General features: G+C 39.8%; 1 protein-coding gene across 3 annotated transcripts; it reads right to left on the bottom strand.

Annotated features, from left to right (window-relative positions):
• Positions 1–20,634: 20,634 nt before the first annotated feature.
• LOC135556387 (F-box-like/WD repeat-containing protein TBL1XR1) lies at positions 20,635–69,957 on the bottom strand. 3 transcript variants are annotated; one of them, XM_064989551.1, is made up of 17 exons: positions 69,674–69,956; positions 62,706–62,753; positions 59,667–59,731; positions 31,139–31,241; positions 30,736–30,881; positions 30,122–30,341; positions 29,825–29,999; positions 27,327–27,468; positions 26,980–27,043; positions 26,791–26,888; positions 26,557–26,617; positions 26,228–26,349; positions 26,023–26,097; positions 25,557–25,684; positions 25,103–25,268; positions 24,638–24,739; positions 20,635–24,495 (listed from the first exon to the last, which is right to left on the bottom strand). In XM_064989551.1, the coding sequence occupies exons 4-17, from the start codon at positions 31,194–31,196 to the stop codon at positions 24,469–24,471; spliced, it is 1,584 nt and encodes a 527-aa protein (XP_064845623.1). In that variant the 5' UTR covers positions 31,197–31,241; positions 59,667–59,731; positions 62,706–62,753; positions 69,674–69,956; the 3' UTR covers positions 20,635–24,468. The 3 variants fall into 3 exon arrangements, with proteins under 3 accessions (XP_064845623.1, XP_064845626.1, XP_064845625.1); XM_064989554.1 differs by having other exon boundaries at positions 29,825–29,957; positions 69,674–69,955; XM_064989553.1 differs by lacking the exon at positions 59,667–59,731 and having other exon boundaries at positions 69,674–69,957.
• Between the last annotated feature and the right edge of the window lie 2,132 nt (positions 69,958–72,089).

Raw genomic sequence — 72,089 nt, 5'->3', positions numbered from 1 at the left:
TTTGTATTTTTGCCATGATATGTTAGTTGTTCCCTTCCATTCTGAAATGTTTGATATAATGCATTCTAGGAAATGTATTTTCCCCTAATATTTAATAACATGTAAGTGAATTATGAATGGTTACAAACAATGTACAAAATTATCTTACAGTTTTTCCAGACCACTGTAAATATTTAACACTTTAAAAAAGTGAAATGTTTCAATACCATTTTAAACATAGTATTGGTAAATAAACATGTTCATAATGATTTATGGTAGAAATGATCCATTTGAAATTCATTGATTAAATTATACTTCCTTTAAAACTTCTTATGGCTGCAAGCCCGTTAACAGGATGATATGACAGCAGCCAATGAAAGTGCAGGGCGCCAAATTCAAAACATAAATCTCATAATTAAAAGTCCTTAAACATACATGTATCTTATATCCTTTTAAAGGTAGTCTTGTTGTTAATCCCACCACAGTGTCCGATTTCAAATAGGCTTTACGGCGAAAAGACCACAAACGATTATGTTAGGTGATCACCAAACCACAATAAAAACAGCCATTTTCCCAGCCAAAGAGTAGTCACAAAAAGCACAGAGATCAAATTAATCACTAACCTTTGATGATCTTCATCAGATGACACTCATAGGACTTAATGTTACACAATACATGTATGTTTTGTTTGATAATGTTCATATTTATCAAAATATGAGTTTACATTGGTGCATTACATTCACTAGTTCCAAAAACATCCAGTGATTTTGCATAGCCACATCATTCAACAGAAATACTCATCATAAATGTAGATGATAATACATGTTATACACATGGAATTATAGATATACCTCTCCTTAATGCAACCGCTGTGTCTGATTTCAAAAAAACTTTACGGAATAAGCTAACCATGCAATAATCTGAGACGGCGCTCAGAGGAAATAGTCACAATTTCCGCCATGTTGGCGTCAACATAAACAAGAAATTACATGGTAAATATTCCCTTACCTTTGATGATCGTCATCAGAAAGCACTACAGGAAGCCCAGGTCCACAATAAATGTTTATTTTGTTCGATACTGTCCGTTATTTATGTCCAAAAACCTCAGTTTGTTAGCGCATTTGGTATACATATCCAAACGCTCATTCTGGTCAGCGTTACGTCTGACAAAAACTTTTAAAAGTTATATTACAGGTCGAAGAAACATTTAAAACTAAGTACAGAATCAATCATTAGGATGTTTTTAACATATAGCTTCAATAAAGTTTCAACCGGAGTATTCCTTTGTGTCTTGATGAGCAATGGAATGCAAGTGGATACCATGAGGAATGAGCGTGATCAGAAAATGACAGACTGCCAGTCACCTGATAGATTCTGCTCTCATTCAGTCCCACAACACAGTAGAAGTCTCATTCAAATTTCTATAGATGGTTGACATCTAGTGGAACCCCTAGGAAGTGCAACATCATTAATATCTCAAGGGGATTTCATTGGGAACTGTGGTGAATACATACGAAGCTCAGATTTCTCACTTCCTGTTTTGATTTCTCCTCAGGATTTTGCCTGCCATATGAGTTATGTTATACTCACATACATAATTCAAACAGTTTTAGAAACATTAGAGTGTTTTCTATCCAATACTAATAATAATATGCATATATTACCATCTGGGATAGAGTAGGAGGCAGTTCACTCTGGGTACGCTATTCATCCAAAAGTGAAAATGCTGCCCCCTATCCCAAAAAGGTAAGGAGAAGTGTATCTAAAGTTCCATGTATAACACTTTTATTTTCATCAACATTTATAATGAGTAATTCTGTAAATTGATGTGGCTCTCTGCAAAATCACCGCATGTTTTTGGAACTTCTGAACATAACGCGCCAAAGTATACTGAGATTTTTTTATATAAATATGAACTTTATCGAACAAAACATACATGTATTGTGTAACATGAAGTCCTATGAGTGTCATCTGATGAAGATCACCAATGGTTAGTGATTAATTCTATCTCTATTTCTGATTTTTGTGACTCCTCTCTTTGGCTGGAAAAAATGGCTGTGTTTTTCTGTGACTTGGCTCTGACTTTAACATAATCCTTTGTGCTGTTTTCGCCGTAAAGCCTATTTGAAATCGGACACTGTGGTGGGATTAACAAGAAGTGTATCTTTAAAATGGTGTGACATACTTGTATGTCTGAGGAATTATGAGATTTCTGTTGTTTTGAATTTGGCGCCCTGCACTTTCACTGGCTGTTGTCATATTGATCCCGTTAGCGGGATCTCAGCCATAAGAAGTTTTAATTCCAATTCATTTCAAATTCTGCTTAGTATGGGCTGTGGCCAATTCAAATTCAAGAATTGAGTTGGAATTAAAGACCAACTCGCAACTCAATTCAGAATTGACCCCAACCCTGGTATGAACAGTGTCTGTGTGTGTTTTTTGTGAGTGCATGTGTGGGTTACATTGCCAGCATATTCAACCCACCACTGTACCCATGGGGATTATTAAGTTGCAACTCACAATAGCAGAGAGCTGCATGAGTGACAACTGTATCTCAGCCTCTCTGGAGAGACAGCAATACCGGGATCCAGCTCCTCAGAGCCCTGGTCCTCGCATCACAGTCTCGTTCCCTCGGCAGCACACAGGGCTTAGTGTTGCCTCACATTATTCACTGATACTGTAATCCTCATGCATTCCTCAAGTGGATATCAGGCTTTATTGAAATGATGGATAGTTTGTTTCAAAGTGTTGCCACTGTGCGTATAGCTGTGTAAGTGAGAGTAGATCCACTGTACTGCGTGTTTTCATACAGCCACCTCTTGTTGACCCTGTCATCACAGAGTGGGGTAGGGCACATTTGTACAATATGACATGCTATTATCCACTTTAACAAATAGGCTGGGCTTGCTCCATCTGCAAAACAATTAGGGCAATTTAACTTCAGCAGTGTGTATGAGAATGGGACCTCATTAAGAGATTGTCTCTGGACCAGTGCAGTCCCTGTGCACGTTGTTTCCACTGATTCCCTTTCCTCTCCCCCGTCAATGTCTCTGTAAGTGCAGTGAATCAGAACAGGGTGCGATAATAGCTTATGATGGCGATGTGCTGGTTTGATGTGATCAGGATAAGTTTTGAATCAATTACAGTGGAACTGCTCAGATATCCAGTAATGACTTCCTGGGGCTCTAATGGAAACATGCTGCAATTACTTCACCTAGGGTTTGGCTAATGTGCTAATTGGTACAATTGATGGATACTAAGTGTATAGCACAATTGCACTGACCTGGCTTACATAAACGGAGACAGTTAGCAGTCACTTCCACTGTGACTGTTTTGTAGATGATTTGTCAACAGCTTGTGATTGCTAACCCATATGCACCAGTCACTCTTGTCTAATTATCGAGGATGGGCTTGCTCCATCTCCATGTGATGGATCATGATGAAGCAGGTTCAGTGTTAGTTTGATTCATCTCCGACATGTTATGAATATTGATTGGTGTGAAAAAATGTATATGATGCCTAAGAAAATGTGAAACACCAGCGACTCAAGCAGACAGCTAACCCTATAAGGTCTCTTTAGAGGTTACTTTTAAAAGCTTCCACAGTGGGATTCTGTCAATGAACAAGTGTCTGGCTTCCTGCTTAGATTATACATTTTGTGGAGGATTGTAGCAGACTACCAGAAAGATGTTCTTTCCTCAAAGTTGTCTGTCCACTTCCTTGATCCTTGTAGAGCATGTTCCAGCTTTGTCATAGTAATTTGTTTCATTCTTTGGATTAAAACTGAACCATATTTGTATAAACTTGAGAGTTCCAGCTGTCAGTCAACTGTGCTGTACATAGCTTTTCCTAAGAACGTGAGCAGTTTAGTAGTGGAACTAGGGCCCTGTCTGTCTTCATCAAGGCATTTTCCCCGAGCAGTCTATCAGAAAACATTTCCAATGAAGTCCTCACATTATCGAATCCATGACCGTTTCAGTGTTTTCTATCCCTCATCAGGACTGATTCTAAAGCAGAACATCTGCATTGATAATCAAATCACGTTCTCCTCGCATTCAAACTTGAAAGGGGGTGGGGGAGAACTTTGAAGTGCTCTCATGGGCCTGGATAAGTTGCCTGAACTTTGGTTCTCCCCCACTCACATAGATCAGCCATACATCAACTCCCCACCAGCCCCCCACAGTGCCTCTGCTGTTATCCACTGATCAGGCCAGGGTGACGCCAGCTCAGAGATCATCTGCTCCCAGATCCAGCACCTGGACCTTCTCTGTTTGGGGGACAACACGCCACCCCACCTGCCAAATAAATCAAAGCCTAGTTCAACAAAGCTTATGATTTAGGGGAGAGTGAGGTAAGTTGAACCAAAGGGGTAAGTTGAGCCAACCTTGTTTCTGGGAAACCATAAACAACATTCATCATTTGACCAAATATTTAGGAAGAGGTCATTATTTCATGGAGTCTGTGAAGGAAGAAACAACATGGAAAAAGTGGTAAGCAAAATTAGGTCAAACATTTTTTTTATTGTATTAGATGTTTGAAGATGCTTATATATAAACCAAAGTAGATCCAATTAAGATTGTTCTATGAATCAGTTGGGGTCTCTATAAGCTTCAATATGATGTCCTAAACCTAGCATGAAAGTGCATCTTTGTAGCTGTGTGGGTTAATATAGTCATAATGTTTGCCTTGGGGTAAGTTGAGCCATTGGCCATGGGGTAAGTTCAGCCAATGGCAAGTTGAGCAAATTGAATGCAAGGCATTATCGCTGGGATATGAGGTAACGACAGGGCCTTTCCTTCTGTTTAACCTCTAGTGTCAAGCAATCCCGTATCAGGGAGCGTAATCATAGCCTCAAGCTCATTAGCATAACGCAACGTTAACTATTCATGAAAATCGCAAATGAAATGAAATAAATATATTGGCTCACAAGCTTAGCCTTTTGTTAACAACACTGTCATCTCAGATTTTCAAAATATGCTTTTCAACCATAGCTACATAATCATTTGTGTTAGAGTATTGATAGCTAGCATAGCATTAAGCCTAGCATTCAGCAGGCAACATTTTCACAAAAACAAGAAAAGCATTCAAATAAAATCATTTACCTTTGAAGAACTTCGGATGTTTTCAATGAGGAGACTCTCAGTTAGAAAGCAAATGTTCCGTTTTTCCAAAAATATTATTTGTGTAGGAGAAATCGCTCCCGTTTCTTCATCATGCTTGGCTGAGTCATTCTCGTCCCTATGTCCGTGGAACCAGCTGACATTCACCCACTCACCCATTCACTCTTTCCCTCATCACTCACTCCCTCTTTCCCTCACTCCCTCTTTTCCCTCACTCACAAACTCCCTCTTTTACTCACTCACCAGGGGAGGAAAGAGTACTACTCAAGTGGAAGTACTGTTACTTTAATTACATTTTCCTCAAGTAGAAGTAAAATTACTGACTTTGAAAAATACAAAAAAAGTACTCAGAAAAGCTCCTCAATTTCAGTAACGAGAGAAGTTGTAATTAGTTACTTTAAATCTCTGAAAACAAGCCGTTGATTCAAGTCGCTGTGGTGTCAACCTTGATGTTTATGTAATTACGGATGATTGAGTGTCTGAAGACGCAAAATATGGGAAGGGATTATGCAAATGAGTGCATTGAATGTGTGTAAGAGAAGCCTAGGGAGATTTGCCAAAGTTGAAGGCAACTGCAGGAGGTATGATGGGATGACAGTTTTAGAGCGCTGGGATATCGGAAAGTCTGAGATGCAGATCTGTCAGGTTCAAACAGGATGTTACCACCATCATCTGAGAGTGTTAATCAATAACTCATGAGAATAAAAAGACCATGTTTGGGCTTGAAACACCAGTAACTTATGTGGTTAGGACAGGGGCGCAACTTTTGTTTTAGAGGTTGGGGGGACATATACAGTTGGAGTCGGAAGTTTACATAGACTTAGGTAGGAGTAATTATAACTCGTTTTTCAACCACTCCACACATTTCTTGTTACAAACTTTAGTTTTGGCAAGTCGGTTAGGACATCTACCTTGTGCATGACAAATCATTTTTCCAACAAATGTTTACAGACAGATTATTTCACTTATAATTCACTGTATCATAATTCCAGTGGGTCAGAAGTTTACACACACTAAGTTGACTGTGCCTTTAAACAGCTAGGAAAATTCCTGAAAATTATGTCATGGCTTTAGAAGCTTCTGATAGGCTAATTGCAATAATTAGAGTCAATTGGAGGTGTACCTGTGGATGTATTTCAAGGCCTACCTTCAAACTCAGTGCCTCTTTGCTTGACAACATGGCAAAATCAAAAGAAATCAGCCAAGACCCCAGAAAAGAATTGTAGACCTCCACATGTTTGGTTTATTCTTGTGAGCAATTTCCAAACGCCTGAAGGTACCACGTTCATCTGTACAAACAATAGTATGCAAGTATAAACACCATGGGACCACGCAGCCGTCATACTGCTCAGGAAGGTACCACGCCTGAAGGTACCACGTTCATCTGTACAAAGAATAGTATGCAAGTATAAACACCATGGGACCACGCAGCCGTCATACTGCTCAGGAAGGAGACACATTCTGTCTCCTAGAGATGAACGTACTTTGGTGCGAAAAGTGCAAATCAATCCCAGAACAACAGCAAAGGACCTTGTGAAGATGCTGCAGGAAACAGGTACAAATGTATCTATATCTACAGTAAAACGAGTCCTATATCAACATAACCTGAAAGGCCGCTCAGCAAGGAAGAAGCCACTGCTCCAAAACCGCCATAAAAAAACAGACTACGGTTTGCAACTGCACATGGGGACAAAGATCATAATTTTTGGAGAAATGTCAACTGGTCTGATGGAACAAAAAAATAACTGTTTGGCCATAATGACCATAGATATGTTTGGAGGAAAAAGGGGGAGACTTTGTGATCGAAGAACACCTTCCCAACCGTGAAGCGCGGGAGTGGCAGCATCATGTTGTGGGGTTGCTTTAAGTTAATACTTTGTAGCGCCACCTTTTGCTGCGATTACAGCTGTAAGTCGCTTGGGGTATGTCTCTATCAGTTTTGCACATCGAGAGACTGAAATTTTTTCCCATTCCAACTTGCAAAACAGCTCGAGCTCAGTGAGGTTGGATGGAGAGCATTTGTGAAAAGCAGTTTTCAGTTCTTTCCACAGATTCTCGATTGGATTCAGGTCTGGACTTTGACTTGGCCATTCTAACACCTGGATATGTTTATTTTTGAACCATTCCATTGTAGATTTTGCTTTATGTTTTGGATCATTGTCTTGTTGGAAGACAAATCTCCGTCCCAGTCTCAGATCTTTTGCAGACTCCATCAGGTTTTCTTCCAGAATGGTCCTGTATTTGGCTCCATCCATCTTCCCATCAATTTTAACCGTCTTCCCTGTCCCTGCTGAAGAAAAGCAGGCCCAAACCATGACGCTGCCACCACCATGTTTGACAGTGGGTATGGTGTGTTCAGGGTGATGAGCTGTGTTGCTTTTACGCCAAACATAACGTTTTGCATTGTTGCCAAAAAGTTCAATTTTGGTTTCATCTGACCAGAGCACCTTCTTCCACATGTTTGGTGTGTCTCCCAGGTGGCTTGTGGCAAACTTTAAACAACACTTTTTATGGATATCTTTAAGAAATGGCTTTCTTCTTGCCACTCTTCCATAAAGGCCAGATTTGTGCAATATACGACTGATTGTTGTCCTATGGACAGAGTCTCCCACCTCGGCTGTAGATCTCTGCAGTTCATCCAGAGTGATCATGGGCCTCTTGGCTGCATCTCTGATCAGTCTTCTCCTTGTATGAGCTGAAAGATTAGAGGGACGGCCAGGTCTTGGTAGATTTGCAGTGGTCTGATACTCCTTCCATTTCAATATTATCGCTTGCACAGTGCTCCTTGGGATGTTTAAAGCTTGGGAAATCTGTTTGTATCCAAATCCGGCTTTAAACTTCTTCACAACAGTATCTCGGACCTGCCTGGTGTGTTCCTTGTTCTTCATGATGCTCTCTGCGCTTTTAACGGACCTCTGAGACTATCACAGTGCAGGTGCATTTATACGGAGACTTGATTACACACAGGTGGATTGTATTTATCATCATTAGTCATTTAGGTCAACATTGGATCATTCAGAGATCCTCACTGAACTTCTGGAGAGAGTTTGCTGCACTGAAAGTTAAGGGGCTGAATAATTTTGCACGCCCAATTTTTCAGATTTTGGTTTGTTAAAAAAGTTTGAAATATCCAATAAATGTCGTTCCACTTCATGCTTGTGTCCCACTTGTTGTTGATTCGTCACAAAAAAATACAGTTTTATATCTTTATGTTTGAAGCCTGAACTGTGGCAAAAGGTCGCAAAGTTCAAGGGGGCCGAATACTTTCGCAAGGCACTGTATTTTTAATCCAGTCGAATAAACACTCCAAACATCTTACCCGACTGCTCGGAGGTGTCCGCATGGTCCTAAAGCACACCGATAGCCAGTTTTGGATCACATTCCAATGATAAAACTGGGGAGGACAAAAATGCAATTTCTGAATCTGGGGGGGGACATGTCCCCTCTGTCCCCAGTAAAAGTTGCGCCCCTGGGTTAGGATATGATATACAACTGTAGGATTTTAGCTATTCAACTGCAATATTGTAGATATACAAATTGACAGCTGTCGCTAGCCCCTTTCCCCGAAATGTTTCCCTTCATTATATATTTAAGCCCTAAACTGTAGCTTATTCATCAATACAGTATGCAAAAGAATGAGAAAAAAAACATATTTGACAGCTAGGAAAGTAATTTGTCAATTGACAAGACAACAAAAGTAAATCCCTATGAATGTTCACTGTGTATAAAGATTTTTTGTGGTTTTGACATTCCCTGAGCATCTATTATTTACAGCACCATGGTCCCTGGCTCTCGTCTATCTATGTGTTGATGCATCATAGTTTCCCCATAGCTTTTACCTTTCTTATTTATCTCACCTTAAAAGTGATCCGGTGTGCTGCTGATTGAAAACAGCCAGAGAGCCCAGCAAGTTGGTCCTTTGAGGCCTTTTTTCTATCTCATGCTGATCTTTTTTCGGTTCCCATGGAAACTATGCCATATTAAATACCGTAGCACAATGTGCTTGATTTCTTGAAGCCCTGAGTCAGAAAATGTAAATGATTTTGATTGATGTCTTTATGAAATTACTTGTCATGAGTGTATATTGTGTATTTGGATTTAGGTTAGAACTGTTCAGCCCTTATTTGAAATATACAGGAAACTGACAAAATAAAGGTAACACCAACGTAAAGTGTTTTAATAGGGTGTTGAGCCACCATGAACAGCTTCAATGCACCTTGGCATAGACTCTATAAGTGTCTGGAACTCTTTTGGAGGGATGCGACACCATTCTTCCATGAGAAATTCCATAATTTGGTGTTTTGTTGATGGTGGTGGAAAACACTGTTTCAGGAGCTGCTCCAGAATCTCCTACAAGTGTTCAATTGGATTGACATCTGGTGACTGAAACGGCCATGGCATATGGTTTACATCATTTCATGCTCATCAAATCCTTCAGTGACCACTTATGCCCTGGGGCATTGTCATCCTGGAAGAGACCACTCCCATTGCTATAGAAATGATGATCACTTGGCTGTGTATTTATTGATGTTTGCCCTGCCCTCTAAGGGGTTGAGTGGACCTAAACCATGCCAGAAAAATGCACCCCACACCATAACAGAGCAGCAAAAACACTAATTTACTCAAGTGTTTTCTTTATTTTGGCTGTTACTTGTAAATTACCTCAGTAATGGAGCAAAGTCCTCACAAAGTATTGCAGACAGAATTGAGCTCTTGACAAATTCTGGTACAACACATATTTTCTGAAGTGTACTGAGACTTATGTTTTGTTTTACGTTTCCCTGTTCAAAGTAGGTGATATATGAAAGTAGCTTTTGATGTCGACAGCTAAATTGAAAGAAGATTCTCATCTGCAAGGCACCCAGTGTGCTATTTCTCATAAGGTCATTTAGTCTTGGTTTGGGAAATGTATCTGATCTACACAGTCTTCAGGGCTTGTCTGAGGCAGAGAGAAGCAGACCCACTGTCTTTCCAAGCCAACTGGCTGGCATTTACACAGAGTTATGAAGAGGCCTGAGTGGAGGTACAACTTTGTCTTTATCGCTGACACTGGAGGCACTGCAGAAGTGGGTTATGTGGTATTTATGGTTTCAAGACCCTGAATTTCTTCTACATTGTCACCTCTGCCATATTCTGGCAACACCTCATGGGCTTTCAATCTTCAGAATTTGTCCTCAAGCAAATATCCCACTGATTAATCCTTGGGGGGACCATTCAACTTTTCGCCTCCCCGAGATCTATGTTATTTCGGGCCATTTTACTCTAGAACTATAGCCTACACATAGCAGAGCTATTCCTTATCTCCCTCTGAGCCGGGGTGCTCAACACTTTGACTTATATCACAGAGGAGTTATAGTAATGTAGGCCACAAAGGCTGTCTGAGGCGTTTAGATGTTTAGTCCATGAACAAATTTATGATTTGAGCTGGAACCCATCCAGACACTGAGACACAGAGTCACCGGGAGAAATGGAAAAGTCCTTGCCCAGAGTAGCCTACCCCAAATTCATGGTCACGCGAAGAACTAAAGGGCATGGTTTACTCACTTCTAATCAAGTGAAGACATCATTTTATGTTCAGTCTTTGGCTACAGTCACATTTTGTAAATGTCACTTTATCACAAATAATCTTTAGAAAAGAAAATTCAAGTGTTCTATTTTCACACTCATTAAAGTTTTTTTTAATGCTCTGGTGCCTATGTACAGTATACTATGTATACTTTAGTGGACGCTTTACACGCTTAGTCTGAGACAATGCAAGTTAAAATGACATTTCCAAATGTGATGCTTCTCAGATATAAATATAATTTACTCCTCTCGAGAGATCAGCAGTTATAAAGTGCCTGCGTAAATCATTTTTGGAAACATCCCAAGTACTCACTTTTATAAAGTTATAAAGTCATTTTTTGTAGTTCAGAACTCTCAGTAAGTTGACATAAATGATACATCCACAGTACATCTGGTGTAATGGGCGATCCTGTTGGTATTTTCATTGCCAGTGTGGCCTCTACACTAAAAGTTAAAAGTCACACTTCCCAGTTTAAAGTCGCCACCCCGACATTTACAGTCCTTGGTTGTCCTCAAACTTCTGGAAAGTCTGCTTATGCCCTTATTTTAACAATACCCTACATCATTGTGATTTATTTGACCATGTGAATGCTACTGCAATGCATGCTCAATTAAATTGAGCACTAAAATGATCTTACATACCAGGTTAGGGTTCGTTTTTGACGTAAAGTGTTTCTCCCTGATTATTTAGCTTCTTTGCTTATTTTAGAATTCGTGGGTGTAAGGAAGGGTTTGCGGTCTGGGCAAAAGAAAGCCTGGCCATTGAACAATAATCTGGCCAGCAATGTACCTCGGGGCCATGCAGTGAGACACTGCCATGAGCAAGAAAATGTGTGTTCTAATTTAGGCCCAGCGAGGCGTTCAGTCTTCTCTCTGTGGACTGTTGGCACTCCACTCCATTCAGTTCACCTTTGTTTTGGAGAAAGCTGCTTTCACTGCTGTTCAAAATGCATTCTGTCCATGCCACCAGGGTCAAACCCAGCAGGAGATGCCATGCAACAGTTTATTCTACTTCTCTCAGAGTCCCTGTCCCTGATGGTTTTAATCCATGTTTGTAAGGCTGAGATTTTGTGAACTCATGCATCACTACATCGAAGAAAAGGCTAAGAGCAGGCCATGTTGTTCATGGTCATCTTTGAACTTCTTGAGATGATGCGGTGTACTTTATTGTTCAGATGTCCTTGTATGGTTTTATGATGGGACATAAACCTACTACCTTGAGACATTTTGTATTCAACCCTCCGCAATGTCAGGAAATTACCTCAAATATGGACAAGGCTTTATACCATGTCTTTATCACTCTTTCTGGGAGGATACTTTTTGATTGAATGGCAGGAATAAGTAGTGAATGTATGGGCACTGATGCTCTAAACGATTGAGGCCATATTGCCTTGCAGATCAACTAATCAAACATACTGACACTTTTACTGTACGCCTCAAAGCATACATCCTGTATACAAATGTACAGTGTGCACCATGGTGGGAGAGAGGAAGGAAGAAAACCTGCAGTATTATTAGTGGTTTAGATTTTTTTTGAAAGACCCAGAACCCTCCCACTGGGCACAAACTGGTTGAATTTGTTTCAACATAAAGTACTGTGACGTGGTATGTATGTGGAAAATACATTGGATTTGCAAAAAAGTAATCAACGTAAACTTTTGTTTTGAAGGTGAAATTTCAACCACAGAATTATGTCATCATAGTTACCAATTTTCAACATAGATAAATCTTGTATAAAATATGTTGAATTTGTACCTTTGAAACAACGTCAGATCGTCAACGTTATTTCCACTATCAGAAAAAAAAACAATAGGCTGGGCAGCACCTCCTATTGGAGAGTTGATCTATCTACAACTATCTATTTGGTCTCTCATCCAGGGTTTTAACCAAGTCCAGCTTTGATATTTCTCACTGACTACTACCAATGTGCTATTGTGAGAATGATTATTAAGAGATCTCTAAATAACTAAATAGATTCACTGTTGCTACCAAAGTCATTCCAACGGGTAGGCTTAACAGAGCAAATGTAAGTGTAAAAAATGTAAGTCATATATCATCATTGATACTATTTCGACCTATTTAGAATTTGTGAAGTCATCAACAGCTATTGTTTCAATTCAACCCAGGGCTCAAATAAAATTACACAGTACATATACAGTAGGCCTAGAGTTTAAAGCTTTGGTTGATGTCAAATTGAATCTTCAAGTTAATAATTAATATGTTGGATTCACCTCTCCATTTCAACCAAAAATCTAAGTTAAAGAATAGGACTAAATCAAATCCAGCTTTATTTAAAGTGCATTTGAATGGAGAGGTGAATCCAACATATTAATTATACATTTGTAGACAAACTGGAATTAACGTCCGACTAAGGTGTTAACCAGTGATAGCAGACACCCTCATAGCGCATGTTTTGGCGGTGTCTGAGGTGGAACTGTGTTGGAGGCCTCAAATCGGGGAGCAGCTGCTCTTGCAATCATTGTCACAAAGCCACATCCATCCCACTCACCTTAGCATTTCAAAGTGAAATAATTACGCTCAAATTAAATTAAATAATGACGATTTCTATCAGCCTAATCGAGGTGTAGATGACACATCACCTTCCAGTGTTCCAACTTGTAAACAAGGCTGCATGGGATTTCTGTTAACATGACTCCTTGCAGTCAACGGCAATGTCCCCTTTAGGTATAATGCCAGGAGCCTCTTGTAGTTTTGATAGCTCTAATGCAGTTCCACCTCTGACACTGTCAAAACAACCGCTATGCGGATTTTGGCTAAAGCGGATCTGATTGAATAGAGCCTGAAGTCAGTGGCATTTCAAATGTTCTCCTTCAAATGTTGATATTTGGTTGCGTTGATAGCCAAACACAATTCTATATAGCGTTTGTTAAACAGTAAATAGCCTATTAACCTGTTAACAAATCATAAACCAAAATAAAAGTTAAAGAGTAGGATTAAGCCAGAGGCTCAGATGAAACTAGGGGTGGCAGGTAGCCTAGTGTTTAGAGCGTTGGACTAGTAAACTAAAGGTTGTAAGATCAAATCCCCAAGCTGAATAAAACACAGAAATTAGTTATAAGAAAAGCACAAACATTCAAATTCCCATTACACTAATGTAACAGTTTTTATTCAACCTTAAAACTCATCCATAGCCACATTTTGAGGATACTGTAACTATACAAGTCGTATTACGTAATCATAAAAAGAGTGCATGTGCAAGACAGCTTGCAAAGGTTGCAGGTCTGTGGATATCTTCACAATACAAATATCTGTGCAGAATCTCAAATAGCACTGTTCACCTGCACCGTGTACTTTTAATGTAATCTCAACTGTGATCAAGGTAATTTGGTTGTGCTATTAGATGAAGCATAGTGATAACACATTAAATACAAAATATCTGACATTGTATTCCCATTTGAACTTTGTTGTGCTTTTAACTGTGCGTTTAAATGGTTAAAAGTGCAGTGATAACTAAACCAAAAATCAGACATTGTTTTTCTATTGGAATTTGGTTGTTCTTTTAAAGATGGTTGAAAGCATAGTGATAACACTTTGGGAATTCAACAAACTTCTGGCTGTCTTTTTGAGTGAGTGAATAAATGTTGAAATCTCATTGATCAACGTCTCAACCAAAAATTACCCACATTTCCACATTGAAATGACGTGGTATGCCCAGTGGGCTGTCTTTGAACTCAGTCTGCTCAGTGTCTGGAGGGCTGCTTCTAAAGATCAGTGCTGTTCCTCATTGCCCAAATACGCTTTGTGTTTAAGCATGTAATGGCATAACACAGTGTATCCCTGGAGCGAAGAGTGGCCTTTCAAATGCCACCTTCAAGTAGATATGACCCATGAGGAAGAGTAGCTCACCGTGGCCTGCAGCACCCTCTGCTCTGGCCAGGAAGCATACTACCCTGCATCCCACTGCTGGCTTGCCTCTGAAGCTATGCAGGGTCAGTCCCTAGGAGACCAGATGCTGCTGGAAGTGGTGTTGGAGGGCCAGTAGGGGGAACACTTCCTTCTGGTCTTAAGGTTGAATCCCAGTGCCCCAGGGCAGTGAAGGGGACATTTCCCTCCGTATGGTGCCATCTTTTCAATGGGACGTTAAATGGGTGTCCTGACTCTCTGTGGTCAATAAAGATCCCATGGCACTTGTCGCAAGATTCCCAACCTGGCCCCTATTCCATCGTGGCCACCTAATCACCCCCCTCATTGCTAATTGGCTTATATCTCTCCACCCTGATCGCTGATGATGTAAAGCTGTGATGTGATGTAAAGCGGGGGTTTTACATTACAGGACTAGTGTGTCGCCAGTGATTATGTTCATGTGAGCTCTTGTGTTATTTTAGAGAACTGTGTTTCCATAATAGCTAGACCTGACACTGTGAAGAGCACAATCAACAACCTCTGCATCATCAAGACAGGTTTTTGTGAGGTGTTAACCGTGGAAGGTGTTAACTCATGTTCACAGTTAGTTCACAGTTAGTCATCTAATTTCCAGCTGAAAAGTACAAGTGGCCAGGGCCTTGGCTCCAAGTCAGAGCAGTTCAATTGAGGCCATGGCCCAAAAAGACACTGGGGCCCGACCGTGGAGGTGAAAACACAAAAGTCTGACGCTTTTGAGTAAGAAACTGGGGTAAGTCCTTAGTGGAAAGGCACTATATAAATCCAATTAATTATTTGTATTATTGGCTCTGCATTACCCAGGGCAGGGTGAAGGAAGAGCAGACTGGCTTCAAATATTAACCTGATTCTTACTCCAGTCCATGTACCTATTGCCATGTTAAAGATAGCAGTAAGAGCTGGGAGATGTGGAGACCATCAAGTCAGATCAGAGTATAGGACAGGTAGAGGTTGAGGCCTGCACTGTCAGGTTCTTATCATAGCTCCACTTTTCAGGGTTTTGGATTAGGGGAGTATTGTCTGTGGAATCAACCTGTGAATTTGGCAATAGTGAACTTACAATTTATTATTTTCAGATGTCATTTACATATCTACTCATACAGTGTGTACAGTATAACAGATTTCTTCATGAAGATCTTTAGTGTCATCTAGTGGCATTTGATTCAAATTGCATGTTGTGTCTTTCAAGTATCTTCCACGTCACAAGACTATATGCATGAGAACAAATTATACGGGTAATATATAAAGTTTAATAAACAAGGTTGAGTAAACTGAATCCTTGCCTCATCCATCTCCCCCTATTAACTGTGCATAATGTATAGCTTGACTTATGCAATATGGAAATCAAATGGATTTGCAAGGGTTGGATTTCAGGAAGTAGAATTATACTCCAGAACCCTCTTGGTGTTAACAACATTTTGTGGATCATTGATCAACAAATCATTGAACAACAAATGTGTTCATCACCTGTCAGGTCTAAAAATTGACATTTATTATGCATTATTATTTATTTCTAATCTTCCAAGTACATAATTCAAAGTGTGAACTAGACTCCATTCCAGACGACAAACTCCTATGATGTTGATACATTGTGTAATAATGATGCATCCAGTGAATCTGTCTTTTAGAATGGGTGATTTACTGTAGATAGATGCCTATAGGTAACAGAACACTAACCACATGTCATGTTACCACGCTACAGACAATTGTAAGTCGCTCTGGATAAGAGCGTCTGCTAAATGACTTAAATGTAAATGTTAAATGTAATTCGTTTGAAGCACCATACCTTCTTGTGGGTTGCAAAGCTGATCCAAATGATTGCTGCCAGTATAACAGTGTCCTTTCTGGTGATGGGAATTGCTATGAAGCACACAAGTACAGTATGTTCCCTCTCAATAACTCCTGTTCTCTATGCATGGCAACATTCTCGGAAGAGGGGGGAATGTATTTTTGAAAGTATGGGTTAGAGACGTTGATAATCTACATGCAAACCTCTGGCCTAAGTCAATGGCTAACCTCACAAGATGTACAAACTCTGTTAGTCGGTTATATTTGTTTAAAGAGGGTCATGCGTGCTGGTTATAAAACTATATTTATGCATATTCATGTTAATATATATGTATTTGTTTAGATGTTTGGAGGCCTGAAAATAAGCTGACAATTTCATCTTCAGAGAGGGGGGAGTAGATAGAAGAGATAAAAATATAATTTTCCTAAATGTTAAGTTGCCTCAGGCTGAGAAACTCATTGAAATGCTTCAGCTTAACATTTATATATTTATATATATATATATATATATATATATATATATATATATGCAATAAATCATGTTTCACAGTAGCACGATTTTGCCTTTCATTGAAGTGGCATCATTATCTCTCCTTTCTACAGTTAAGAGTTATCAAAATAACAGAATGATATGAATCAGGAAAAATACCAATGGCGTGTATTTACATTTACAAAAAACCCAGGGCTTTCCAAAACTGTAGATTTGGTGCATTGTAGATACTATATATTGACTGTGTTTGTTGTTTTGTTTCAGTTGATAGCCTTGTGAACTCACACTGGAACACCAAGTTGGAATGGATGTCTAAGGTCTGGGAGAGGACATTGCCACAGAGCTTCCACAGATGCAATTCAAGAAGGGTATAAAGGCCTACTTGTCCATCTGGTTTTGAATTCCTCCCATCACAAGATGATTTCACAGGCCATTTGCTTTCTCACTCTCTGACCATTACCACAACCATAAAAATATAATTTTTCTCTGCCCCTGTAATAGAAAAGGTTCTGATGCGTTCAGGATGCTTACATTGACTAATTAAGTTGATTTCATGGTATTAACCAAACAATCCATTTTGTCTTTCCTCTTTGACAGCTTTGCCAATGGGCTCATGTCTCTGCTTGCATTTGGAATCATTTGTATTGTCTCGTCCTGTGATCCAAGGGTAAGTGCCTCATTATTCATCCCGCTACAGCAAAAATAAAATGAGTCACCCGGTCCTATCACTTCATTTCTAACTGTATATTGGCTATGAATTTGAGCTTGATTGCAGTTTCAAACTATTCACATGAGCTATGTTAATCAAGGGCTCTATTCAATCCGTATCGCGGACGTTCAGCGTTACAGTGGGATTGAAATTTAAAGGCAATGTTCTCGCATTAAAGGAGACTGCTTTCAGGATAAACACTGCAAATCCCTTTACCTAGAGATTTGTGGTGATGTTGGACAAAGTGGTGTCTTTCTCCTTGAACACTGAAGTTGGGTTGTTGTTCATCTTTGTGATGCTGCGAGCCTCCGGATCAGAGGGATTTCAGTAGCCTAATGTTTTATCAGTGATACAGATAACTAGTTCCTACAGGTTCTCATCTCTTCCTCTCCTCCCAGATACCTCACTGTGCCTCTGCCCGTGTGCCAGCGGGTCTTCCAACTCCACTGGATCCTGCCTATTTACTTCCTGTTTGCTGTGGCCTACGATGTCATCCAGAGCATCGTGGAGATAGCTGAGAACAATTTACAACACTCCTCCCAACCTCATGATAATACCTCATGATAAGCTGTAGACCATACTATTTACCAAGAGTTTACATCTATATTTTGCTGGCATTAAGAGCGCCCTCAACAAGCAGTATAGGGCCATAACAAACAAGAAAATGCTTATCCAGAGGCAGCGCTCCTAGTGACCAGTGATTTTAATGCAGGGAAACTGAAATCGTTCTTACCTAATTTATACCTGCATGTCACCAGTGCAACTAATGTATTTTTACCTTTATTTAACTAGGCAAGTCAGTTACGAACAAATTCTTATTTTCAATGACAGCCTAGGAACAGTTAACTGCCTTATTCAGGAGCAGAATGAGAGATTTCACAATCTTTCGGTTACAAGTCCAATACTAACCACTAGGCCACCTGCCGCCCGTAACTACTAAAGGCGAAAGAACTCTAGTTCACCTTTACTCCACACACAGAAACACATACAAAACTCTCCCTCACCCTCCATTTGGCAAATCTGACCATAACACTCTCTATCCTCCTGATTCCTGCTTACAAGCAAAAACTCAAACAGGAAGTACCAGTGATGCGCCCAATACGGAAGTGGTCCGATGAAGCAGATACTAACCTACAGCACAGAATGGAATATGTTCTGGGATTCATCCACAGTGTGGTGCCAAGACAACCTATCCCTAAATGTCAACAAGACAAAGGAGCTGATTGTGGATTATAGGAAACGGAGGAACGAGTGGGGGAACAATGATTCACATTGACGGGGCTATAGTGGAGCGGGTGGAGAGCTTCAAGTTCCTCAGTGTCCATATCACTAAGGATCTATCATTGTTCACGCACACCAATACAGTCGTAAAGAGGGCACGGCAACACCTCATCCCGCCCAGGGGGCAAAAACAATATTTGAGCGGGCGGCAGGTATCTTAGTGCTTAAGAGCGTTAGGCCAGAAACTGAAAGGTTGCTGGTTTGAATCCCCGAGCAGACTAGGTGAAAAATCTGTCAATGTGGCCTTGAGCAAGACACTTAACCCTAATTGCTCCATTGAGAACACCTTGACTGGTTGCACCACTGCTTGGTATGGTATCTGACTACAAGGCGCTACAGAGGTTAGTGCGTACAACCCAGTACATCACTGTGGCCAAGCTCCCTGCCATCCAGGACCTCTATACCAGGCGGTGTCAAAGGAAGGTCTTACAAATTGTCAAAGACTCCATCCACCCAAGTCATAGACTGTTCTCTCTGCTATTGCACGGCAATTGGCACCGATGCAAGTCTGGAACCAACAGGAACTTGAACAGCTTCTACCCCCAAGCCATAAGACTGCTAAATAGTTAGTTAAAGATTTAACCAAACAGCTAGACAGTCTTTATGCATTGATTAACTTTTTTGGGACTCATCACATACTCACATACATACTGCTGCTACTGTTAATCTATTCTTTTGCCTAGTCACTTTAATCCTAGTTATATGTACACATCTACCTCAATTACCCCCTTACCCTACACATTACCTCTGTACTGGTACCCTGTGTATACTGAACAAAAATATAAATGCAAGATTTTACTGAGTTACAGTTCACACAAGGAAATCAGTCAATTGATATAAATTCATTAGTCCCTAATCTATGGATTTCACATGACTGGGCAGCGGCGCCCCTCAAAACTTGAAACAACTGTGGCATTGTGTTGTGTGATAAAACTGCACATTTTAATGGCCTTTCATTGTCCCCAGCACAAGGTTCACCAGTGTAATGATCATGCTGTTTAATCAACTTCTGAATATGCCACATCTGTCAGGTGGATGGATTATCGTGTCAAAGGAGAAATGCTCACTGACAGGGATGTAACCAAATATGTGCACAAAATTGGAAAAATAAGCATATATATATCTTATTTTTGGTTGGTCTTTTATTTCAGCTCATGAAACATGGGACCAACCCTTTACATGTTGCATTTTTATTTTTGTTCAGTATATATAGCAAAGTTACCATGAGTCATTTTGCATTTATTACTACTTTGATTATAGAGTGTTATTACTTTTCCATTATTTCTCTAGTTCCTTTCTCTCTGCATTGTTGGGAAGGACCCGTAAGTAATAATTTCACTGTTAGTCTACACCTGTCATTTACAAAGCATGTGACAAATAAAATTGGCATCAGGGTTATTTCCTACAGTCAACCATTTCATGTACTGTTTGGTTTTCATTTAATTGTTTTCCAATAGCTTTATTGAATTAACAGTAGTCCTGCTGTTAGGGAGTCTTCATAACTATATATTTACAGCTCAATATATGCATTGTTTAACAGCATAACCAGAGCATACAATTATTTTAGTCTATACATCAAATGTACAGACTGGTGCATCACCAAAATTGAAAATAACTGGTATGATGCCACAGCATGTCTGGGATCTCACTATGGAAAAGTTGCCTACGCCTTCTTTCCCTACTAAGAATGATTTCATATTTATGCATCTCACTAGCTTACACATTTGACTTTGGGTTTATATAGAACTTTTAGAATAAACAGATAAACAACCACGGGAAAATGCAATAAAAAATAATATATATTAATATCAAAATATATTTTATTCTGGACTTTTTTCAGATCTGGTTAAAATTACAACAGATCAATGCAATGTAAGGAGAATCTGCAAAAACAAAACTTGAGAAACCAAGGGTGGGGTGTGGGCACTCATGATGCAATGTGGAACCCAAAAAAATATTAAACTGGAACACACAGTACTTGAGTATCCCCAATAATCATACATTTTACTCCTTTAGGCTACAAAGAAATATGAATTACAAAAGTTTTAAAAGAGTACAAAATGTCCAGAGGACATACACATCATAAAAATATGATTAGAATTCAGGTCATGAAAATGAAGGGCAAAGCAGACACGAAGACAGCAGATTTATCATAAAATAAAACCTCAAATACCTTTCCACTGTCATGGACTGTATAATAAATAGTGTCCAGATGGTGCAATCTACTTAGAGTAGACGGTTTATACAGATTTAAAAGGTCTACACTTTGTATAAAATGCAACTTTATGGGACAATTGCAGACCCTGATTAAACCTACTCAAAGACTAAAACATCCTCAATGTTTCCATTGAAAGTGCTTTATAAGACCAGGAGTAGGCTTCATATGGGCCCATGCATCCGGCCCTATGTCTAGCGATATCCTTAAAAAATTAACTGATAAGATATAAGGCTTAAACAAGGGGGACAAGGAATTCTGGCCATCGCAGTTGCTTCTGGATCCTCACAGTTCCATCAAGGCAAAACCTCAATCTGCAATCGTTAAAATTAGAATGGCTTGCTTTGTTTTAAAAACACTACATTTAACTGGATATCTAGAAAGTAATTGGTGAATATTCATATTTGTCCCATTTCAAATGAAATTGTTAAAAAGTCAATCCAAAATGACTTACAGTGCCTTGCAAAAGTATTCATTCCCCTTGGCATTTTTCTTATTTGTTGCATTACAACCTGTAATTTAAATATATATTTATTTGGATTTCATGTAATGGACATACACAAATAGTCCACATTGGTGAAGTGAAATGGAAAAAAAATATATACAAAAAACGTAAAAGTGGTGCGTGCATATGCATTCCCCCCCTTTGCTATGAAGCCTATAAATAAGATCTGGTGCAACCAATTACCTTCAGAATTCGTTAAAGTCCACCTGTGTGCAATCTAAGTGTCACATGATCTGTCACATCATCTCAGTATATATACACCTGTTCTGAAAGGCCAACGAGTCTGCAACACCACTAAGCAAGCGGCACTGTGAAGACCAAGGAGCTCTCCAAACAGGTCAGAGACAATGTTGTGGCGAAGTACAGATCAGGGTTGGGTTATAAAAACATATCAGAAATTTTGAACATCGCACAGAGCACCATTAAATCCAATACTAAAAACTAGAAAGAATATGGCACCACAACAAACCTGCCAAGAGAGGGCCACCCACTAAAACTCAAAGACCAGGCAAGGAGGGCATTAATCAGAGGCAACAAAGAGACCAAAGGAAACCCTGAAGGAGCTGCAAAGCTCCACAACGGCGATTGAAGTGTCTGTCCATAGGACCACTTTAAGCCGTACACTCCACAGCTAGGCTTTACAGAAGGTTGGCCAGAAAAAGAAGAGTGGCCATTGCTTAAAGAAAAAAAATAAGTGTTCGCCAAAAGGCGAGAATCCCCAAACATTTGGAAGAAGGTACTCTAGTCAGATGAGACAAAAATTTATATTTTTGGCCAAACCCAACACCTCATCACCCCAAGAACAATATCCCCACAGTGAAGCATGAGATCATGCTGTGTTTTTCCATCGGCAGAGACTGGGAAACTGGTCAGAATTGAAGGAATGATGGTGGTTGCCAAATACAGGGAAATTCTTGAGGGAAACCCGTTTCAGTCTTCAAAAGATTTGAGACTGGGACAGAGGTTCCCCTTCCAGCAGGACAATGACCCCTAAGCATACTGCTAAAGCAACACTCGAGTGGTTTAAGGGGAAACATTTAAATGTCTTGGAATGGCCTAGTCAAAGCCCAGACCTCAATCCAATTGAGAATCTGTGGTATGACTTAAAGATTGCTGTACACCAGCGGAACCCATCCAACTTGAAGGAGCTGGAGCAGTTTTGCCTTGAAGAATAGGCAAAAATCCCCATGGCTAGATGTGCCAAGCTTATAGAGACATACCCCAAAGTACTTGCAGCTGTAATTGCTGGTTAATAGGTATGAACGCTCAAGTTTAGTTTTTTTGTCTTCTTGTTTGTTTCACAATAAAAAATATTTTGCATCTTCAAAGTGGTAGGCATGTTGTGTAAATCAAATGATAGAAACCCCCCCCAAAAAATATTTTAATTCCAGGTTGTAAGGTAACAAAATAGGAAAAATGCTAAGGGGGGTGAATACTTTCACAAGCCACTGTAACTGTTGATTGCTTACTGACCAGTAGGGGACTTCTCTGCTCACAATGATTTGAAAAGATACATTTACATGAATGTACAATTATACCACACAGTGTTGCATGACTGCTTCAAATTCAGTTAACTTTTAACTACTTAATGTAGTAATGTATATGGTGTATGTTACTCCATGTGATTTCTGATTCCTAGCCCAACACCCAGACTTGCTTTAAGATTCAATTTTTCTACTGAAAACAGCATTGCTTGTTTGTGATCTAAATAACCACTGTCAGTAACTATTGTGGGAAATAATCTACAGGAATAAAAAAAACTTTTCCTTATAAAAATGTAAACCATTTTGAGTAAAACCCTAATGGACGTTTTGTTGTGACAAAAATTATGATAAATCAGCAATATGAAATGTACTTGAAAATAATCAGTAAGAGAAACACATTATCAGCTAAGTAGTCATTAGAAGAATACAAAACTTAAAGCAAGTCTTTCTTTTTGCTATATGTTGTAAAGGGGGCCTCAGTTTCCCCAGTGGTAACACTGTTGTGAAAGGTCCAGTGGACATCAAAGTTCCAATCCTTCACACTAGAGGGGGAGGGGGTCATTAGGTACTGATTTGTCTGCTTCTCTTCCTTAACCGATCCAATACCTGATGTTTCCACATGATAGCTACAGCAGTACAGCTTTGTCCAGGAGGGAATCATGGAATGTTTCTCTAGCGCCATCGATTGTGCACAAACCAACCATAAACATGGCTTTAAAGCATCTAGATGTATAATGCCTCTTCTTTCATGTGCGCCCATGTTCATTTGTACTCATATTATGGTCAGGAGAAACAATGTATTCTTTAGAAAAAATAAATAAAAAAACTACTGCATTTAGATGTCAACAGTAAAAACTACAATTGAAAAAATGACATTTCTTCAAGTCCCGATATTGTTTTGAACCACAAAGCGTACACTACCAAATATGATTTTCTTCAAAGAACAGTTTTGTGAGTGTGTATAAAAAGATGACTCCCCCACTTGTGACCCCAAAAAATATAAACTTAAATATTGAAATAATATAAATGATTTTGTTAAAAACCTAACTGCCGGCCGCTGGATTGGAAAGCCGATATATGTCAGCACACAGAGACTGAACTACCAATAAAGTTAAAACATATTTTTTTTTGTCTTGATGAGCATGGTTTAAAGATCAAAAAGCAAAATAGCTTCCAAATGTTGGTACATATACAGATCTGCTTTTTTTTTCTTCATTTACATTTTTTTGTCTGTGTCCCTTTAATGTCTCTGGTCCTAACGACTTGCTGCACTGAGCGTGTCCTTGCTCCTGAATCTGCTGTGTCGGGGTGCTTGTTTCTGGTCTGTAGTGGCCAGCCATGGTTTAAGCGGGACTAGCAGTACATGAAGCAGGGACAGTCATTTTGGCTATGTACACATTCATTGTCGGTCCATGGCTTCCAACAAGCAGTGTTATTTCCGCAGATCTAATACACAAACCTGAAAAACAAGAAATTGTAGTTTAAGTATATTATTTTGAGATATATATCTCAGAGTGCTAAACTTTTATTTTGGCGATAACACAATAGAAAACATTTAAAAAAACAAAGTATATGAAAATGTTCAAAACATTAGTACGCACAGATCCATCTGATGCACTTGCTCCCACTTTGTCACCTGCTGCATTCCAGCAAACTTCAAAGATCCCCCCTGTCCCCCTGTAACTATGGACTAAAGCGCCAGTCTGTGGAAAGGGAAAAGAAGACATTAGCTCAACAACAACAACGACAGGCACAAGCCAAAGGTTAAACCAGCACTACAGTTTTACGCTGTGCTAACATAATTGCAAAAGTGTTTTCTAATGATCAATTAGCCTTTTAAATGATAAACTTCGATTAGCTAACACAACGTGCCATTGGAACACAGGAATGATGGTTGCTGATAATGGGTCTCTGTACGCCTATGTAGATATTCCATTAAAAATCAGCCATAGCTTGCTTAGTTTAAAACCCATTACCACCGACCTAAGTAACAAAATAGCTAAATAGGTAATATCAGTTCCCTGCAGGGGACGGATAGCCAGGGGATTGATGGTGTCAGACTGTACCTGCGTGTTCCAGATGTGAACACACTTGTCGAAGGAGCCGCTGGCCAGATGCCTGCCGTCTGGGCTGAAGGCCACACTGTAGACAGGCTCCTGGTGTTTGGTTAACGTGTGGATGCAGATGCCTCGGTCCACATCCCACAGCCGCACCGTCGAATCAAAGGACGCGCTGCAAGGAACACAGGAAAAACGGTCATCTATCTGCCTCCCCAGAAGCAAGTACTTGGCTCATAGTCATAGCTCACTTCAAACAAAGCCCCAATACAGCAAGACACAAACTCTTGCAATTCAGAGTTTCAGTTCAGGGCACAAAGACTGTGGCTGGCCCAAAAATAGTGTGGTGATCAGTCCATTTCCCTCGAACAGGGTCACACCGCTGTTATGTCAGTAATGCTGCTCGCAAATCAAAATAATGAATGCCGACACAGAGGGCGCAGCAGTGCTTCTGTTTCAGTACCTGGCAAGCATCAGATTGGCATTGGGGTTGTTGGTTCCAGGACCGGTGGGGCTCCATTTGATAGTGTAGATCTCTTTGCTGTGAGCTTGCAGATCATGAACGCATGTGTCCTGTTTCATACTCCAGATCTAGCATGGTTAAATGACAAAATAATGTTTTACTTGTGATGATCATGCAAAAAAGCTGAATGTTCAGAAAGATAAGAATGTTTGGTTGGTTTTATACTTGGTTTATTTTTCAGGTCGACAATTTGTCGAGTGGTATTCATCACAATTGAAACTAAGAAAAATGATAGAGTGATATAAACAACACATAAATTATTTGAATTTCTGGTACATAATCCAGAGCACAACATTACAAAGTGCACGTGTATTTAATTATATAATTTATTTAACAGGGACAGTAATCAAAAACTCTGACAATACTGGATGTAGCTATAGACAGCTGGTTTTCATTCCTATCTTACCTTCAGCGTCATGTCATCTGAGCAAGAGGCTAGCAGGTTACCGGTTGGATCCCATTTGATTGCATTCACTTCATTCTGGAACGGAGGGGAACAGAGTTATCAGCGCAGACATAGAAAGGGCAAAGTCTCTGACACATAGAAAATGGTGCTTCTATAATGTCTGCAGGAGCAGTGCTACACTGTGGGGTGATGGGGGCGGACTCACTGTGTGTCCTTGGAATGTCTTGATAGGCCTGTCTTGGCCAAGCTTACACACGTGGATGCACATGTCTGTACTGCAGGAGGCAAACGTGTTGTTGCTCTGCCAGTCCACATCCAGAGCAGGTGCTGTTAAGTCACAACAAGAGGAAGAGCGGAAGAAAACGCAATGAATCAACAACATAGAACTCTATGTCTTTTGTCTGTGCTTGACGGAAACTAGGAATGATTCGGCACAAAAATACCCTTGCTGTTTATAGTCACGTAAGTATGTACGGATACATGTCTAATAAGGGTTCATTAAGAGGAAAGAAGCCAATGGATAATTCAACGCACCTGAATGGAACGGGAACTGCTGCTTTGCTTCTCCTGTGTGAGCATCCCATATGATTGTAGTCTGCAGGGAGAAACACACACACATACACACACACAAAGAAAAACATTAAATTAGAACACGCCTAAGAATAACAAGGTTATTTTAGTCCTGACTACCAGAAGAGGTTAATGAGTCATGAAAGCATTTCAAGTCTTGAACTCATAACAAAAATAAAAGCCTGTTTGGGTTCTTACCTTATCTACTCCGGCACTAAGAATAAAGTTTCCTTTTTTGTTCCATTTTAATGCAAAAATGGGACCTTTGTGTTGACCCAGGGTACTTGCAAGATTACCTAGGATTCGAATCATTTATATTAGAGAGGCGAGTGTTTCGGAAACTGACAATATGGCGAGTTGAAAAAGCAGTAAAAAGTGTCACCTCACCATCCTTTGTCCATATCCTGGCAAATCCATCATATGAGCCGGTTGCTAGTAACGTACCCTCACTCTGTCAGGTGGAAAGAGATAAATTGTGTGTAAATAAAATAAAAAGGTTTTAAAGCAAATACATATTGTTAAGCACATCAGCATAGGAACATAATTCTGCTCATTGAAACTTTCCCTTGCAGGGATAAATAATATACAGAGCAAAACAGTAGCAAAGTCAAAGCTCTGAAACATTAAAGCAGTTTCAAGTGACTCCTAACATTCAGAAAAGGAGAAGTGGAAATAAAGTTATGGAATTTGAGGGGTTGTGTTAAGTTATGAGTGAGTGTGGATCCTTGACTCACGTTCCAGTCTAATGATGTGACGTCTTTGTTGCTGGGGACGTCCTGACCTCCCTCCCGTATGCAGTGCCTCAGTACAAGCTGTGTGGAGCTGCTGGTGCTGTTCTCACTCAGGTTCCAGATCCGTGCCGTCGAGTCCCCAGACCTGCAGCGTGGAGGGACAGTCAGCACAGTACAATGAAACACAGCAACACAGAAAGCCCTAGGTCCTCGGTAAATCAGTCTATCAATCAATATATTGACGTAGGATTGCGAAATTCTGTTAACTTTCCCAAAATGCCCTGTTTTTTCCCCCCCAAATCCAGTTTGGAAGATTCTTGGAATAAGAAAGGAATACGCCAGAAATCCAGAATCCTACTGGGACGTTTTCAAGAAAGAAAGAAAGAGAGAGAGAGAGAGAACCTATTGCTCTTTATGGTCATGAGGTCTGGGGTCAGAGACTGCATGCGGAATTCTGCAAAAATATCCTCTGTGTACAACGTAATACACCAAATAATGCATGCAGAGGAGAATTAGGCCGATACCCGCTAATTATCCAAATCCAGAAAAGAGGCATTAAATTCTACAACCACCTAAAAGGAAGCGATTCCCAAACCTTCCATAACAAAGCCATCACCTACAGAGAGATGAACCTGGAGATTAACCTAAACAAGCTGGTCCTGGGGCTCTGTTAACAAACACAAACAGACCCCTAGGACAGCAACACAATTAGACCAAACTAAATAATGAGAAAACAAAATGACAATTACTTGACACATTGGGGAAAAAAAATGTTTGTTTTTTTAAACAGAGCAAACTAGAATGCTATTTGGCCCTAAACAGAGAGTACACAGTGGCAGAATACCTGACCAATGTGACTGACCCAAAATTAAGGAAATATTTGACTATGTACAGACTCAGTGAGCATAGCCGTGCTATTGAGAAAGGCCACCAAAAGCAGACCTGGCTTTCAAGAAAGACAGGCTAATGTGCGCACTAACCACAAAATGAGGTGGAAACTGAGCTGCACTTCCTAACCTCCTGCCAAATGTATGACCATAGAGACTCATATTTCCCTCAGCATACACAGACCCACAAAGAGTTCTAAAACAAATCCAGTTTTGATAAACTCCCATATCTATATTGGGTGAAATACCAGTGTGCAATCACAGCAGCAATATTTGTGCCACATTGCCACAAGAAAAGGGCGACCAGTGAATAACAAACACCATTGTAAATACAACCTATATTTATGTTGATTTATTTTTAACTATTTGGAAATCATTACAAGAATATATATTTAACATATATACAGTGGGGCAAAAAAGTATTTAGACAGCCACCAATTGTGCAAGTTCTCCCACTTAAAAATATGAGAGAGGCCTGTAATTTTCGTCATAGGTACACTTCAAAATTCCAGAAAATCACATTGTAGGATTTTTAATGAATTTATTTGCAAATTATGGTGGAAAATAAGTCTTTGGTCACCTACAAACAAGCAAGATTACTGGCTCTCACAGACCTGTAACTTCTTCTTTAAGAGGCTCCTCTGTCCTCCACTCGTTACCTGTATTAATGGCACCTGTTTGAACTTGTTATTAGTATAAAAGACACCTGTTCACAACCTCAAACAGTCACACTCCAAACTCCACTATGGCCAAGACCAAAGAGCTGTCAAAGGACACCAGAAACTCGTCGTGTTTGGAGGACAAAGAATGCTGAGTTGCATCCAAAGAACACCATACCTACTGTGAAGCATGGGGGTGGAAACATCATGCTTTGGGGCTGTTTTTCTGCAAAGGGACCAGGACGACTGATCCGTGTAAAGGAAAGAATGAATGGGGCCATGTATCGTGAGTTTTTGAGTGAAAACCGCCTTCCATCAGCAAGGGCATTGAAGATGAAACGTGGCTGGGTCTTTCAGCATGACAATGATCCCAAACACACCGCCCGGGCAACGAAGGAGTGGCTTCGTAAGAAGCATTTCAAGGTCCTGGAGTGGCCTAGCCGGTCTCCAGATCTCAACCCCATAGAAAATCTTTGCAGGGAGTTGAAAGTCTGTGTTGCCCAGCAACAGCCCCAAAACATCACTGTTCTAGAGGAGGTCTGCATGGAGGAATGGGCCAAAATACCAGCAACAGTGTGTGAAAACCTTGTGAAGACTTACAGAAAACATTTGACCTCTGTCATTGCCAACAAAGGGTATATAACAAAGTATTGAGATAAAGTTTTGTTATTGACCAAATACTTATTTTCCACCATAATTTGCAAATAAATTCATTAAAAATCCTACAATGTGATTTTCTGGATTTTTTTTCTCATTTTGTCTGTCATAGTTGAAGTGTACCTATGATGAAAATTACAGGCCTCTCTCATCTTTTTAAGTGGGAGAACTTGCACAATTGGTGGCTGACTAAATACTTGTTTGCCCCACTGTATATGCTTTGGCAATGTAACATCTGTTTCCCATGCCAATAAAGCCCCTTAAATTGAAATGGAGAGAGTGAGAGAGAGACACTGACCCGGAGGCAAGCAGGTCGGAGACAGGGTTCCAGGCGCAGATGAACACCTCTGACTCGTGACCTCGGAGCACCAAGGCTTTGTTCTGGGGAATCTCCACATCCCCATCCACCTCCATCATGTCGACGTGGTTGTCTGTATGGCACACAGAGAGCACCTCATCAGCATGTGCAAGATCTGAATAACAAAACATCCAGCATTGGCATTGGCTCAACAATGTTACAAATATTTGTATCCCTCCTTTCTCTTTGTGTTATAGGTAATAAACGCTAAAGCCAGGGCCGAGGACTCAGACTCACTAGCTAAGGTGTGAGCTCCGTTCTCCTCGCCGTTGGCCGTGTTCTCTCCGTTCTTGGCATTGGCCGACAAGTTGGTGGTGGTGGCCGGGGGAGCCTGGGCTGCCTGCTGCTGGGCCAGCTTGTCTCGATAGGCCTGCTGCCGTGTCTGCACCACATCCGGCATTACCGCGTCGATGAGCGACAGGGACTCGATCGGCCGTCCGTCGAACAGCGTGCCGTCCTGGGGACACCAGACAAGCTGGTTATACTCAAATGCAAACAGCTAAATAACTACTGTAGCTATAAGCAATGGTAGGCTAAAATCATCAGTTATAACTCAAATTAAAGAATAATAAATACATTCTCAAAAATAATCACTAGAGAACCATCTATTAAAAAATAATAATGCAATGCATTATAAAGCTACATTGGTTAATAACTGCATAATAACTGAAGAGCAGAAACCTAGCACCGCATACATATTCTTTCTGATTTGTGATCAAACCATTGCCAATTTCTGCATTTGATCACACTATACCAGGCTTGCGGTAATAAAGTCCACAGATTCCCTGATAGTCGGCTGAGATGAGATGCTGTGATAATGGGTTGTGTGAATGAGGAGGAGATGAGATCACCTCATTAATGCTGACTTCGGCCTCCACGTACTGCAGGCCCTTCTGTATGATGGAGATGAGGGCAGCAGGGGGCACCAGGGCTCCATTGATGTTGGACTGGCTGATGTGGCTCTCTATGCCAAACGTGAAGGCTGAGTGGGAAAATCCTGTCGGGGGCAAGCATGAGCAGCATGTCAGTAGGCAGCACATTATACTGAGCAGATCCTTCCCTTTGGTGACTCTGGAAATAGCACATTTCAAATTGCTCTGTGGTTGTTATCGTAGTGCACATTTTCTAGGCACCCTTTAATAGCACTAGAACATTACATGAGTAGGAGAATATACAGAACATTGTTTCAACAGCTGTCTGTTACCAGTGTTTACAGAATGTGAATGGACATGTGGTTTGAGCGTTGGAGCCTACCTGACTCCTGTAGGTATCTGTACACAAGAAAGTTGACCTCATCACTGCTTATGCTCATCTTTACACCTGGTTACACCATGAGGTCAGCAAACAGGACATAGGCCTGCAAGGAAAGGGAGGAGGTGCGACAGTTGTTTTTATCAGAACCCAACGCAGAACATTTTCACATTAGACAAATCACACAACAATGTGCTGCTAAGTAAAAACTGAAGCCATGGCTAGAGTGGAGACTTCCCAGGAGATGCACTAACACATTTTGTCTGTGTGCAAAAACCACTCCACCCTGCTGCACACACACGTTCGCACCAGGGCAGGGCAGCAGGCAGGGTTCTCAGTCAGGGGTCAGGGTGTGCACAGAAACCTGCTGCTGGGGGCTAACTGTGGACAGGAGCAGCAGCACTGCTTGTGTGTCTCTCCAGTATGGCTAATAACAAGGTGCAATACCCATTCTCACCATCCTACTGCAGTGGTGCTGTTGCGTTAAACAGAATCTCAGCCGTTCTACTACTGACTGAATGTGTGTAATTGGGGATGGGAAGGGGATTCTCTTTCCAGCGCGGAGCTGAGCTGTTGCTCAGGGCTGTGCTGTGCTCCATCAATTACAGCAGCAGTGTTTTCCATAAGTACATGGAGTAGCCAGCCAGATAGAAATAATTGCCAGCCAGGGAGTTCTGGGCTGGGGGGCACCGGGGTGGCATGCCCCCGAGAAAATAAATTGCAGAACGAGCTCTATTCTGGTGGCTACTGGTACATTCTAACGCCCCTAGAAATCAGCCAAATCGCCCTCTATTGGCAAAAGTGCACAGTCAAAGAGGAGAATAATTATACCGTCAAGGAAAATTATTATAATAATTTTTGTTTTAGGCATACAAAGACAAAAGAAATGTGACAGTGTTTAAAGGATAACACAGTGTAGGAAATTAAGAAAATTACTAAAATGCTACAAGTGAATGTGCTGGAATTAAACAATTAACTATGAAAATGAGCAAAAGCTATGTACATTAAGGAAAGACACACCTGGCTCAAATATAGGCCCGTCTGTAATACATGCCTGTTGTGTTCAGTGATTTAAGCAAATAAACACCCAGGCTATTAATTGAAGTTTTACGGTAGTAACCTAGTCAAGAGAACTAGTCTAGTTTTCTTAAACTAGTCTTTCAATTTAGTTTGTGACAAAAACCTTAGAAAAAAGGTTGTGTTCTGTCAATTAAACATGGATTCCCTGCTGAGAAACAATATAGAACTGCAGGAAAGTGGGTTTAAAAATGCAAAATGTTCAGGAGGTGAACCCTCAGACCCCCGCCAGATTGTATAAAAGTGGGGGTGCACAAAGACTGACGCTCATGGATAGACCTACAGGTAGAGCTGGGCGATATGGCCAAAATATCACAATGGTATTTTTCAAATTCTTGACGGTATTTTATGTTGTTTTATTAATTAAGAAAAGTTCTACATTTGCTTTATGAGTAGTGCGTGACCCTAGGGTGGCAACACATATTCTAAATTATTTCAATGGGTCTTTGCCATTCGGATTGTTTTATACTGTTCAATTCAACTTCAACCTAAAATAATTTCCTGCATTTCCATCAATTTCTGCTTTTCCTCCATTCACTTGAGATCATTTCCACACTGCCATGATATGGGCACAAATACTAGGCCTTTTTTTAACCAAATGTTGCAATTGCGATTTAGATCAAAACACTTGGGTGTACTTGTGGAATCATGGAAATAGAATGTTTATAATAATTCTATAGTTAGAATATAAATAATAGTGGGCACTTTGAATACAGTGTTTGACATCACAACGAATGAAAATGCCATGAACAAGTTATTGTGACAGGGTAGGAACCAAAGTGATGTTCAGTGTTTCCTCGGGGACCCTATAATCTTTGACTACATTAAATCTTTATTCATATAGTGGATTTAAACGCATCGTTACCACTTACATTACATGGGACGTGTAAATTAACTCACAGGAAACGATGACGCATCATGCTCTCCCTCCTCCGTGAAAATACATTTTATTGCAGCCAACCAGAGAGCACAAAAATAAACAGACAGCAGACTGACAAACTAGCAGTGTGTCCCCGTCATCACTCGCTTTGTGACTGACAGGCACCTGTCCTATCAATAGAAGATTCATGTAGTTCATTCTAGCAGGAGAAGGCTGTATTGAAAAGAAGCCTAGGTTGAATTCATGAAGTGGAAAAAGTAGCCGGCTGACAATGAGTCCTATTTAGCCGACGACACTGCAGCAGTGGTGTTTATCTCAGCCAGGTCTGAATCGGAGCAGAAGAGGGCTAGTCAGGGACCTTGTAGAATCAAGGAAGTGACAACCAAGCAAGCATGACCACAGCATGGACAGTCTGTCTGCTACTCTCAACTGGGTTCATTCATTCAACAGAAAGATATAGAATAGGAGCACAAACATCCCTCTCTCTGGAAAAACTACTGCAGGACCGGTGCTACTGGTGTTTCACCGAAGTATTTTATATACACACCTGAAATAACGAATCAATGCATAGCCAAAATGCATTTCTAGATCGAGCACAAAACACAAACCTTAAGGTTCCATGTGATTAAAATATGGGCCCCTTTCTGTAACTAGGCTATGTTATGTGCTGAGCAATCCCAATTAAGGAGCCATCTCTGCCAGCCAGACATGAAGAACTGTACATTCACCCAAAGATACATCAGATCTGAAGAGGCATATTGCCGTTAGATTACTGGAGCACATTCTCATTTCCATGTCAAAACATTGCATAACCATAACAGAGCTCTACAGGGGAGGTGCAATCTTAGTAGTCCCAGCAACTGAAGATAGTATTATTGAAGTTTTACTGCCTTGTCGACCATCATTAATTATCTTCAGAGAAATGTAGGCCTATTGGATAGATGCACATAATAATTGACAAAACTGTCATAGGGTGTGGTTTGTTTGCAATTTGTCAGCTACTATTATACTTGAACACACCACTAGAGACGTAGTTCATTCCCTTTTCATCGCCGTATCTAAGTGATGAGGTTTTGGTCTATTTTGAGAGAGCGAGAGCGTAGAGATGGAGCACTTCACATCTTTGCTCTCAGGAGTCACATTGTTTACAACTCACACACACAACCCAAAGTGATTGTAATAAGCATTTCATATGGTAGGTGTCCGTGGTCTTCAATAATTTTAACCATTGATATGAATATTGCTCAACACTGTTTCACACCCTCTCTCCTGCATGATGTTCGATTATGCCACCTTTACAGCCATTGGTCGGGAATAGAACACAACATGCACATTGCCTATGGAGCCGAGCTGACTCACTTTGTAGACACAAACTAGGCCTTTTGTTCTAGCCAAGGTAGAACAAAACACAGTAATGTTTTTTTCACATCCATAATATCTCCCATATAAGAAATGGATAGTTGTTGAAAAATATTTTACTCAAAATTTGTTAAATTTTTATATATTGTGGCAAACCCCCTAAACTCCAAAAGTGAAACATAATACCTGGCTGGATGGGCCTCAAACTCATGTAACACAATATTGCAAGCTCTGATATTGCTACAATTTGGAATACTAAGTAGTCAGCTGTCTGCCCTACATACACAGACAAACAGCATTAGGATATTGTAATGCATCTTGGGAATATAGACCTGTAAACACAGACCAACAATAGTCAGAAATGTCAACTATTAATATTTATGATGAATGTATGCTTTAATTTTAGATAGATGATTAATAGAGAACTTTCCAAGTCAAATTTGCTCTCATTCAGTGCTGTATCGTCCTGCCAGACAAAAATACATACAGTTACACATGTTTTTTATGTTGTGGCTACTGTAATCTTCTCTATGGAAAACAAATGAGCTCCGACATTGGAATTAGATTTTTTGGAGTCCAAGGTTCCTTGAAGGATTTTGTATCTTTAGCCCCTACTCTTGGAATTAAGTCAGAGGTCACCACAGAGCCAACATGGACTTTGCCTCAAATTCAATATGGCATCGAAAATCAAATACGGCTGCCATAATTCCATTTGATGTTTAGATCACATGTAAATATGCGTTTGGTAGATTAGGCATTTTTTCAGAATTGTGTACAACACTCATACCCTTAAAGACTGTTTTAGTGTAAACACATTTTATTCTGAATCCAACATGGCCAACATGATTTCACTCAAACACTTTTGCCTGCATATAAATTGCGATTGTTTATTATGTATTGAATGTGCTATTATGTTTTCAAAAGTGCTTCATAAGGCTCTAGGTATATTTAGAAAGATGAGTGGCACTGCCATGCCTCTTGCGTTTGAATACCTGAAGCCAAATAGCTTTACAATGAGTGTTCGCTTTTCATGTTTAAATCTCATTCACACACTTACAGCATATCAACAATGGGCAATTCCGCAAAATATAATAACAAGCCTTTCGACACAAGCATACATTACACTGGCATAACACAGTGTCTCTGGTCCAGGTTGAGGGCCCGACTATTTTCCATACTGAGTATTGCCAACCCAGACAGTCTTTCCTACACTATATATACAAAAGTATTTGGACCCCCTTCAAATTAGTGGATTCAGTTACTTCAGACACACCCGTCACGGACAGGTGTAAAAAAATAAAAATAAAAATAAAAATAAATAAATAAATCGAGCACACAGCAATGCAATTTCCATAGACAAACATTGGCTGTAGAATGACCTTACTGAAAGAGCTCTGTGACTTTCGTGGCACCGTCATAAGATGCCACCTTTCCAACAAGTCAGTTCATAAAATGTCCGCCCTCAACTGTAAGTGCTGTTATTGTGAAGTGGAAACGTCTAGGAGCAACAACTGCTCAGCCGCAAAGTGGTAGGCCACACAATCTCAAAGAATGGGACTTCCGAGTGCTTAAGCACGTAAAAAATGTCTGTCCACAGTTGCAACACTCGTTACCGAAAAACTGCCACCGGAAGCAACGTCAGCACAAGAATTGTTCATCGGGAGCTTCTTGAAATGGGTTTCCATGGCCGAGCAGCCGCACAGAAGCCTAAGATCACCATGCGCAATGCCAAGCGTCGGCTGGAGTGGTGTAAAGTTCCCGCCATTGGACTCAATGGAGCAGTGGAAACACATTCACTGGAGTGATGAATCATGCTTCATCATCAGGCAGTCTGACGGAAGAATCTGGGTTTCGCGGCTGCCAGGAGAACACTACCTGCCCCAATGCATAGTGCCAACTACAATGTTTTATGGAGGGGGAATACTGGTCTGGGGCTGTTTTTGATGGTTCGGGCTAGGCACCTGAAGGGAATTCCAGTAGGGAAGGGAATTGTTAACGTTGCAGCATACAATGACATTCTAGACGATGTTGTGCTTCCAACGTTGTGGCAAAAGTTTGGGGAAGGTCCTTTCCTATTGTCCCCAAAGCGTCCTATACAGTTAATCTCTTTCTGTAATGTGTTAAGGCCAGCAATTAGAATGAGAGGCTCAATTAAAGATGTTGCAGAACTGATGTATTTGAAACAACTCCCTTCTGCCCTGTTTCCATGATGTTGCTATAGCAATCAGCCTGTTTTTACCATCCCTGTAAATGTCGTTTCTGCCAAGACATAGTTTTCTTAACTAAAACTCAAAGAACTACATAAGAAGCATTAGGCTCTCGGGCTGATATTAGCTTTTGAACACCTGAGTAAGCTCTACTCATTGCACTGGCACTGCCATAGCCTTGACAACTGCATTTATTCACTGATATCCCCTCATACTTTCAATCAGTTTCTTTTTTCTTTTTCAGTCACATTTCTGAAGCCCAATAAACAAACACTTAGCTTCCTAGAATATATGGAAAATAAAAAGGTTTATGAATGGCTTATTGGAGGATTAATGTCAAAATTATTTATAAAAATGAATACAAATTGACATCGATGACAGGCGCATGGGCCCCCAGAGCTCGTGGGCACCCCCAACTTGCGGGGGTTGAAGGAATGTCCGGTACGCCAGTGACATAGTAGCATAAACAAGTTACAGGAAAGCAATCTGTCCGCTCTAACCACTTCCCTATTTTCCCCAGTGAAACAATGTGTGCAAGGTTGATTCAAAGTCTTTGAGGTGACCAGGACATGAGTGTGTCCTAACAGGGTGGGGAGAGAAAGTAGCCAGTGGTGGATGTAGTTATGGAGCCTGACCAGGTTGTACAGCTTAACGGTTGTCCTGTATGACTGGCGGGGTATTGGGGCTGTGTGTTGATCCATTTCCAATTCTACAACAGTTGGGTTTGGTATTTATTAATGTGCAGGCTCTCAGTAGATACAGCTTGCATGCCAGCAAGACCCATTGACTCATTTGAATGTCATCTTAGCCTGAATGATGCTGGGGATACTTCAGTAGTGTATTGGTTAAGCCTAGTTGTCTGGTTGTGAATAATAATATAATAATATATCCCATTTAGCAGACGCTTTTGTCCAAAGCGACTTACAAGTCGGCTGGGGCCACTACTTTTACATATGGGTGGCCCCAGCAGGAATCGAACCCACGACGCTTGGCATTGCAAGCGCCATGCTCTACCGACTGAGCCACACAGGACCACAGAAGAAGAAGAGTGTGAAAAGGCTGTCATAAACACCCCTGCCCTTAGATCTTTCCAACGCCTAATTGACTTGTGGGTAGAGTTTATGTTGAATGTGGCAAATATCCTGCAGGTCACGTCCTACATATTCATTCACATTCCTTTGGACGTCGGCTAGGATAATTATCTGGCTGATATTAACTGTGGGGGGGTTGGCTGTGATTATGGTCTGGTGCAGGCCCAGCTGGAGATGAGGAGAGTGACAGAACCGGTAAGGGCGACCTCAGGTAAACTTGAGGTTACTTACGAGTGTAGGTCATAGACGACTAAGAAGCGTTACGAGGAAAGTAGCACAGCGCCACACTCATATTAGAGGTCGACCGATTAATCGGAACGGCCGATTAATTAGGTCCGATTTGAAGTTTTCATAACAATCGGAAACATAACATCTGTACTTAACTAGACAAGTCAGTTAAGAACACATTCTTATTTTCAATGACGGCCTAGGAACAGTGGGTTAACTGCCTTGTTCGGGGGCAGAACGACAGATTTTCACCTTGTCAGCTCGGGGGATTCAATCTTGAAACCTTACAGTTAACTAGTCCAACGCACTAACCACCTGCCTCTATTGCACTCCACGAGGAGACTGCCAGTTATGCGCATGCAGTAAGCCACTGTAAGTTGCTAGCTAGCATTAAACTTATCTTATAAAAAACAATCAATCAATCATAATCACTAGTTAACTACACATGGTTGATGATATTACTAGTTTATCTAGCGTGTCCTGCGTTGCATATAATCGATGCGGTGCATATCGTTGCTCCAATGTGTACCTAACCATGAACATCAATGCCTTTTTTAAAATCAATACACAGAAGTATATATTTTTTAAACCTGCATATTTAGCTAAAAGAAATTCAGGCTAGCAGGCAATATTAACCAGGTGAAATTGTGTCACTTCTCTTGCGCTCATTGCACGCAGAGTCAGTGTATATGCAACAGTTTGGGCCGCCTGGCTCATTGCGAACTAATTTGCCAGAATTTTATGTAATTATGACATAACATTGAAGATTGTGCAATGTATCAGGAATATTTAGACTAATGGATGCCACCCCTTAGATAAAATACGGAACGGTCCGTATTTCACTGAAAGAATAAACGTCTTGTTTTCAAGATGATAGTTTCCGGATTCGACCATATTAATGACCCAAGGCTCGTATTTCTGTGTGTTATTATGTTATAACTAATTCTATGATTTGATAGAGCAGTCTGAGCGGTGGTAGGCAGCAGCAGGCTCTTAAGCATTCATTCAAACAGCACTTTAGTGTGTTTTGCCAGCAGCTCTTCGTTGTGCGTCAAACATTGAACTGTTTATGACTTCAAGCCTATCAACTCCGGAGATTAGGCTGGTGTAACCGACGTGAAATGGCTAGCTATATAGCGGGGTGTGCGCTGATAGCGTTTCAAACGTCACTCGCTCTGAGGCTTGGAGTAGTTGTTCCCCTTGCTCTGCATGGGTAACGCTGCTTCGAGGGTGGCTGTTGTCGTTGTGTTCCTGGTCGAGCCCAGGGAGGAGCGAGGAGAGGGACGGAAGCTATACTGTTGCACTGACAATACTAAAGTGTCTATAAGAACACCCAATAGTCAAAGGTTAATGAAATACAAATGGTATAGAGAGAAATAGTCCTAGAATTCCTATAATAACTACAACCTAAAACTTCTTAACTGGGAATATTGAAGACTCATGTTAAAAGGAACCACCAGCTTTCATGTGTTCTCATGTTCTGAGCAAGGAACTTAAACGTTAGCTTTCTTACATGGCACATATTGTACTTTTACTTTCTTCTCCAACACTTTCTTTTTGCATTATTTAAACCAAATTGAACATGTTTCATTATTTATTTGAGGCTAAATTGATTTTATTGATGTATCATATTAAGTTAAAATAAGTGTTCATTCAGTAGTTGTAATTGTCATATTTATTTATTTATTTATTTAAATTGGCCAATTAATCGGTATCTGCTTTTGGTCCTCCAATAAATCGGTATCGTTGTTGAAAAACCATAATCGGTCGACCTCTAACACATAAAGATTTGAAGATGATCCCTGGGCTTTGATGGACAGTAAACATGTTGCAGAGCAGGTGGAGTTGGTCAAGCATGGTGCACAAAGGCTATTATCACACAGTCAATCCCCAGCCACCATACACAATGACATACAGCATCTTCGCTGTTTGAGTTTGACCATCCTCAGGGTGCTTTTGTCTGCCATAGATGTGTCTGTGCCCACCATTTTCCCTAAGGGCAGATTGGATTACAATAGTCACAACAAACATTTTAACTATGTATTTTGGGCAGGCTGGACCATACAGCACTGAATTTGTCTTGGAGAGTTGTCTATTTATCAGCTACCAGAAACATAAAAATGTATCAGAAATATTCATAGTTGATATTCCCACCTATTGTAGTTCTGTGTTTACAGGTCTATATTTCCAAGTTGGATTGAGATATCCCAATGCTGTTAGTTTGTGGATGTAGGTGCAGACATCTGACTACTTGTAATTCCACATTTTTGCAATATCAGAGCTTGCGATATTGGGTTACATGAGCTCATGTGGCCCGTCCCCCCACCAGCCAGGCATATTCTGCACATTTGGAGTTTAGGGGGGGGGTCACAATATTAATTTACCGTAAAACTTTAATAGCCCGGGCGTTAATTTGATAAGTTAAATCACAACAGGCGCTTATTAGAGAAAGGCTTCTATTTGAGCCAGGTGTCGATTTCCTTAATGCACACAGCTTTTGCAAATTTGCATAGTTAATTGTTTAACTCATGCATTCACTTCCAGCATTTTAATACATTTAATTTCCTCCACTGTGTTATTATTAACACACTGTGTCATGTTTCTTTGTCTAAGTATCCCTCTATTTCAGAATTGTTTTACTTTTTCTTGACTGAATAACTATTCTTCTCTGACTGTGCATTTTCGACAGTTCTTACTTTTGGCACTAGAGGGCGATCAGATGATTTTTGGGGGTCTATACTCCTTAAGTTGTTGACTGTTTTTTGCTTGCCAGTTAGCTAGCAGTTCTCAACTGTTAGAAACTGCTATAAAATTGGATGATTTTCAAGTCATTACTGTATTATTTAATGTAACAAATCAAACAAACCTTGTAAACAATTCATGGTAACCTCGTAAACAATTCATTTAGACCCTGTGTTTATTTGAAACAGGTGTTTATTTGCTGAAATGTGTGCCGTTGCCCAGCAATTAAAAGGGACAGGCGGCTATTTGAGACTGTGTTTAATTAAAGTTTTATGGTAACCACTTTGCAGTAAAATATTTTTACACAACTATCCATTTCAGAAATGGGAGACATAAGAGATGTGAAAAAACATGTTTGTTTTTTGTTCTACCTCGGATAGGGGTATCTCAAAAAATGAAAGACCTTTTTGAGGGTTGGCCACTAGCCTATATCGTTTCCCCCACTGAGACAGACAGGCTTATCTCAGAATGCTTTAAAAGGAGATAAAAAGTACACATACAGCCACAAAGACAGACGCAAACACTCACACACAAACATGCACTTGGCTGGGAAAACAGATTAACTCTCGTCCTCTTGAGATGGCTGATAAGTCATGTCAAAGACTTGTTTGGCAATATTGCTAAGGCAAGGACTTTTCAGGAACCTCCCTAATTAACCATGAACTTCTCTCTGAAGTGACCCACTCAGTCCTATTCACACCAGCAGGGCTCTAAATTAACATTTTCCATTGGGAGCACTGGTGATCCCATCTTAAAGTTAGGAGCACCAGAAAAAAAAATTCAATTGATTTTGGATACACTTTATTGGGCCTGTATGAATTCTAGCTACTCTTACAACACCCAGCCCTTGCATACGTGTGCCTCAAAAGATCTGCCTCTTTCCTTTCTCTCAAGGCAATACAAGTTTTGCAACAGACAGTAAGAGCATTTAGGGCTGATCGGTATACCGTATTTTACTTTATACCGGGATTGATGCGCAGACCGGTTTGGGTTTTGACTTTGCCTTCTACAATGGTATTTCAATGTTTGGTTTGTTAAATGTAAGACGCCGGTCTGCAGTGTGTAACGTCCTCTACTTGAGTCGTTGCTATCCCGCTCTCACCATTCCTGCCCCTTGTCACTCAAGGAGAGCAGTTGTTGTTGCTCGACCACGAGATCACTTGCCGTTCACTCTTCAGTCTGCATGGGCAATACAGCAGATGCAACAAGATGTTGATGACAATTCTGCTTTCCATTTTGCTTCTTAATATAAATCCACAAGCATACTATAATTACACCATTTGTTTAGTTTCTTATCTAACAAGTTGTGGCAAAAATAAATAATGTTAGCCGCTAATGCTAATCACTAGCTAGCTAGCAAATAAAAGTACTGAGTCAGACATAGCTAGCTAATACAGCTAAGCTACATGAAGAGAAAAAATTTAAATGTAGCCAAAGATTACAGAGTCCCCTTGGAAACACTGGCTATCACTTTGTTTCCTACTCTGGCACAATAACTCCTCCCTGGCTTTTTAATTTATCCATGTCAAACACTGTATTCAAAGAGCCCACTATAATATCTAACTACAGAATTTGAATTAGATTTACATTTTCAAACAGTTCACCCAAGTGTTTATCTAAATTCCAAGTATTCGGTTAAAAATAAGAACCCCATTTTTTTGCCCATATCATGCAGCCCTATGTGCCAGTGGAAGTGGTCTCAAATCAGTGCAGGAAATGCATACATTGAAAATGCTGAAAATTATTCCTGTTTGATTGAACAGTATAAAAAAAATCTAAATGGAGAAAGCCGATTGAAATCCCTCAGAATATATTTGTTGCCACCATAGGGTAATGCACTACTAAATTTAGAACTTTTATTATAAAAACAAAATACCATCAATACCGTGAAATATATTGTTATACGAAAATCTGGCCATATCATCCAGCCCAAAGGGCACTATACGGTTAACCTCTTGAAACTCTGGGGGCGCTATTTCATTTTTGGATGAAAAACGTTCCCGTTTTAAACAAGATATTTTGTCACAAAAAGATGCTCGACTATGCATATAATTGGTAGCTTTGGAAAGAAAACACTCTGACGTGTCCAGAACTGCAAAGATATTCTCTGTGCGTGCCCTAGAACGTGAGCTACAGGCAAAACCAAGATGAAACGGCATCCAGGAAATGAGCAGGATTTTTGAGGCTCCGTTTTTCATTGTCTCCTTATATGGCTGTGAATGCGAGAGGAGTGAGTCTGCCCTTTCTGTCGTTTCCCCAAGGTGTCTGCAGCATTGTGACGTATTTGTAGGCATATCATTGGAAGATTGACCATAAGAGACCACATTTACCAGGTGTCCGCCCGGTGTCCTGCGCCGAAATTGGTGCGCAAACCTCAGCTGCAAGTATTTTTCCATGGAATTCAGAGAAGAAAGCAGGCTTCCACGAACGATATATCAATGAAGAGATATGTGAAAAAACACCTTGAGGATTGATTCCAAACAACGTTTGCCATGTTTCGGTCGATATTATGGAGTTAATTCGGAAAAAGTTTGACGTTGTTGGTGACTGAATTTTCGGTTCGTTTCGGTAGCCAAATGTGATGTACAAAACGGAGCGATTTCTCCTACACAAAGACGCTTTCAGGAAAAACTGCACATTTGCTATGTAACTGAGAGGCTCCTCATTGAAAACATCCGAAGCTCTTCAAAGGTAAATGATTTTATTTATTTGGTTATCTGGTTTTTGTGAAAATGTTGCGTGCTAAATGCTACTCAAAATGCTAAGCTAGCTTAGCATACTCTTATACAAATTAGTGAATTGCTATGGTTCAAAAGCATATTTTGAAAATCTGAGATGACAGTGTTGTTAAGAAAAGGCTAAGCTTGAGAGTAGGCGCATTATTTTCATTTTATTTGCGATTTTCAGAAATCGTTAACATTGCGTTATGCTAATGAGCCTGAGGCTTTATTCACGATCCCGGATCCGGGATGGGGAGTTTCAAGAGTTAACATCCCCTAGATCAGGGAAACTGGAGGCCCGTGCCACCCGTTTGTAGGCCCGTGGAATCAAGTTCCAATTTCCAAACTGTTGAGAGTTAGAATAGTAGAATACAGGTGCAATTTCAAAATTAGTTTGTGCATCAGCAATTTTTCTGTTATGTCAAAACCGCACATTTTTCTTTCCGCCCCATGGAAAAATACGTAGAATTACCTGAAATCTTCACTCCACAGGAAAATGTGTCGAATTTAGCGATGGGGGGGATCGATATTTACATATTTGGGATATTATTTGACGTTATAAAATATATCGTTTTGACAATATCGCAATATTATTTTTGAGCTAGATGGCTGTACCTGCACCAAAATGCCAGTATGCGTCACACCCTGACCTGAGTATTCTTTGTTTTCTTTATACATTTTGGTTAGGTCAGGGTGTGACATGGGTGATGTATGTGTTTTTTCACTGTCTAGGGGTTTTGTAGGTTTATGGGGTTGTTTACCATCTAGGTGTTTATGTATGTCTATGGTTGCCTAGATTGGTTCTCAATTAGAGGCAGCTGTTTATCGTTGTCTCTGATTGGGAACCATATTTAGGCAGCCATCATCTTTGGGTATTTCGTGGGTTATTGTCTATGTCTAGTTGCCAGTGTCTGCATTGTTTATATATATATATATATATATATATATATATATATATATCGTCACGTTCGGTTTGTTGTTTTGTATAGTTTGTTAAGTGTTCTTCGTCTTCATTAAAAAGTATGTATTCTAATCACGCTGCGCTTTGGTCTCCTCCGTACAAGAACGTGACTGTATGTTTCCTTCATAGCGTATTCTCCATCTCTTTAAATACAGAGGCAATTTGTTTTCAGCACTTTTATTTCCATGACTGATCAAAACCATTTTCTCATGGCTCTCTCTTGTCCCTCTGCAGCAGAGACACTGTATGGTAAGCAATATGTTTGGACCATGAAATGGTCGTGAGAATTGCAATGCATATTGTATCGGCACCTATAATATCAACTTGTGATATTATCATCGTGCGATCTCGTGAGGTCTCTGGCAATTCCCAGCCTTAGTAGAATTGCAACAAACTTTCTTTAAACTGCAACATTTTCTCTATGCCCAATGACAAAATGTGTAGAATTGAAGGAAATTATAACTCCTCTCCGCTGTCAAGAGGAGGGCCGCTAAACTGTTTTGTTCGCAAGGTGGGTTGGGGGGGTGTATGGATATGGGTGCGCAGACCCGTGAGCCACTGTGGGCCCTCGTGATGAGTTTGGATTTTTGTTGCCCCCACCCCCATCAAAGTTGCCCATCCCTGCCCTAGATATTACTGTATGGCCATCTGACAATTCTAACAGCCTGAAGGAACTTCTGCCTGATATTTCCAGGAGGGCTACCAATGAGTTGTGATTATTAGGCGTACATGCCACATGCTAGCAGACAGTGTCACAGAAGATTAACCTTGGTTGACCTACTTTTACAGTTTAGTACACATCCCTCACAATGTTGTGAATAAGAGGAACATGTTAGTACAAATGGGTTTAAATTAACTTCCTCTGTTACTGATACATTAAGAGTCCTCTAGCTATGTGTTGTCAATGGCTAGCCTATAAAGTATATTGACAGAGCACACATCTGTTCGCACAGTAGGACCTGCATCATTTCCATTTTCCCCTAGACTCACTAAGTCAGAACCAAAGTCACAGAAACTTATCTTTCATGGTGTAAAAAAAGTGATAATCTGACTAGTTAGACCTATTAAATATGTATTTTACATAATAAAAACACGAAATATTTGCTGCACTGAATGTTGTGTCACATGAACGTGTCACTACGCTAAACCTCCTCCAATGTACAGACATCACAGGAAGCTGCTGAGGGGTGCATGGCTCATAATAGTGGCCGGAACGGAGTGAATGGAATCAAATGCATAGAAACCGTGCGTTTGACGTATTTGATACCATTCCACTTGTTGCTCCAGCCATTACCACGAGCCCATCCTCCCCAATTAAGGTGCCACCAACCTCCTGTGGCAGACATGCTATAAACAACCTTCACTGTTCTCTCTTCAAGTCCTGGCTGGACAATATTTTCAAGGAAATGTATGAACACAGCTTGAACCTGTATTGAAAATGACCTTGCAAGTGCAATATTAAGAGATAAATAGGGCCTACTTCAGCAGGTTTGTATCAAAAAGTATTGAGGTAATGCCATCCCCAATCAATTTGGAAGGCATTCTAGTGCTCGTAGGTGACAGATGGTAGTGGCATGCCTGTCTGCTGCGTTTGTGGTTAACTTGGACATGGGTAAATGAGCAAAAGCAACATGAGCTGCTACAATCCCACTCTCTGGGTAGCTACTCATAACCTCAGTGTGAACTCATTTTTCACATGAACACTGCTGAAGCTCCTTTGTCCATATTTTTCACACACACACTCACTGATTCATCACTGCTGCAGTGATTTATCATATAGTCTGTATAAATGCAAGGCTAAACAGACAAATACAATGACGTTGCTTAAGTCAGCAAACAAATAAGGCTAAATCAAACAAAGGCAGAAGTGTTGCCATGCTGACCTAAAAATAGACAGTGGTATAGCCTAGGACTTGAAAATAACAATGGCTTCAATGTAAAACCTAATTGACACAACGCAACTTGGAAATGGAAGCGCTATCGCATGTCTTGGCAAGGGCATTTCTCTGTCAGTGAGTTCTACTAGTGTGGTGCGAGCACTGACTCAGACGCTGGCCTATTTTAATCTCTGGCACACAGATAGCATTGGGATCAAAGAAAATGCCGTCACAAGGCTTCTCCACAGAGCTTTGCTCTAAGGTCACAAAAATAGGGTCATCCTGGGACGTCCTCCTATGTGGAGGTGTGAAATGTCTGCATTCCTTGAGGGCCGAGTGGAGCGAATGCACATCGGAGTTTGACCTAGTTTTCTCAGACACATTCAGTATTGTGCAGCCTACCTCAGACATTCTATGCAAGCTCACGCAGCAATGATGTGCATTCCACACCAATAACCTAGCCTAAATAAGGTTTTATTCTATCAACATAACTTAGCATGCAGTCCACATGCTATAGTTTCACAGGAATGAAATCGTAGCAACCGTGTTCACAAAGGAACACATCCCCCCTAAGAAATTACACATTTTAGAAAATGAAGGTGATTTGTTAAATGATTAGAAAGCGGAGTGTGGCGCCTCACCTTAACCACAGCAACCATTAAAACTGCAAGATAATCATTGTCAAGGCACTAAAACTCGCTGAATGAGCTTAAAACCTATGCAAGTGGATTCTGGACCTGTATAGGGCAGCAGGGTAGCCTAGTGGTTAGAGTGTTGGACTAGTAACCGAAAGGTTGGAAGTTCAAATCCCTGAGCTGACATGGTACAAATCTGTCGTTCTGCCCCTGAACAGGCAGTTAACCCACTGTTCCTAGGCCGTCATTGAAAATAAGAATTTGTTCTTAACTGACTTGCCTAGTAAAATAAAGGTAAAATTTAAAAATAGACTTGGTCACAGACTGGTCAGTATTATGTTGTTTTTCCATCTTACAGGTCCCATCTCTCCACCAGACTATTTTCCTGGATCAGCGGTCATGCCAACATTCATCTGATACTGCTGGACTCCCCAGACCATAAGTAGCCTAGTTTTCACACAACACAACCTCTGGAAATATGATCAAAAACCGATCCCCAATTTTGAACTTCTAAACAGCCAAATACAAATCCCCATGTTGAACCCAATACGACATGTAAACACGTTCTGTCAGCCACCAGTCAACTGTGTAACGACGGTGCGGTATCCTGAATAGGTACGCAAAGGTAGAAATATGTAATGTCCTCTTTCAGATGTTTGGGTATTATTCTACACACTGGTAATTATTTTAATGAGCTTCGCCCCCAAACAAGGCCAAATTTGGTTTGTCCAGACCAGACCAAATCTGTACCAATCACAGACGTCTATGCTTCACAAGTTTAGACATCACAGTACAGCACAGTAGAGCATAGCCTACTAGAGTACAGCACAGCAAAGTAGAGTTCAGTACAGAAAAGTAAAGTATAGTTCCTTACGATAAATAAAAGTAGAGTTCAGTACAACACAGCAGAGTAAGTACAGGTCAGTAAAGTAAAGAAAAGTACAGTACAGTTCACTACAGTACAGGACAGTAAAGTAAATTACACTGTACTCTACTGGACTGTACTGTCGTGTTGTCACAATATCAGACATTTTACTTCAATACCGATACCAGGTTTAGTTTCACGATACTTGATACCATATCGATTCTCAATACAAAAAAGATACCACGGCAAAAAAAAGAAGGCATATTAGTCAAAGCCACAGAATGTCTCCTGCTCTGTTCAATCGTTGGGCAACTTTTGAGTTCAATAACATTACATTTGAAATGTTTTATGTATGCATTAATGAATCAATTCTACAATCATACAATCAATTTGACTCTAACTACATGAATGGTAAATCTCTATTGACAAACTGGGTAAATCAAGAAGTAACCTAGGCCTATTCATAATACAGGTTAATGCATATTCAATAGGTGTGTGTGCATTCATTGAGTTATTGAACTTGCTTTGGATGATTTGATGGGGCTACAGATGTCAAACAATCTGCTTCCCTTTCATTTGGGACTTATAAGATTGTACTGATTAACAACATTAGCATAGAAGTAGCTCATTTTATAAAAGTGTGCACTGTCTCTATAACCAGTAATGACGTCATTCACCAGTCAAGAGGGGGGCAGCCACAGTTCGCTGAAACAATAGATAATCCTTGGGAGATACGTGAGCGAGAGACCAATTAAGTGAATTCAGCAAGTTTTGGTGGCAACCAGCTTTGAAATCAGCATAATTTTCATTACGGTTTGCAAATCTTGCATTGCAAAGTGTTCTAGCCTGAATGAACATTGTTTTGCGAACAGTAATTAACAATTTAAACATTTCTACATGCCGCGTCGCATTATTCAAGTATGTTACTTCTGTGCAGCATGAGTGGGGCGCTAACATGATGCAACCCAGAATCCCAGTCCAGGCTATGTGGAGCAGGCACAGTGCGCTTGCGCTATAAGAGGGACATCGGCTGAGTTGATACAGACATGATCCGTGAGACACGTTTAGCAGAAGTATCGAAAGTAACAAAAATGTTTGTATCGAATAGGGCTGTGACGACGGTGACCATATTACTGTCACACCAGCAGTCACGAGTCATGAACGCAGTCAAATTCCATATGACCGCAGTCAAATTCCATATGACCGCAGTCAAATTCCACATGCCCGCAGTCAAATTCCACATGCCCGCAGTCAAATTCCACATGCCCGCAGTCAAATTCCACATGCCCGCAGTCAAATTCCACATGCCCGCAGTCAAATTCCACATGCCCGCAGTCAAATTCCACATGACTGTTAATTAGGCTTCTCCAAGCTCTGATGCTGCTGGTGGTCATTAGTAGCCTACCAAACTTGTTAACTGCCTGGTACTCAGCACTCTATTGCCCCACTAATCTTCAATGCAGATGTCATCAAAAATCAAATCGAACACTTCATTAGAGCACCACATTTCTATAAGCTATGCGATTGTGTAAGAAAACAGAGTTTTGATGTTCTCTATGGGATAGGGGGCAGCATTTTCACTTTTAGATGAATAGCGTGCCCAGAGTAAACTGCCTCCTACTCAGTTCCAGATGATAATATATGCATATTACTATTAGTATTGAATATAAAACACTCTGAAGTTTCTAAAACTGTTTGAATGATGTCTGTGAGTATAACCGAATTCATATGGCAGGCAAAAACCTGAGAAAAAATCCAAACAGGAAGTGGTTTGATGTTTTTGAACTCAGCCCCTATCGAATACACAGTGGGATATGGGTCATTTTGCACTTCCTACGGCTTCCACTAGATGTCAACCATCTTTAGAACGTTGTTTCAGGCTTCTACTGTGAAGGGGGGCCGGATAAGAGCTGTTTGACTAAGGGGTCTGGCAGCAGCCTCGTTCTCAGTCACGAGCATTTCACATGAGGTAGCTCTCGTTCCATTGCTTTTCTACAGACAATGGAATTCTCTGGTTGGAACATTATTGAACATTTATGATAAAAAAAAAACATACTAAAGATTGATTATATACTTAGTTTGACAAGTTTCTACGACCTGTAATAACTTTTCGTCCGACTGGACCTGAACGCGGATTTGTTTACTAAACGCCCGAACAAAAGAAGCTATTTGGACATAATTGATAGACTTTATGGAACAAATCAAACATTTATTGTCGAACTGGGATTCCTGGGAGTGCATTCTGATGAAGATCATCAAAGGTAAGTGAATATTTATAATGCTATTTCTGACTAATGTTGACTGCGCAACATGGCGGATATTTATTTTGTCTGTTTTGGGCTCTGAGCACCGTACTCAGATTATGCTTTTTCCGTAAAGTTTTTTTAAAATCTGACACAGCAGTTGCATTAAGGAGAAGTTTATCTATATTTCCATGTATAACACATGTATTTTCATCAACATTTATAATGAGTATTTCTGTAAATTCATGTGGCTCTCTGCAAAATCACTGCATGTATTGGAACTACTGAACGTAAAACGCTAATGTAAAATTAGATTGGATATAAATATGAACTTTACCGAACAAAACATACATGTATTGTGTAACATGAAGTCCTATGAGTGTCATCTGATGAAGATCAAAGGTTAGTGATTAATTTTATCTCTATTTGTACTTTTTGTGACTCCTCTCTTTGGCTGGAAAATGGCTGGGTTTTTCTGTGACTTGGTGGAGACCTAACAAAATCGTTTGTGGAGCTTTCGCTGTAAAGCATTTTTGAAATCAGACACAGTGGCTGGATTAACGAGAATTGTATCTTTAAAATGGTGGCTAATACTTGTGTGTTTGAGAAATGTGATTTATGAGATTTCTGTTGATTTGTATTTGGCACACTGCAATTTCATTGGCTGTTGGCGAGAGGTTCCGCGTTCCCAGACAGGTTAAAAAGAGGTTCCCATCAGTTTTCTATAGGCTAGACCTACTATATTTATCTATCAGCTTTCCTAATATTAACCTCTTGAAACTCCCCATCCCGGATCCGGGATTGTGACTAAGCCTCAGGCTCATTAGCATAACGCAACGTTAACGATTTCTGAAAATCGCAAATAAAATTAAAATAATGCGTTTGCTCTCAAGCTTAGCCTTTTCTTAACAACACTGTCATCTCAGATTTTCAAAATATGCTTTTGAACCATAGAAATTGACTAATTTGTGTAAGATTATGCAAAGCTAGCATAGCATTTTGTGTAGCATGTAGCACGCAACATTTTCACAAAAGCCAGATAACCAAATAAATAAAATCATTTACCTTTGAAGAGCTTCTGATGTTTTCAATGAGGAGACTCCCAGCCACATACCAAATGCGCAGTGTTTCCTGAAAGCGTCTGTGTGTAGGAGAAATCGTTCCGTTTTCTACATTGCGCCTGGCTACCGAAACGAACCGAAAATGCAGTCACCTACAACGTGAAACTTTTTCCGGATTAACTACATAATATCGACCGAAACATGGCAAACGTTGTTTGGAATCAATCCTCAAGGTGTTTTTTCACATATCTCTTCATTGACATGCAGTTCATGGAAGCTTGCTTCTCTCTCTGTGCCCCATGGAAAAATACTGGCAGGTGACTTTTGCGCACCAATTTCGGCGCAGGACACCGGGCGGACACGTGGTAAATGTGGTCTCTTATGGTCAATCTTCCAACGATCTGCCTACAAATACGTCACAATGCTGCAGACACCTTGGGGAAACGACAGAAAGGGCAGACTCATTCCTCTTGCGTTCACAGCCATATAAGGAGATCATGAAAGACAGAGCCTCAAAAATCCTTGTCATTTCCTGGATGCCAAGTCATCTTGGTTTTGCCTGAAGCTCACGTTAAAGGGCACGCACAGAGAAGATATTTGTATTTCTGGACACGTCAGAGTGTTTTCTTTCGAACAGTAGCAATTATATGCATAGTCGAGCATCTTTTTGTGACAAAATATCTTGTTTAAAACGGGAACGTTTTTCTTCCAAAAATGAAATAGCGCCACCATAAGTGTAAGAGGTTAAGCACATTGCTTCACTTTACAACAGGAGTATAGCCTACCTGGCTGGCATGAAAATTAACCGCAGGAAAAGCGTCCTCCATTTTGCTATTTTTCCACCATGTTCTGAGACAGGTGCAAGATTATGGTTCATTCTAAATCAAAACCAATTTTAAACATATTATTTAGTATATGTAAAGACAACATCAAATTAAGAATAGTCTGATGGGTCACAATATTAGCCCATAATGTATATGATGTATTATCAAGTGTGAATGATGCCCAGCTTGTGCAGTAAGGCAACAAACAGTGCATACCTTTTTCCCCCGACTTTTTCAAATCCTAGTCGAACACCTCATGTAGCCTAGCCCATAGCATCACATGTTTTGATAAGGTTTGTATCACAACTAAAGTGGCCAAATAACTTCTTCAAATTAAGCACATTAATCCGCTTTATAACCGGTGTAGAGTCTAACTGGCATACAAAGGCTGCGCATAAGTTTCAAGTTCGGGAAAGATCATTTAACCATAAAAATGCACCTTTATAATAAAGCATTACATGCATAATCGCATTTGCCATCACTTTTGAGAACAGTGCTTTTAAACAGGGTTTTTTGGATGTGAGTGGTTGTATTAATTTGGGATCTATCCCATCCCACAACTAGCCCAGAGTATGTTTGGAAAATGTATTTATTACATAGAAGGACAAGTTGACCAATAAAATAGGTCAACTTTTGCACTATGGGAGACATAGGCTATTGCTTTTGCTGTTCGTTAGGCCTACTCATCTTGTTGGCTGAATGTGAACAGTTCTAACATCTTCAATATGCGCCTCGGAATTCAATAAGAGGGGCACGTGCAGTTACGTCGCCGATGCGTCGGTCTTCATTCACTTGTGGCCTACTTCTTAGCCAAAATGCCTGTGAGAAGGACCCAATCACGTGACGGGCATTGGCTACATCTGAGAGAACCATGTGAGTGAGAGGTGCTTCGGAGCACTGCAGCTGGGAGAAGGGAATTATAACTATTATATTCAGCCCAAGGGCACAACGGCCACTTATTTTGGCCGCAAAAGGCATTTTTTTAGGGGGCATTACGGCCACACAAGGGGGATGCCGCTGGGAAATTCAAGGCCTGGTGAGAAAATTATCAAACGCTTGTCAAATTTTGAATGAGAGACTGATGGTGTGTGCAAGTTGCAACTTTTTTCAAATCATCAATAAGAGACCCATCATGCATCCTTGGAATGTATTAAAAATCAAAACATATATCCCAACGTTTGTATCACAACTGAAGAAAATAATAACTCTAAATTAAGCATTCCGAAGAACAGTTTCTTTGTAAACGGCTCAACACAGAATAGCGGCATGTGCACACTTTGTAATCATTTTGAGAAAATATCCTTTCTATTTTATTCAGTTCAATTGTATTCTTCATATTATAAAATAATAAAAAATAATAGCCATATCAGGGCCTAACATAAGGACAACTCAGAGTATGCTATTTTGTTCTTCTGAAATAGACATTTTCTTCATATCATGTTTCTTTAGACCTGTCTAAAACAAATAATGGATTTATTGTGATAGTGTAGGTTATATTAAAATGGATTTATTAGACTTTTTAAAACGTAGATGTTCCAAAAGGTCTGCATCAGTGGCTTTCAGGCTGTGTGGAAGCCACGAGATGCGAAACGTGTTAATGTTAATTAGCAGTCAAGTACCGTGAGACCGGCAGTTATTTGCTTGACAATCACCGGCTGACAAAATGTAATGACCGCCACAGCCCTAGTACCGAACCCTTTTTCATACCGAAGTATTGGTATACCGTGCAACACTACTGTACTGAACTATAATCTATTTTTCTTTACTGTACTAAGGTTGGGCGGTACCAAGATTTTCATATCTTCATACCATTACTGTACCTTATGGCATTACCAGCAGTGCACACAAGGGGCACTATTTCTTTCCAAATGCTATTTATGTTTTGCACAAAACAAATGTAGGCAGCAGGGACCTTGTTCCAGGAGGGGATTGATTGTCTCTGCTGTAACCAAGAAGCTTTATCTTGCTAGCTAAGCGGCAAGTGAGCAAACCAAATGCATGGAGATAATTTAGATAACTTTCTAAGATGTGCCAAAATAAATTAAGCAGTGTCACATCCTCAGACCCCCTCCCCAAATGTGTATTTTATAAAAATATAATGTTTTACAGTTTTGAAATCCAAACCATTCATATTTCAAATTACTCCAGTATATGGTTTAATTGGTACACCGCCAAAGACTATTCTGTATTCTAATGTGCTACTGATTTTTCACTCGCTGTTACCGATTTGATAACAAAGTGCCAAGTTTTAATCAATTAATAATTCAAACAAAATTGTAATCAGTAAAAACACTAACTAATTGGTAGGTCTACCTTTATTTGTTACTTCTTTGAACTTCCCTAAACCTCCCTCCTCATGAGGGAGAGAAATGACAATATTTCTTAAACTTGCAGAAGGCAAATTCCTGCTAAACTAAATATACATTTTGATATTGGATGGCAGGTGCCTTTAATTCAACATTGTGTTTTGATGTATTTCTAATACCTTAAGACTTTCTGTATTAGATGTTTTTTAAAGACCCTTTTTCCATCTGTGTGACCAGAAATAAAAGCCTTTGCTTATTCCTTATTTTTAGTATGGAAATCGGTTGAACAATGTATCTATGCCTTAATATGCCAAAAATATTGAGACTCTTACCTTTCATTTGTAGCCAAATTTGATATGTTCCTATAAACTTCACATGTTGCTCATGGATCATTTTACATGGAAATTACATTATTCACTCCAACGTGCCATGCAAATGTTATCTTCATCTTCTCCTCACTAATCACTTTATCTTAGCACTCTGCAAAGTTTAATGAATACACACTTCCTGTTACATCAGGAAACAGCAGTTATTATCCATACAAATGTTCATACATGTGTAGCCTACAGGCTACTTCCTCATAAATGCATACTGATAAATGGATACTAATAAATGGAGCCTGTAGCCCTTCGTTCACAGCAGATATAGGACTGGGGAGTGAATCAACAGGCCTAACAAACTATAATAAACCCAATCACAAAATTCTCCACCTTTTGATCCAGAGCTTATTCATCAACTACAGCGATTCATCTTGCTTCCAATTGTAAAGTCAACAATTGTAGACCGACAATATACTGCCCTACCAAGCAAAAAGGCAGTAAGTGCTCATTTGGTCGAAACTGAGTTCATTAATCATGTGGACGTATCCTGTCTCTATTGTATTGTGTTTTGGAGAAAATGGGGGTCATGTTAGCAGTAACTGCATAAAGTTACTGTGAAACCAAGGTAAATAAAAGCCATTTTTCTCAGTTCCGTGCTATGAGCAGTTACTGCCTTTTTGCTTGGTAGGGCAGTATACTAGTATAAATCCCAATGTCAGGAGCACATTCAAGGTCCATTTAGTAAAGGCAAAGAAGTCGTCACTACCACAACATACAAATAGCCAGTGTAGACCTGTGAGATGTTTTATTCAATCTATAATGTTCTCAAAATAGAGAATATTCTTCATTCAATGCTACCAAGCTATTAGGCTAATCACAAGACTGTTTTGCAGAGGATCCCTGCCACTTCAGTGCAGAGAGGTCTGAGGTCTGAAACCTGATCTGCCTGCTTGAGTTATGCAAGGGTCACCAAGGCTCTACACTGACCTTTTTTTCAAGGAGCACATGTGCACCCTTGTTGAAAAATGTATAGTGCCTTCAAATAGAGCTTTCCACACCTGGAATGTGAAACATTTGCCCATTATATTTAAAAAATATTCAAGCTCTGTCAAATGGGTTGTTGATCATTCCTAGACAACCATTTTCAGGTCTTGCCATAAGATTTTCCAGTAGATTTAAGTCAAAACTGTAAGTCGGCCACTCAGAAACATTCACTGTCTTCTCGGTAAGCAACTCCAGTGTAGAATTAGCCCTGTGTTTTAGGTTATTGTCCTGCTGAAAGGTGAATTAATCTCCCAGTGTCTGGTGAAAAGCAGACAACAAGCATTTCCTCTAGGATTCTGCCTGTGCTTAGCTCCAGTCCATTTGTTTTTATACTGAAAAACTCCCCAGTCCTAAACAATTACAAGCATACCCATAACATGATGCAGTCACCACTATTCAGGTCTTGACATTCACTTTTTTAGTAAGTCAGATTTGTACTTGACCGAAAGCTCCAGACACTTGTCCCAACAACAACAAAAAGGTCTGTAACTCCATGGGCCAAAAAGGTGACTGAAAATCATGTTGTATGATGGTCAGGAACCACTTCACAAGACTGCTGGTCTCTGATCCCATGTATTATATCTCCTGCCATTGTGGCCTTGAGCAAGGCACTTAACCCCCAACAAAGTAAAATACTGCACTGATAGGCTACTGTACAAAATATCTGGAGAGCTAGTGGGTATGCAGGCTTCTTATCAAACCCCACTCAAACCCCACTCAAACACACCAGAGTCAGCTGATTTTTTTTTTCTACAATGTGCTTATGTTCTAGAGCAAAAGCCTGCACACCCAGTAGCTCTCCGACTCTATTTCACATGACTGGGCAAAGGCACAGCCATTGGTTGGACCTGGGAGGGGCATAGGCCCACCGTCTTGGAAGCTTGGCCCACCCACTGGGGAGCTAGGCCCAACCAATCAGAATGAGTTTTCTCCCCACAAAAAAGGTTTATTAAAGACAGAAATATACCTCAGCACTCCCTCAGACTATTTCGCAGGTGAAGAAGCCGGATGTGGAGATCCTGGGCTGGTGTGATTATAATTGGTCTGCGGTTGTTTGGCCGGTTGGATGTACTGCCAAATTCTAAAACAATGTTTGAGGCGGCTTATGAACAATTCTCTGGCAACAGCTCTGGTGGACATTCATGCAGTCATCATGCCAATAGCAAGCTCCCTCAAAACACAATACCACATATGTCTCAAGTTATGTGACAAAATGTGGTATGTGCGCACATTTTAAAGTGGCCTTCTATTGTTCCCAGCACAAAGTGCACCTGTGTAATGATCATGCTGTTTAATCAGCTTCTTGATATTCTACACCTGTCAAGTGGATGGATTATCTTGGCAAAGATGATATGCTTACCTACAGGGATGTAAACAAATGTATGCCAAGAAGTTGAGAGAAATTCCTTTTTTGTGTGTGTTTGGAACATTTCTGGGATTTTTTGCTTCAAACATGGGACCAACACTTTACACATTCGGTTTAAACTTTTGTTGACTATGTATGTAAAGGTTAAGATATATTCAGTGTTCAGGGGAGATCTTGACAGCACAGGAGTTACTTGTCAATTTGGTTATACAATTTTTGTTATTTTTATTTTGTCAGAATTACATGGACAGTAAAAAATAAAGAAGAACTTAGACAATTTTGAGCGCTTGAGAGGCAGTTTTACAACCGGAGTATGCAGCATCGTTTTCATCAAGTGCGCACCCTGATTATACACGAGTGCCTGTGGAAAGTTATTTTAGGCCATCGGACATGACAATGACTTTAATCCATGCTAATAACTAAATAGTTAACTAGGGAGATAGCCAATTCAAAACATATTGTGTAGATTGTCTAGTTATCTTGTTAGTCTGTAGTATCTCTCTCGCCCTCTCTCAACAGCCCACACGTAGCTGATGCACACACCATGACGTTTCCAGAATTTTCATTGCTGACCAAAAAAATTGCTAGAACTGGGCAAATAACTCATTTATCACAATTATTATCAACAAATGTGCAAACACAGCGAGACTCGCTTTGATCGCAAAAACGCATCTCGCGACTGCATGATTGAAAGACCACTCATGCCTGTCAATGTATGCCTACAATAATTACACTCCGATACACTCTGCAGAGATTGGGAGGACAGTGAGCTAAACATCGCATCCAGATGACACTTCAATCCAATTATGATCCAATTATGATCAGAGTAGCCTAATTGTTTGATATTGTGATTTTTGCTAGAATTTTTATTACTTGTCTATTCGGACAACTTAAATCTATAATGGGCTCCAGAGTGGCACAGCGGTCTAAGGCACAGCATCTCAGTGCTGGAGGCGTCACTACAGACCCCGGTACGATTCCCGGCTGTATTATAACCGGCCGTATTACCTCCCTTATCTCACCTCATTTGCTCACATCGTATATAGACTTGTTTCTACTGTATTATTGACTGTATGTTTTGTTTTACTCCATGTGTATGTAACGGATGTGAAACGGCTAGCTTAGTTAGCAGTGGTGCACGCTAAATAGCGTTTCAATCGGTAATGTCACTTGCTCTGAGACCTTGAAGTAGTAGTTCCCCTTGCTCTGCAAGGGCCGCGGCTTTTGTGGAGTGATGGGTAACGATGCTTCGTGGGTGTCAGTTGTTGATGGGTGCAGAGAGTCCCTTGTTCGCGCCCGGGTATGGGCGAGGGGACGGTCTGAAGTTATACTGTTACATGTAACTCTGTGTTGTTGTATGTGTCGAACTGCTTTGCTTTATCTTGGCCAGGTCGCAATTGTAAATGGGAACTTGTTCTCAACTTGCCTACCTGGTTAAATAAAGGTGAAATTAAAAAAAGAAAAAGAAAAAAATGTTTGAGGCAAATCTAATGCAATACATTGATTCAGGAAAAAAAGTGAATTGCTTTGCAAATTTTTTGTTGTTGCAATATTACTTCAGTGCCTTGTTGCAAACAGGATACATGTTTTGGAATATTTTTATTCTGTACAGGCTTCATTCTTTTCCCTCTGTCAACTAGGTTAGTATTGTGGAGTAACTACAATGTTGTTGATCCATCCTCAGTGTTCTCCTATCACAGACAATCTAACTGTTTTGAAGTCACCATTGGCCTCGTGGTGAAATCCCTGAGCGGTTTCCTTCCTATTTGGCAACTGAGTTAGGAAGGATGCCTGTATCTTTATAGTGACTGGGTGTATTGATACACCACCCAAAGTGGTCACCATGCTCAAAGGGATATTCACTGTCTGCTTTTTATATTTCTACCCTTTAACCAACAGGTGCCCTTCTTTGCGAGGCATTGGAAAACTTCCCTGGTCCTTGTGGTTGAATATGTGTTTGAAATTCACTGCTCAACTGAGGGACCTTACAGATAATTGTATGTGTTGTGTACAGAAATTAGGTTGTCATTCAAAAATCATGTTAAACATCATTATTGCACACAGAGTGAGTCCATGCACCTTATTTGACTTCTTATTTTTATGCCTGAACTTATTTAGGCTTGCCATAACAAAAGGGGTTGAATACAGCTTTTAATTTGTAATTAATCAATAAAAATTTAGAAAAACATAATTCCACTTTCAAATTATGGGGTATTGTGTGTAGGCCAGTGACAAAATAATCTACATTTAATACATTTTAAATTCAGGCTGTAACACAACAAAATGTGGGAAAAGTCAAGGGGTGTGAATACTTTCTGAGGGTACACACAAAGAAATGTAGGTATTATTTGGGATAAAGCTAAAATGCTTAATTTTTATAGACGCACTGGTGCTCCTAAATTAAAATGTCAGGTTGCACAGCAGAATACTTAGGCACATATGCAAGTAAAATGGTTCCACTCTACCCTAGTGACCTTACAGCACTCTCTATCTTCACTGTGCCTACTATCCACTCACTACAGTACATCAGAGCCATAGCGGAGCAGGACTGCCTGCTGCCTTGAGAGCTTTTCCTCCCCCAGTAACTAGGCTATACTACAATAACGATTGTCACATTATGCTCACAGAGCTGAGAATTAGAGACATCCAATAAAAATAATAAATTAATTACACAGCATTTAGCCAAAAACACAATAGATAAACTAATATGTAGGACCCTACTTACCACAGTAGTAAGTCTGTTTTCACAACAAATATGTTTGAAAGTGTACAGTCCACCAGTCTCAGCACCTGCAAGACAAGCAGGAGGGTTAAAACTAAGCCGTTTTTAGGAAACTGCAGCACTACAAAATGCCTCTTTTGTATGTGAAAGGGTTATGAGACATGCTCCCAGGTCTGTCTGGCGTACACTTGCCGATCTTCACTATATTTACAGTAGAGTATCGTTAGACCTGTTTAGCAAGCAGCATGCTTGATGCATTCATTGCAGGCCCAAGATTGTAAGTAAACAATGGTAACAATGCAATAACATAGATGGTAATGAGTTCCCCTTTAATCAAAGCTTTAAAAAGATCATCCCAACATAACATTCAGCCCATCCCTTTGTAATTTAGCCCATATTCAATCCACCTCATTGATGCCCCTAAAGTAAGAGACAACGGCAGCAGTAAGCAAATGTCATTGTGTCGTTTAACTTGGTCGATAGTAATCTACACATAAGCCTAGCAGCAACATTGTCATAAAACAATTCATTATTTTGGGTATGAACTCACACACACACTTCCCCTTGACTGTACTTATATCAACGTACATCTGACTTCAGGTTGACATTTAGAAACCACTGAAGAGTAGTAGACAATCCTATTCCCCTGTAGTGTGAAAGCATGAGAGGTATGTAGCCTAAAGCTTTCTGTTCAATGCTACATAATAAAACCTTCTGTAGTTCAAAGACAATGTTCGAGAAAGCACTTCTGATATTGTAAGACCAGAGTTTTTTCTGGATCAAAATGGGGCTTAGGTGGTGGGTGTGGCAGGGGCTTTGGAAATGGGCGCAGCTGAATTTCTGAATTTTTGAGCCCCCACATCTTGGCGGTATAGAGAAATTGTTACATTTTAAGCTCATTTGCTGCAATTCTATAAATTTTTCCATGTTGCAGTTTTAAACCTAATTCTATGCATTTTGCCATGAATGATGCAAGGTCATTTTCTCAAACATAATGAGAATTAATACTGCTAGATTCATTTTTTATTATTATTATCCCTTCCTCCCTTTATTTTGGTGAATGATAGTTTTCAAAGATTATAAAAAATATATAGGCCCATTATCTTTTATTCATACCATATATCTGGTTTTAGTTTATATATTTTTATCCCATCCAGAATTTTTTAATTTTTTTTTTATTGAAAAAGTCCACTGTTTGGACATCCTCAGGCATCCTGAGGATTTCAACTAGAGGTCGACCGATTAATCGGAATGGCAGATTAATTAAGGCAGATTTCAAGGTTTCATAACAATCAGAAATCGGTATTTTTGGGCGCCGAAAACATATATATATATATATATATATATATTTTTACCTTTATTTAACTAGGCAAGTCAGTTAAGAACATGTTCTTATTTTCAATGACGGCCTAGGAACGGTGGGTTAACTGCCTTGTTCAGGGGCAGAATGACAAACTTACAGTTAACTAGTCAAACGCAATAACGACCTGCCTTTCTCTCGTTGCACTCCACAAGGAAACTGCCTGTTACGCGAATGCAATAAGCCAAGGTAAGTTGCTAGCTAGCATTAAAAAAACAATCAATCATAATCACTAGTTAACTACACATGGTTGATGATATTACTAGATTTTATCTAGCGTGTCCTGCGTTGCATATAATCTGACTGAGCATACAAGCGGGGCAGCAGTGTAGCCTAGTGGTTAGAGCATTGGACTAGTAACCGAAAAATCCCCGAGCTGACAAGGTATAAAATCTGTCGTTCTGCCCCTGAACAGGCAGTTAACCCACTGTTCCTAGGCCATCATTGAAAATAAGAATTTGTTCTTAACTGACTTGCCTAGTAAAAAAAATAAAAAATAAAAAAGCATACAAGTATCTGACTGAGTGGTGGTAGGCCGAAGCAGGCACATTCATTCAAACGTTGTGCGTCACGCATTGCACTGTTTATGACTTCAAGCCTATCAACTCCCATGATGAGGCTGGTGTAACCGAAGTGAATTGGCTAGCTAGTTAGTGCGCGCTAACGAGAGGGACTGAAGCTATACTGTTTCACTGGCAATTCTAAAGTGCCTATAAGAACATCCAATAGTCAAAGGTTAATGGAATACAAATGGTATAGAGGGAAATAGTCCTATAATTCCTATAATAACTACAACCTAAAACTTCTTACCTGGGAATATTGAAGACTCATGTTAAAAGGAACCACCTGCTTTCATATGTTCTGAGCAAGGGACTGAAACGTTAGCTTTCTTACATAGCACATATTGCACTTTTACTTTCTTCTCCAACACTTTGTTTTTGCATTATTTAAACCAAATTGAACATGTTTCAATATTTACTTGAGGCTATATTGATCTTTAGACGTACAGCAAACTAGCACTATCTAATGCTATCCACAGTAGCAAAAAAAGTAAGAATTCTATACTTGGGAGTCAAATATCGATATATTATTGACCCAAAATAATATTGCGATATGTAACTTTTGATTTTTCCCCAATCACTACTTGATGGCTATGACAAAATGCTAATAATAGGATAGCAGCAAGCAGCACTGCTTTAAAAGGGAAAATCCACAAAAAATATATATTGGGTATTTTTTTTTAATTAGTTGCATCATCATGATGATGTAACCGGTGACACTTTCCTTCTTAAAAGTTCAATATCTTGAAAACTTGACTGCTGGCATGCAAAATATTGTATCAACAGTGGACTAATGGAATAAATACCAAAAGATAGTGTTTGAGTGGAGTTTCCCTTTAATCTACAGCATTTAGAGGCAGGTTTTTCAAGCAGCACATTTAGCTCACTAATGACCTAAAGTTACAGTGATCATTGTGTGGGTGCAACAAGTCTGCCTTTCGCTATGAGGCACGAGGTTCATCACCAATAGCCCCCTTCATTCCTCACTCATAATAAAACAACCTGCAACAGCTTTGATAGTACAAGCAGACATTTATGAAAATGTTTGTTAACGCAAAGACTCAACATTAGAGATTTACCTCAGACATCAGCTAGTTTATAGAGGGAGGTTAGTGTGCTTACCATGTGCCCGAGTGTCATTCAGATAACTGACAGTAATCCCTCTTTAGTCTGAGGACAAAGAAGAAAAGTGATGCTGATTAAAATCAATGAATACACATTAGAAAACAAATGCGATGGATCATTGGCACAGTGGTGGAAAAAGTACCCAATTCATACTTGAGTAAAAGTACAGATACCTTAATAGAAAGTTACTCAAGTAAAAGTGAAAGTCACCCAGTAAACTACTTGAGTAAAAGTCAAAGTATTTGGTATCTAATTATACTTAAGTACCAAAAGGAAAAGTATTAATAATTTCAAATTCCTTATATTAAGCAAAGTGGACGGCACCATTTTCTTGTTATTAAAATGTACAGATAGCCAGGGGTACACTCCAACACTCAGACATCATTTACATTTGTGTTTAGTGAGTCTGACAGATCAGAGGCAGTAGGGATGACCATGGCTGAATTCCAAACACTAAATACACACCCTGTCCCCTCAGCCCTCAAATTAAGTGGACACTTCTTATGACGTCTGACGAGTATACACTTGCATGTCTACTTATATTAACTATATAATTATTAATATACGGCTACTATTAATTAGCTAACTAAAGTTAGCCTGCCTAGCTACTTCTGAAGAAGGAAAATGTTTTATTTCTACAATTTCCAAAAGCTAACCAAACAAAAACATAATTACTTTTATAAGACGTGTTTGTGCATTAGTACAATTTCGAACTTATTTACATTCGTTTTTACTTACACTTGTATGTTGACTCCATATTGACATTTAGGTCTTAAGTTTTGGCGGACATTTCTTAGCGGATGTATAATCTTCGCTAATTGAATTATGGGGTGTTTCAGGCCCCAAAGTGAACATAATTGTACACTCGCAAACTCCATTAAAAAACGAGGGCTGAGGGACCTACGTTGCAAACTTCCCTTGCTATGCTAATCACTTGGACCGACGACAAATATGGCCTCGGAGATTCCCCAAGGGCATTGGGCTGAGGGTTTAGGGACGAGGGCTGTCTACTTTGAGTATGAAACGCAGCCCATATGTTCTCTTGATAAGTATGTGAATTGGACCATTTTCCTGTCCTGCTAAGTACTCAACATGTCACGACTACTTTTGGATGTCAGGGAAAATGTACGGGGGAAAAAGTAAATTATTTTCTGTACAGATACCACAAAAAACTACTTAAGTAAAAATACTGTAAAGTATTACATAAGTACTTTACACCACTGCATTGGCATCATACTCAGCCTTTAGTGTAAGGCTAGCCTAACCCACAAACAGTGGGACAATCAATTATAATCTTCAAGTCTGCTTCTCCATACTACTTCTGCAGACAACATCATAGCAAAACATTTGTTTTGCTAAATTACAGCCATCAGATTTGTCTTTAACTATTAAGCCGTAGCAGGATGGTCCTTGATACCCAAATCAGCAAATAGCCTAGCCAAAGTAACACAGTTTCAGATTGAAAGGTGCTAAGAGAGGAGAGCCTCTTGCCCATTTGATGAGAGTCAACAAAGTAGCCTATACACCAGGGATCACTTTTCATTAAAGATTTAAGAGAAGTCGTAAGTCAGCGGTTGTCAAACTTTTTGACCCGCGACCCCCAAAAAACAGTGGTTCGAAGCTTGCGACCCCCGCGCACGTACATGCACGCACAATCGTTACGCAAATGTAGCCTGTCATTACAGACAAAAACGCAATGCATTTTAAAAACGCAAGATGCAGAACTAAACTTTTACACCTGCATTTTTAGCTGAAAGTCATTCATGTTAGTAGCCAACATAAACTAGGGATATCATGTCACTTCTCTGGAGTCCAGAGCAAGCAGAATCATATGGCCTACCTGTATGCAGCAGTGGTTGCAGGATCGGAGGGAAAGCATGGTCTGTCTGCACTGCACACTATCACTTTGAAGGGCTGCCTTCCCACATAATGGTTGTTGCCAAGTGGGTAGCCCTTTACTTCCTCACAAATACAATTATTAATTCTCCAGAATGTTACATCTTCATCCCATAATATTGAAGGCAGCAATGTTGCAGCTATCTTTAGACGTACAGACAGTAGCCACCCATACTAGGCCTATCTGACATATGAACATCATCAATGACATTGGGACATAGCGTTTTACTGTTCTGGCAAATATACCTCTGCATTAGATTTTTTACAAGTATTTTATATGGATAATATAAACGTAGACCTACTCTGTTTTTGTGAGGCAAAACCACAGAATCTTAAGGGAGTCCTTTCAGGTCACTAATCTGATATATGTGCTCACCTCCGAGCGCCTATGCTGATGACTGGTCATTAGTCAACAGTTTTTTTTTTTTGTTTGTTTTTTTTTACAATTTTGTGCAATACTCTAGGCCAGGGGTAGGCAACTAGATTTAGCCGCTGTACTTGGGGACAGATTTCCTAAATTAGCCCCCAAAAAGTTTTTGCTGAATTCCTGTTGATTGACAATTATATTAGAAACCAGATTAAATAGGCAAAGGTATATAACATGCAAATGGCAGGCTACATGTAGACTATTAAAATATGGATGAAAATTATATACTTTTCCTATTCAGTTTCATACAACCACTGTTGTAAGCGATGGCCTATATGAGAAAGACCTAAGAGCAAAGGAACTCCTCATCCTTTCCTTCCCCCCCTGTTATTGCAGCACATATCACATTCCATAGTAGAGTTTCTAAGATGGGGAAAGATAGGCTAGGATTACACTGGGAGTACAGATCCTGGAAATGCTTAGCCAGGCTACTTGGCTCAGCACTGGAAGAACGAGATCCCACAGACCCAGCATGTCATTAAATGGCAGTTTAACATGTTTGCTAGCTTGCTGTATTTTCAAATGTTTTATTATAGCCTACATTCTGCAATGAAGGCAATGTACAATATGCGGGAATTAGCCTAATTCCCTCATTCTAGAATCTAGACCTTTGCTCATCATTCACACTGTTTCTATCGCATTGTACATTGTACATTCGACAATCATTAGGCTATTTAATGCAAAAACTACATTTAATAGTACTAACAATTGACATGAGCGATTCATTAGGTCACTGTTAAACTTGTGCAGCACATCTTTGATACACATGGGCCAACAATCTAGTTGCCGTAAAAGGATTGGTCAATAACCACCCTCCACTTCCCTCCCAAGTCCCAACTCCTTTTCACAGTCTTCCTTGTGACCAAGGGTGAAACAGAGCTGTTTTCACAGCCCCAGCGAAAACTGCAGTGAACAGTTTAATTAGGCCATCCAAAACCAGAGAATGGTCCATGCCAAATCCCTGATAACTTTAGTTAGATGTAATAGATAGCCGTGCATGGAAAGCGAGTCATTGTGCTCAGGTTTAGGCCTAAATCAAACAAATAAAGGTTATAAGGAACTTCCTTATTCCATTCCACTAGCACTTCATTAGCCAACCTTATATTAATATTGTGAAAAAGAAAACCCAGTTAATATAGGCCTACTCCTAATTTATAACAGTCCTAAACTCAGTAACACACAAATCGTTTTCACATGTTTTCTCATATTAGCATTTCTCACAAGCATTTCTCTACACTCGCATTAACATCTGCTAACCATGTGTATGTGACAAATAAAATTTGATTTGATATTAGATCAGACGTCTCATGAAGTTATGTACACCATCTAAAAGACCAGCCAATGTAAACACAGCCTTTATCCTCAAGCAGGTCACTCTTAGCTTACTGCAACTTAAAAAGAGTAAATCTGCCTTTATCCTATTTGGCTGCAAACAAATGTTTTGAACATTGGCCTACATTTTATGTGCTCCCAAATAAAGCTGCCTCCTCCTCCATTGATCGCTCTGCTTGACCAACACAATCATTCTTCCCAGCGTGTTTAACTATTCCAGTGAAAATCTTTAGAACCCATTAAGGGAAATGTGAGTGGAGTATTCACGTGACAGATGTATTTGGAATGTTACTCTTCCCTTAGCCAACACCCTAGTAATAGGCTAACCCATTTGCACTGTTCAAACCTGTCTCAGTGATTCATGTATTGGCTAAATCCCTGCTTTGTGTGACTCTTCAAACGTAGTGCACTGTAATGTAGGCCTAGTCATGAATCTCAAATGTATGTTATACAAATAGTTTAGGCTAGTTTGGGCAAACGGAGTGAAATATCAGTTGTGTCTCCAATATTTTCTGATACAACCAATTAATAAATTAACTTTCACAAATATCTAGACCACTTATATGGCACCAGGCCAATTCATAACAAATCAAGTTTGGGCATTTCTTAGTGTAAAAATCATACTTAACATCTGGAAGTATAAATATATATTTTTTCACAAAATTGTTTAATTAAAACCTGTAAATAATGTAAAGAAAATGTATTATGCATGTGTAGGTTGTAAACTGTGTCACATCTTACTTACATCGCAGGAAAGATATGCCTTGGGACAAAAGGCATCCGCATGCTTCTCAGCCAAAACAGTTCTTAATAAGAGTTTGTGCATATATTATGACAAGAATTTTATGCCGTTTCTGTCCATTTTGGACTTCAGTGAGGGTTTTGCGGCTGTTCGGACACACAAACATTTTTCTAGGGGCAAACTGATGTCCGGAGCTGAAATCCACGCCCCTTCGCCAGAGATTGGTCAACAGTAGGGATTCTTCAATAAAGTCTGTTGTCATTCAACGAGAGACGACTCATTTTCATGCACATTTTTCATTGTGAAATACTGCACCAAACATCTTAGTTAGATATATAATTAATAACAGACTTCTTGAGTGATGTTAGATAAATTTTGACTATTTTGAGGAAGTGTATACTGGCGTCTCAAAAAAATTGATAAATGGCACTTTTTTGCAGCTTTTTCCTCATTTTTCAAGCAAATGTCTTTTTGGGAGTATGTGAGCACACTAGTTTGGTTCGTCTTGCCGACTTTGGCAAGCCGCCAGCCAAACTGAAGCACGCTGATGCCTTTAGAGGCACTACTCTAAGTGGTTGGGTGCTCTAGGCTCCTGGGCATTCAGAATGTTGAACTTGACTCTGGGGTCACAATACACACCATGTGACTAGTGATGTGACTAGTGTCAACAGGGAGAGGAGAGGGGCTGCTGTTTGTATCATTGGGCTCCCCAGAGGAAAAACAAAGAGAAATGGAAAGGTCCCTAACATAAGAGCCTGGCACTGACTTATATTAGCCAGGGAAGAGTTAACTTCACATCTCTCTGTGTGTACACATTAGACCTTTTTGATTTATCCTAACCCCCAACAAGGCTTAAATCATTCCTTCCAAGCTGAATCCCCTTCAGATTAGTGTGGAGAGGTCAGCATTATTACTATTAGGCCTAGACTAAGCCTCACTCCCTCAAATATGTCACTTGATTTCCCTCAATGGCTCAATACATTATTTTGGCTAAATAAGGCCAACCAACTGTCAGATAGCCTATTGGTGTAATCTTATGTTCAAGTACTCCTTGCAAGAAGAAACTTAGAAAACTGTCTAGCCTAACTGTAAAACGTAGGGCACAACATTCCAGGTTTCTCACAAGTTTTTCCAACTTGGAAGCTCACATGAATTGTTTTGGACATTGTAAATGCGTAGTTATGATGATTCCAGGAGCTTGGCGTATCAGGGAGTTTCATCAGTAGTCCCAAGTTTCCAATAGCACATGAACACACAATAAGACCTAGCCTGAAGATCATCATTCTGACTGTATTTCAATTTGTAAATGACTATCTCTGACAATATGTGCCATTTAAATTAAATATGGGTTGGTATGGGAACTAATAAAAGATTATTTAATACTGATGTCTTGTTCTGTCATTGTCCTGGCAATCTAGCTATGAAACAAAGAACTGCTGCTGTAGAACTGAAATCCACTCATCCTTCCCATCCCCCACATGTTCCTTCAGTCTACTGTCAAGCACCAGTTACATAACTGTGCTACTCCACCACTAGCTACATAAGAGGGGGGTGAGACATTGTTTAAGCGAAACGTTTCCATAGCAAATACAATAAACGTCATGTCTATATGAAATATGAATATAAACAGGTGTGTAAATCAGATAATTAACTGGGCTAGTATTGGGTTATAAACTTTGTTCTATTGTAATTATCATAGATACTTTCACTTATTGAATATTCCCATAATATAATACAGCAGTAGTCAGACTGCACTATTCAGGTCAATATACTTTTAAACAGGAGCTAGGCTTAACCTACAAAATCTCAATTAAAGACCAATTCTTAGGTTAAGCAATACAGCAGGAAAATCATATGTGTAGCCTATGTAGTTGGCTAGATAACTACATAACCTTACTAATGATTTCCTGGATTTCAACTAGGCTATACTGTGAGGAAGTTGAGCTAGAGTCGTCTTGCTTTGACTCTGGGTTCCCCTCCCCCACACTCATGGGTTACATTACTGAATTGTCAATAAGCTCTGATTTTGTTCCTTTATTACATAGAGGTTAACATATGGCTAAATACATCATTCCACATCCCTTTTATGTATTTAGCAACAGTTAATGGTTGTTAACGTTAGCATGTTTATGTGTGTCTAGCTATGTATCACAACAAACCTTGCACATCACACCTAGATTTGTGGCCACAAATCTGCGTTTACAACCGCTCAGATGGTCAAAGTGTTCTAATGGTTTATCTAAAATATTTGGCAGTGATTATCATACAGTTAAAAACTGGCTTGTAAACAAGCAACTTTACAAACCCTGTGAAGTTGTAGGTAGGAACAGGAAACAAGCTGCTAGTCACCACACACGCACACGCGCACACACACACACACACACATTCTTTCGCGCGCACACACGCTGACGCTGCCCATCCCCCACCCTGTTGAAATTACCAAAATAAACATTGGTGACAGTGAAATAATTGACGATAACGACCAACAAACAATAGTGTACAATGAATGCGTCTCGTAGTATATTTTATATTACATATAATCACGAGAAAAGCCAAGAAAACACTTACTTAAACTGTCCAGATCACACAACGGGTGCCTTCTCTGCTGTGCTCCTTATATGGAATCTCTTCCTCCACCGCTATTTTCTAAAATATAGTCACAATAAAGCGTTATAAATCTACTCCGAGATTGCGGCTTGGTAGTTAAAATCCCAAATGAGCGATGTGTTTTGATTACATAAGTGTAGCATTTGATAAATCCTTAAAAAAATGAGATTGAAAAGCAATTGGGATACATTGTAAGGTTGCTTGCTTGTGGAGAAAGAGCCAAACGGTTCAGAACCAGCCAACGGCTTCAGATACAGAAACACTGAGGAGGTGACTCTCCAGGCAAAAATGAGGCAGGCCGAGGCAATTCTCTGCAGTTATGTAGAAACTGTATGAAGGACACAAACATATTGAAATGGGTGTCGCAGTATAAAATAGTGTTTCATGTACCTATATAACCTAGCTAGTGTTGTTGAAATAGTATTTGTATAAAATACACATGTAGAGCAGTACACACACTTTTATTCTGGAGAAGTCTCAAGATGCAGAAATCTAAATAAAAAAGATGCAAATATTTCAATCATAACTTATCACATAGTAATACTAGCCTGAAGTGGGTGATGTTACACATATGGAATGTTCAAACTTCTGGGGTGAGTTCAGTTTGATTCAACATTTGGTACGTTGCGTGACAGTTTGTAATGAATGATGCGTTTCCTCAAAACAGTGTGCGCTGTTCTTCAACAGTCTTTGGGGTACTTTTTCGCCTGTTTGGTGTGGGTGTGGAGAGGTGTGGCCTGACCAATATGGGTGTGACATTTGAAATCGCAAAACTTGTGGAGCACACCATATGGCAATCTCCCACCTGGGCCACCATAATCACAATGTTCATCAACTGGTCATTCAGTACTGTACTGTTTCCGTTGAATTCAACGTTGCACACCGCTCTGTTGTACTGAACAGAACCCAACTGTTTTGTCAGGCTAAACAGCTAGCTAGTTAAGCTAGCTACTAAGTCTAGTTGTTTTCACATGTCAAAATAAACATTTGGATTGTGTTGTTCACTTGTGGCATGGTTCCTACGACTGGGAACACAACTATTTTTGGAAATTAAAGTTGACAGATTTCCCCAAAAAGCAGCCAAGCAAAAGGCATTGCCTGCATGGGTAGGCCTAAACTGCAGTAAAATGAGGTGGCATGTGACTGCCAGGATGATGTAGCACGCCGGTAAATTGTTTGAGTTTGACCTGTTGGAAACAAGATGTTCCAGCCCTATAGCCCCACAAAGAAAAACACAATAGTAATGAAATATCTAATGTTGAGAATAATGAAGCCTCTAATTAATCTGGTTGTAATAACGTATAAATAACAATCAATAGTCCTAACCATAGGTCATAGTAATGCTGTGAGAGCAGGATTTCTGTTAGATTGTGACATTGGTGGGTCCATACTTGCGAACATTCTATTTTTTTTTTTAACTTAATCTGATGCTCCGCCACTTCCCAGAATGGTGCTTGTATAATAAAGTAAGGTCACTTAATGATTCATTAGTTTTCTATATAGGCCTAACACACTGAATATAATAGCATATTATAAGGATACTTACTGTTATACCAAAAACACCCTTTCATGTATATTATGTAGTCTACACTTACAGTACATGTACAATGTTTTATATGCATTATTATAATCATCCAGTGGGCATGCTCATTTTGCACACCCGGAGGATACAGGTCTACATGGTGTTGCAGAGTTTTCTGTTGTTTGTACTGTAAAGCCGGAAGCAGCGAATGCTGTCACCAACTAAAACATGACAGGTAAGGAAAAATGGCAGACCAATAAAAACATCAATTGTTTCTCTAACAAATAACAGGCAACACCATGACACTGTTCAATTTGCCTCTGATGCAAATGGCTGTTGAATCAAACAACAAACGGGTGACCGTTGCTATACCAATTTGCCCAGAAGCCCAGAATTGCCCAGGATCCCATCCCTAGTCGGGATAGTGAAAAGATCCTTGTAAAAATAAAAAATAAAGGATACTCTGTTAAACCTGTACAAACAACAGTGTATTCCTGTTTCACAATTGGCTCTCATAATTCTCATTGGTTGAAAAAATGAACAATATTACACTACTTCACATCCCTGCCACCAATGCGTTTGTTTTGTATTATAATACTGCAAGGTAAGAGAGTAGGCCTAATACTAAGCATGAGGAAAATCAACATCTTTAAATGATTAGTCCAATTAAGCGAAATTGTAATTATTTCGCCACTATGGCTTATTTATTGCCTTACCTCCTTAATTTTACTACATTTGCACACACTGTATTTAGATTTTTCTATTGTGTTATTGACTGTACGTTTGTTTATCCCAAAATCAAAATCAAATCAAATTTATTTGTCACATTAACATGGTTAGGAGATGTTAACGCGA

The sequence above is a fragment of the Oncorhynchus masou genome, chromosome 15 (genome assembly GCF_036934945.1).
Source record: "Oncorhynchus masou masou isolate Uvic2021 chromosome 15, UVic_Omas_1.1, whole genome shotgun sequence".
In the NCBI taxonomy this organism is placed as follows: Eukaryota; Metazoa; Chordata; class Actinopteri; order Salmoniformes; family Salmonidae; genus Oncorhynchus; species Oncorhynchus masou.
This window is presented reverse-complemented; position numbering and strand designations above follow the sequence as displayed.

Bases quoted from the DNA above. Each gene is read 5' to 3' on its own strand.
- LOC135556387 (XM_064989553.1), bottom strand. From the start codon at position 31,196: ATGAGCATAAGCAGTGATGAGGTCAACTTTCTTGTGTACAGATACCTA. The intron at 26,618-26,790 runs GTAAGAACCCAA...TTCTCCCTGCAG, and splicing joins TTAGTGCCGGAGTAGATAAG to ACTACAATCATATGGGATGC. The intron at 24,496-24,637 runs GTGCGTACTAAT...CTTGTTTTTCAG, and splicing joins CAAGTGCATCAGATGGATCT to GTTTGTGTATTAGATCTGCG.